Below are 60,948 nucleotides of genomic sequence, written 5' to 3'. Positions count from 1 at the left end.
CGCGTCCTGGTTTTAATTCTTGCCCCGGCCCCCTGGGTGCTGCTGTGGGTGAGTGCTGGTGAATTAGCGCGCCCAGTTGCGCTGGAAGAGGGAGAGTAATTGCTTTTGCTAATTTTAGCGCGCAGCGCCCGCCGGGCACCGACAGCCTACCTGTTAAAGAACTTCTTTGTCCTCTGAAAGCTGGTGGGCAACCTGGGGTGCGGGATCCCCAACTGATTTCTTTCTTTAAAAAAATTGTTTTTGTTTTGTTTTGTTTTTTTTGATTGCCATTATTCTGTCTTCATACATGCATATAGTGTGTTTTGATCATACCACTCCCATTTCTCGCTCTGGCCCGCTTCCCACTCCACTGATTGATTCCCTTTCCCAGTTCGTCTCCCTGACTTTAACGCCCAACCCCCCTTCTTTTTTGGTGGTCCAGTGAGTTTAATTATGGTTCTTTCCGGAGCATGGGTTACTTACCAGTGGCACACCACTGAAGAAAATGTCTTTCTCTCCCCTAGCAACCATTACCTGCCTTTCTTCTCTCTTCTTAGCAAGTTTACTCGTTTATCCAGATGTTTGGTTTGATTTTTTGTGGTTTTGAAAGAGAAAAGGAGACCTACTGATAATCTCTAAATTATTTTAAATATATTTGGTTACGAAGATGTGTATTAATATATTTTTACATTTGAAAACTTGAACCTCCATAGTTTAAAAAAAATAAAGATAATTCCATTTATTTATTTATTTATTTATTTATTTATTTATTTATTTATTTTTGGTTTGTTTTTGAGGCAGGGTTTGACTGTGTAACCCTGGCTGTCCAGGAAATCACTCTGTAGATCAGGTTGGCCTCGAACTCAGAGATTTTGCCTGCTTCTGCGTCTTAGCACTGAGATTGAAGTCGGACACCACTATCCCTGGCTAAGATATTTAGAAACCTTAAATTTAGAAGCAATACTGGTTATGTCACCTTTGGGGGGGGTTACTATTTTATTTATTTACTCATATTTTTATTATGAAATATTAATATCTTTAAGGTTGTTTTGTTTGTTTTTGTCTTCTAAATGCAAGGTTTACCCACCCAATTAAGGAACCCATTTCATGCTGAGGTTGGTGACCCTAAATTTTTAATCCCAGCACTCAGGAGGCAGAGGCTTGGTCTACATAGTGAATTTGTGACCAGCCACGGCTACACAGGGAGATCTGTCTCAAAATGAAAAAAAAAAAAAAAAAAAAAAAAAAAAATTCTTTTAGAGCAACATGCTCATGGCTTCACTTTATGTCTTGAGTGGAAGAGCATTGATTTCATGGCTTTAACTAAGAAAGCGTTGAGATAACCTTTCCCTTTTGTCTCACTCATCTTGTCTAGTTTAATAAGGGTCTTGTGTAGCCCAGGCTGGCCTCAAACTCTGCTTTGAAGTCACCAAGTAACCAAGGATCACCTTGAACTTCTGATCTTCCGGCTTCCATGTGCAGCCGCATCCATTTTATTCAGTGCTGGGAATCAAACCCAGGGCTTCATACATTTTAGGCCAGTCCTCTACCAACTGAGCTGCATCCCCAGCCCAGCAGTTTCCCCGGGGAAAGCCTGAATCAGATACACAATTTTTAATTAAAAATTTAAAAAATAATGTTTTGCCTGCATGTTTGCATATGCACCACATGCGTGCCCGATGCCCGTGATGTTCAGAAGAGGATGTTAGATTCCCTGGAGATGAAGTTAGGGATGGGTGCTGGGAACCAAACCCCAGGTCCTCTGCAAAAGCAGCTGCTGCTTGCTCTCAACCACTGAGCACTGTCTCCTGCCTCAGATACTCGGGTTTTTTGCTTTTGTTTTGTTTTTTTTAAGGTTATGGTCTTTCATTACAACTTTATTTCTTTTAGACTTGGGCTTCTGGGTTTTTTATTTGTTTTGGTTTTTGGCATGAGGCCTATGAACAAGTTGAGTTACTTCAGCCTAGTAGAGGTCACTGTTTCCAGCTAGTGTGTATTCAAAGTGGAATTGGATAGATTCCTCATGGAATGTACAGTTTTGCAAAGCAAGAAACAATGTGCACCCTACTTTGAAGGGTGTATGGTGGGGGTGGAGGGCAGGCTCTGTTATTTTGCTGCAGAACTTGAGGATTTCCTGAGAAAACTTTGCACCTGAGCAGGGCCTGGAGCATGGTGAGAGTCACAACTCTGAACAAGGGTAAAGGAGGAGCAGTGACTGGGCTGTTACAGAGTGAAAGCTTGAACTGGATCATAAGCTTGTGCCATCCAAGAGGGTTGGCCTTCATTTCATAAGAAAGAGAAGCTTACAAGTGGCTTGGGATGAGAGGTGGAGGCCAGAAAGCTGGAGATGGTTTGTTTCCTCATTGAAGGTAAAAGGAAACCAGGGCCTGGATCACCCAGAGTTGAAGTCTCCCAGGCTAATCCAGTAATAGACATGGGTGGAGAGTGTTTGGCAGCGAACTAAACAGCACTAAAGATTATGCCTGGGCTGTACAGTGTGGGCCCTACTTGGACACTGTGGTTGAGGCTAAGTACAAATATGGGCTCCCGGTTGCCAGATCTGATTTTCAAAAAGAACAAGATCTAGATTCTTACCATAAAAATCTGATGTTTTAAATGTGAGTTACCAATTTTAAAAAAAGGAAACAAAACAAACCAAAAGCTTGCCTGTAATTCTACCTTTAACCCAGGGTAAAAACTGTAGCTGTATTAGAAAGGCTTTAATGTTACTATTCCTTTGCCCGTGTTCAGGTGGTTTCTGACAGAGTTGATGCATGTACAAAAACAGTTCCTATTAAATATTGATAGCATATACAGATTTCAAAATACATTTTCATACTCTGATTTCTTCCAACAAAACTGGCCTTTCCACAGCATTTTGTATGCCATACAGCATACATACACATCTCTGCCTACTTCCTAGGAGCTTAATTCTGATTTTCTCCCAACACTTTCTTTAGTTATCAAGATTGAAGAATCCCTCTCCTCTTTTCTCTTTAGTTTTAAGCTGTAAGATTTAATCATGAGTGACCAAATCAAATTCATCGTGGACAGTCTGAGTAAGGAGCCTTTTAAGAAGAGCTATAACTTAATCACATTTGATTCTCTGGGACCAATGCAACTATTACAAGTTCTCAATGATGTTTTGGCTGAGATCGACCCCAAGGTAAATTTTCTTTTAATATCCTTTTTTTGGTTGTTTTTGTGGGGGTTTTGTTCCTTCTCCTCCTCCTTCTTCTACAAAGGGTTTCTCTGTGTAGCCCAAGCTGTCCTGGAACTCACTCTAGACCAGGCTGGCCTCGAACTCACAGAGTTCTGCCTGCCTCTGCCTCCCAAGTGCTGGGATAAAAGGTGTGGCTGAATTTTCTCTTTCTTTGTAAGGAAAAGTGAGTTAGGGCAGCAACTGTTATGGGTCTGCAAAGCCCTCCCTGTAAGAAGTAGTGAATGATGTTTTAGGTCTCTCTATCAACTCACATTTCAGTTCTCTACTACACAAAATATTTGTTTTTACATGTTATTTCTTTTGTGTGCATGTGTGTTGGCATGTACATGCTTATCAAACCCATGAAAGAGGACAACTTTGAGGCATCAGCTCTTCCCTCCTGCCATGTGGGTTCCTGTGGTCAAACTAGGGTTGTCAGGCCTTGGTGGCAGACCCATTTACCATTGAGCCAGTGCGCCGGTCCCTCAGTTTTCTATTCAGCCCTTATTTAGACATTATTTCTCTACCTCTAGACACAGATAGCTTTGGTCCTGGAATAAAGGTGCATTTTACAAAAGGTTTTATTGTATTTCAGGTTAGCTCATGTCTTTTATACACTTTCCCATTGGAGACTTTTGAAGCTTGCCATTCTAACTGAATCCTAATCTAGCTGTGTGCTCCTCACTTGGCATCTGTGCACCCCCCCCCCAATGTGATGTGTTTTATGAAGAGACCATTGTGCCTGTTAGCTCTAGCAGGGCAAGCTTGTCGATGAGTTTAAATAGTTTTCTTTGTTAAATATACAACAATGACATATTTTCTTCAATTTGTTTGTTTGTTAGCAAGATGTTGATATCAGAGAGGAGATGCCAGAGCAGACAGCCAAGCGAATGTTGAACCTTCTTGGTATCCTCAAATACAAACCTCCAGGAAATGCCACAGACATGTAAGAATCTGCGCCTATATCATGCTGTCTTCGAGCTATGCTTTAAAGCCCCTGCCTCCAGATGCTACAGTTGGTCTTTTAAGGCAGCACCTGGTGCCCCTCATTTGATGGCCTTGGGACACCAAGGAACTTGAAAACAGTTTTAATCCTTCTAATGCTGTTTTGTCACGTAGCAGTCTTAAGTGAGTCAGTTCTTCCCCTCTGGGCAAAAAAATCAGGCACATACCATTTTATGATTTGTGCCATTCTAGATAAAAACAATTCTGGGGCTGGAGAAATGGCTCGGTGTCAATAGTGTTTGCTGCTCCTTAAAGGACCTGAATTTGGTGGCTCACAACTAGCTACAACTCCATCAGATGCCCTCTTCTGGCCTCTCAGCACACACACACACACACACACACACACACACACACACACACGCACATGCACACACACACACACACACCCATATACTTACACAAGCGTACACATACATATAGATACAAATAAGTCTTAAGAAACCAAAACTTAAGTACTTAAATGCTGCCCAGCCAATAAAGTATTAAGGTTTATTCCACTGGTTAATAGTTTCAACACAACTTCTTGAATACTTCAGTAATGTATTGAGGATCCAATTTTCTGACTAACATAAGACTGACTTTAGCCTTGTATCCACATTTTAAAAGTAGTCTATAAAGCAATAAGGGCCATGTAATAATAACAGCATTGAATAAAGGCTGTCTTTCCCAGATATGCTGACTGCTTCTGTGGTGTGCTTCTCTTTAGGAGTACCTTTCGTCAGGGTTTGGTGATTGGAAGTAAACCTGTAATTTACCCAGTGCTCCACTGGCTGCTTCAGAGGAGTAATGAACTAAAGAAAAGGGCATATTTAGCCCGTTTTTTAATAAAGCTGGAGGTGCCAAGTGAGTTTCTACAAGACGAAACTGTGGCCGACACCAATAAGCAGGTACACAGCAGTGGACAAAGCTGTTGTCTTCAGGGTTACTCCCTCTCTGATTGTTACTTGAGGGCTCTGAGTGAAAGGGAAACAGTGTCAGCTGGTGGTCATCTGTAGTCATGTCTTCAACAGTGACTTTCACACACAAATAGTGTTTGGTGATAGGAAATGGAGATGGTCAGGACTTCCTATACTTAGTAATTCTTGGTAGATGGACCCCTGGGCTTGAGACTGCAGAGTACTGTGCTGATCAGCAAGTCAGTTATGCAGTTTGCCATTCAAATGAGAGAGAAACCGGCTGTCATCATAATTAACCAGGACAAATGATAGGCAGTCGGACTACTGCTGGCCAGTTGGGACATGTGAGCCCCTGCATCTGACCCAGGCCTGCAGTCTCTTTCAGGGTGGAGAGAGCACTGGAAGTTTGCAGTGCATTTTTCTCACCAGCATGGGCTTCTGGGCTGGGGTTTTTCTTTACGCTCTTGACTACTGTGGTCTGGTCCCTGGGTCCTCTTGTCTCTAAGTACCAGGCTGCCACAGACTGTAGGAAAAGAGAAACCAGACTGGATTTCAAAGAATTTTAGTTTTTTATACGTTTATTTCATGGTAGTTAGGCTGATTGAGGTCAGTTTCTTATGAAGTTTGTCATTCTGTCTTTTCTGGTAGACTATGCGGTCCATGGAGACAGGTGTCGAGTTTATATTATGTCTTTGTTTTCTCCCAGGATTTGGTATAGTGGCTTCTGTATATTGGTTCCTCAGTATTTGGACCGAATCAAAACAACAAAATGGTTTTATTTTTCATCTGTGTATTATTATAGCTGTCAGTAAAAATAAAGTTCATATTGATCTCTTAAAACCACAGCTGCCCTAGTAGGCATTTATATGATAAAAAAAAATAGGAATGTGTAAGTGTGGAGTATTTCTACTTCCTCTCCACCCCCCTTTATAAATGGGTTCATATGTATTACATAGATCTCTAGAAGGGATGTTAAAAGATTGCATTTTGGATATTTGATATATATTTGATAATGTAAATAATTCCTCTAGAGGAAGTCTATTTATTTATTTATTTATTGTTTTTTCAAGATAGGGTTTCTCTGAGGCTTTGGAGGCTGTCCTGGAACTAGCTCTTGTAGACCAGGCTGGTCTCAAACTCACAGAGATCTGCCTGCCTCTGCCTCCAGAGTATTGGGACTAAAGGCATGTGCCACCACTGCTGGCTAGAGGAAGTTTATTAATAGCATCTCTTAATATGCTCAGCTATTTAAGGGGATAAAAGGTAATAAAGATGTTGTTCTTGAAGCATGTCTGAGAGGTATGTGTATTTAAAAAGAGACACATTTAGCAAAAACACTAACAAAATTTGTAAGTTGTTGGATGATAGTGGTACACACCTTTAATCCCAGCACTCGGGGTGACAAGAGGCAGGTGAATTTCTGTGAGTTCAAGGCCAACCTGGTCTACAGAGCAAGTTCCAGGATAGCCAGGGCTGTTAAACCGAGAAAGTGTGTCTCAAAAAACCATATATATATATATATATATATATGTGTGTGTGTGTGTGTGTGTGTGTGTGTGTGTGTGTGTTGATGGAGAGTGAGAGAGAGAATGTTCTTTCTGAATAAGAAGCTTTAGAATGAATAATTTGTAGATGTATAGAATATGGCCAATCAAACATATTAATTTTCTGATATTGTCATCTAAAAAAATACTGTGATGTGTGTGTGTGTGGTGCTAGAGATTGAACCCAGATTATTTTTTTTTAAATAATTAATTTTTATTTTATGTGCATTGGTGTTTTGCTTGCATGTATGTGTGTGAGGGTGTCAGATCTTGGAGTTACAAACAGTTGTGAGCTGCCATGTGGGTGCTGGAAATTGAACCTGGGTCCTCTGGAAGAGCAGCCAGTAGTGCTCTTAATCACTGGGCCATCTCTCCAGCCCCGGTTTAGGGTCTTATGCATGTTAGGGACATATGCTACCACTAAGCTATACTTTTAGACTTTAGACTACTGTTCATTGAATAATTAGGATAACAGCTATGGTGTTTTTTTTTAATCTGACTATTCTTCATTACACACCTGTGAGGATTATATCCTGTAATAAACCCTGGGGTTAGGAAGGTATGTATAACAAATGCAATTCTTATCCTCCTGGCCATTGCTCTTTTCTGGGAGGAGGCAGGCAGACAAGTAACTACTCTATTGTAACATGATCTCTACTTTGATAAACAAGGGGCCAGAGAAGGCTTCTCTGAGAATAGTGGTACCTATGCTGAGACTGTTGGGATGAATCCAGGTTTGTAGGGAGGTGTCACAAGTGTCTCAGAGGGAATAGGATAGGTAACCTGCAGGAGGGTTGTTGCAGGATCAACAACCTGAGTTGAGATTGTAAGGAGGAAAGTAGCCAGAGATGGAGCCAGAGAAGTATTTATTGAGGAAACCATTCAGATCTTGTTTTTTATATGCTGTGTGGTTTGTAAGAATGTACAGGATTTTGTTTTGTTTTTGAAACAAGGCCTGATGTATAGCCCATGCTGACCTCACATCCATGATCCTTCTGCCTCAGCCTTCCAAATCTTAGAATTACATTCATGTGCCTTCATGACTGCTTTTAGAACATATTTTAATATTCTTCTTCTAAGGGTCTAAGTGATTGCTGCAAATTAGTGGGCAGGTTGATGAAGAGAACGGGCTGGATATAGTCATAGCTGGTAACCTGCTAACTTCCTCTTTCAGTATGAAGAGTTGATGGAAGCCTTTAAAACCCTGCATAAAGAATGCGAGCAGCTCAAAACATCTGGATTTTCTACAGCAGAAATAAGAAGGGTAAAGAAATATCCACTTGGCCTTGAATAATACTGTATTCAGAATTTTTGATTTTGGCTAATTCAGCATGAGTTTAACTGCATGGAAACTAGTGATGGTAAAGACTGCTTTTGCAGGAACTTTCATATTGGTGTGTAGACATATGTATCTATGTGTGTGCATGTGGAGGCCAGGGGACATCTGGAGTCTTCCTTTGCTCTCTGTATTTTTTTCTTTCTTTCTTTTTTTTTTTTTTTTTTTGAGGCAGAATCTCTCGATGAACCTGAAGCTTAGACTAGACTGACTGACCAGAAGTATCTGTCTGTCTCCAACCCCAGCACTTCAGTTACAGGCACACCCAGTCATGCCCAGCTTTTCTTTTGTAGTTCTTTACTGAAGAAATTAATGAGGGCAATGAGTTCATGTTGACAACTAGCAGGGATTTAGAAATACTTTATTTTGAATCTTTCTTTGGTATATATTCCACATATGATATAGAAAATGCAGAAAAGAACAAAGAAGAAAAAGTTGTGTGCATGTATATGAGATCACACAATGCAGAGTTACTCCATTTTGCTTTCTTTATGACAGTTAGAGGCCTACCTCAGGTGTCATCCTCAGGATGCCACCATCCTCCTTAGAGACAGGGTCTCTCATTGGCCTGAAGCTTGCCAGTTAGGTGAGATTGTCTGGTCTGGCCAGCAAGGCTCAGAGAACATCCTGTTTCTACCTCCCTAGTGCTGGGATTACAAGAGCATGCTACCATGCTTGCTTATTATGTAGGTGCTGGAGAATGGGACTGAACTCAGGGTGTGGCTCTTGTTTGCCAGGCAAACTGTGCCAGCTGAGCCATTCCCACAGTCCCTCTGCTTTTTTAAGATTAGTTTTTATTATTTTTAAACTGTGTCCATGTGTGCATCTGTGTGGGAGTATATGCATATAAGTGCAGGTGCCTACATCGTCCAGAGAAGATGTTGGATCCCCAGAGCTGGAGGTACAGGCAGTTAAGGTGGCCTAACATGGATGTGGAGAGCTGAACTCAGGCATATATCCTCTTAACTGCTAGACCATCTCTCCAGCCCCTTTTGCTTTTCTTTTCTTTTCTTTTCTTTTCTTTTCTTCTTCTTTTTTGTTTTTCAAGACAGGGTTTCTGTGCGTAACAGTCCTATCCTTGCTGTCCTGTAACTCACTTTGTAGACCAGGGTGGCCTTGAACTCACAGAGATCCGCCTGCCTCTGCCTCCTGAGTGCTGGGACTAAAAGCGTGAGCCACCACTGCCCACCTCCCTTGTTGCGTTTTAGTTATTACATTGTGAGTGTATTTTCATTGTTATTTTTCTACAAAGTTATAGCAATGACCAAATTTACTTTCTGTAGTACATATACATTAATCATATTTAGGTTTTGACTTCATTTTTTGTTACTATAAATAATGCCATGATTATCAACATGATTTTTGTATGGCTATGATAGTTTCTTTGCAATATTTTACACATATAGAATTGCTTATTAACTCAAATTATTTTAGGGCTTTTAATCCATATTCTCCAGAAGATATTTTTACATTCTCCCTGGCGTTTAGGTCCTTTCCTTAAAGACTTGCTATTCTGACCTGCATGAATTTTGTATTTTTAGAATTCCTGAGTTATGAGTGCTATCTTTGTACTCTCATTAAATCAGGGACATCAAAGTTTCTTCCTCAGGGAAGCCGTCCCCGACTCCCTAAATAGATCACTTTCTTTGGTTCTTTTCCTGTTATGGCATTCATTGCCCTTTTAATTGCCTTAATGTCTGTCTTTGTAAATGCATGAAGCCCTAAGAAGGCAAGGGCTGTGTCTGTGCGTCTTCACCATGTACTCCAGTGCCTGACACGGTGTGGGCATCAGGCAGGCTCTCAGCAGGAGTTTGCTGATTGGAAAGGGTAAGTGAGCTCAGCCCTGGCAGGTAAGAAGGGCCAGTGAGAGACCATGTACTATGTCCTGTGAATGAATCACAGCCATGACTCAGGGAAGAGAGTCTGCTTTTAACTTCATTCATTGCTACTAAATATTCCCGAACTGCTTAGAAAACATGGTTAAAGAAGAAATAGAAAAGAATTCATTCATACTTGCTCTTGAGGTACTTACTGTTGACACTTTTCCTTGGAATTGAACTATACATAACTATTGTAATTTGCTTCTTTCAAGGAATGTCATTTCATAACTTTTCTCATGTCATTAAACACTCTTCTATGCCATTTTAGTGACTTTCAGTTTGTTACACTGTAGTTAATCGTTGTCAGACATTTAGATTCTTCCAAATGTGAGCTTCATTGTACATGTGGAGTTACCACAGTGTACATGTGGAGGGGGTCAAAGGACGACAACTATGTGAGTTATTCTCTATTTCCAACATGTAGGTCCTGGAATTAATCTCGGGTTTTCAGGCTTGGCACCAGTGCCCTTACCCACTGAGCCATCTTGCTGGCTTTAGTGAGCATTTTATTTAGAACACCCCATGTGCAGAGTTCCTGGCATGTTTATTTTTCATTCTTTAACACAACACTATCAGTAGTAAGAGTGCCCATTTCCTGAAATTCTACCAGTACTGGCTACCATTGTTTAGGTTACCTATAGCATTATTGCATAGGTTTTTGGCTTTTGTTTGTTTAGGAAGCATATTTGTTTGTTTCTGTTTTTGTTACAAACCATTGTAGAACTGATTTAAAAGAAGGTAGTTTTTTATTTTTTTTTTCACAGAAGAAATTGGTAAATTAATGAAACCATATAAAATTTTACATCTTAAGAATACCATATGGGTCAGACATGGCAGTGCACATCTTTAATGCTAGCACTTGGGAGGCAGAAACAGGTAGATCTCTTGAGTTTGAGGCCAGCCTGATTGAGTTCCAAAATAATCAGAGTTATCTAGGGAGACCCCGTCTCAAAATCAAATCAAAACAAAACAAACAAAAGCCCACCATAACCTAAACAAAGTAATTTTGATGGGAAATGAGCAGGATGTATGGTTTGGTCTTTAACAGAGCAGATAGGAATGTCAGCAGATGTTCATGATTTAGGCCTGCATACATTTCACCATGGAAGATTTTTGAAAACTCATGTAGCCATATTTGGAATCAGAACACAAGTGTGCTGGCTGGCAGCTTTACCTTGCTGTGCTATAACCTGCTTTAGTTGCTTTTCTAGATGAATGCCAAGGTGCTAAAAAAAAATTCTCTTGCATAAAGAAGCCTTGGGGTGGGGGAATGGAAATGCCCCTAAATCAAAAGAAGATCTTTGTTATTTGCTGTGGTGTAATGGGATATAGATGCAGGGTTTGTGAAAAACCCACCTCAGTCCTGTAGACAGAGCACTTTTAATGGCCTCTTTACTACTTTTTAGGACATCAGTGCAATGGAAGAAGAAAAAGACCAACTCATGAAGAGAGTTGAACGTTTGAAGAAGAGGGTAAGTCAAGAATTAGCCCATAGACTTCAGTGAGTCCCTAGGACTGGCAGAGCTTTAGGAATGCAAATAAAGATTGAGGCAGGCATGGGCACCCAGTGAAGGATGGACTCAAGTAACACTGGAGGAAAGGGAATCTCCCAGGCAGTAGCCCAAAACTTTCAAGGATCTAGAGTTGAAAGCTTAGCTGTCATCTCTGGGGAGTACTGTTTACCAGAAGGAAATGATAAGTGGATGCTGGAGTCACATGACTTGCTAATGCCTTTCTCAAATGTGACAGTAACATGTACTACTTATTCCCTTACTGTAGGTGGAGACTGTTCAGAATCATCAGCGGATGCTAAAAATAGCCAGGCAGCTTCGGGTTGAGAAAGAGAGAGAAGAATTTCTTGCACAACAGAAACAGGAACAAAAGAATCAGGTATCCACAGAAAGTTTATACTCAGGATCACAGAAGTAACTTTTCTTGGTAATTAAAAAAATACATATAAAAGTGAATTTTAAATTTCACATTTCCTTTTGGCGACATGATGGACCTACTCTTTTTCTTTAGGACTGGTGTGTGTTTGTGTGTGTGTGTGTGTGTGTGTGTGTGTGTGTGTGTGTGTGTGATATGTATGTGGTATGATGTGTGTGTGTGTGGTATGATGTGTGTATAGTATGCATGATGTGTGTGTGTGTGTGTGTGATGTGTGTGATGTGTGATGTGGGTGGTGTGTGATGTGTGTGGTATGTGTGTGCATGTGTGTGGTATGTGTGTGTGTAGTGTGCATGTGTGTGTGGTGTATGTGTGTGTCTGTGTGTTGCCTTCCTCTGCGCATGTTATATGAAAGCAAAACTACTGTTTTTCCTTTCTTTCAATTTTTTTATTTTAACCTTTTTGAAGTCTGTGAAGATTGGACCTGAGGCACATGTAGATAGGCACTCTACAATTGAGCTCCATCTTTCTTTTTACTTTCTATTTTGAGACATGCTTTGCTTATTTGCCACCGGAGTGAAATGTACAGGGTCCTGTGAAACCAAAAGAGCATTCTTATGCCTTAGACGCAGGGCGCCCTGTAAAGATGCTGTTCCGTTGGCGGCTGACCTTTCTGCTGCTCTGTAGGAACACAAGCCAACTGCAGTCCAAAACTCAGCACTGAACACACATAGTATGGAGCCCCAATAAGGTGTTGCCGTTGTTGACAAAGTCACAAAATCCTCTAACTAAAAATAGTCTGGGGCCTCAGAGTCACCCCACTGCCATGTTTTTAAACTTCACCTTAAAGAAGAAATTATTTGGCCTGAAAGTATTACTTTAATTTATTAAAAGTCTGTCTTAAAACTTTAAAAATGTATTCAAATCAGTGTAATTTCTAAATAATTGATTTGAGCTGGCAGCTGAGACATTCAGGTCCAGGGGAGCTTGACTTGGCACCACAGCAGCTACACAGCAGTGAGTTCATTTCCTGAGCTTAGATGGTTAGTTCATGTCAGTTTCTGATGCTGAAGCATTACTGAGAATGTTAATATTTCCTAGGGTCGAGGGAACCATGTCACACTAAGGAAAGGTTCTGCATGTAGCTCTCCAATGAATAATATTTATTTACTTTTGGAGGCAGGGTCTTTCTATGCAGTCCTGGCTGTCCTGCAGCTGGCTATGTAGACTGGCCTTGAACTCACAGAGATCCTCCTGCCTCTGTCTCTGGAGTGCTGGGATTAAAGGTGAATGCCACCACACCTGCCACAGAGATTTTTCTTTAATCACTAACTAAAAGTAAAGGAAACTGTTGTGGAAGCATGTTTTACACTGTGTCTGAGGAGCTAGGTATTGTTCAGTATCTAAGGGCATGCTCTTGTGGATCTGTGTCTGCTTCCCAGCACTCACATAGGATGGCTCCCAGCTTCTTGTAACTAATTCCACAGGCTCTGACATGACAGCCTCTTCAGACCTCTGTGGGCACCTGCCTGCAGTGGCACACATACATACACTCAGGCACACACTCAGGTACACATACACTCATACATAAATAAAAATTTAAATTTACATGAAAATATTGAGAAAACTAGTTATAGTTTTGGTTTAATGTACTTTCTTAGTAGTTATCTGTTTTTTTCCTGTAGTGTGAGAATCCCATGTATTCCCATTCCTTGCCTATGTAAGCAATTTTTCACTAGACTGAGCAAGTAATAAATCAAATTGTTGTTTAAAGCTGTTTCATGCAGTGCAGAGATTGCAAAGAGTACAAAACCAGCTGAAAAGTATGCGGCATGCTGCAGCGGACGCAAAGCCTGAAAGTAAGTGAAGATCCATTTATTTATTTATGATGTTTTTATGATCCCCTATGGCTTTTTTAAACATATCTTTTTTCATGTAATTTATTTATTTTTATTTTATGTACATTGGTGTTTTATTGCATGTATGTCTGTATGAGGCTGTCAATCTTGAGTTATAGGCAGTTGTTAGCTGCCATGTATGTGCTGGGATTCAAACCCAGGACCTCTGGAAGAGAAGACAGTGCCCTTAACTGCTGAGCTCTCTCTCCAGCCTTGTAAGTGAAGTTATTAAATGATGTAGATGATGAGAAAATGGTAATTTACATCAGGATAGCCCTTAAAATGATTAGTGGGAATTAATTACCCCACCATTTTAGAGCATTATTTCCTACATGGTCAGTTGGCACCCTGATAAAAAACATCCATGAGTTTTCAAAAACATTTTTTGTCTCTCCTGAGGTGAAAGTGATATTAACTGTGAGAGTAAGCTCTTTCCGTGTGCTTAGGATGGGTGCTGTGAAAAAGATACATGGAAACAACATGAGTCCTTGTCAAGGCTATAGGGAAAAGGCATCAAACCCTGACTGTTTTCTGTGGCCTGGTTTGTAGATTAGTGGGTTAATAATGTGTCCCTGGCCGAGCTCTGTGTAGCTTTGCACGGCTAGCTGATCTCATCGCCCACTTGAACCCATCCCAGGCATCTGAGAGTGTTTTTGCACATCAGAAGGAGAGTACCCAAGCTAACAACAATAAAGCTCTCATTTGTGTTGGAGAAGTATTACAAGGGAAATTTAGCTGAGGGAGGGGTAGCAATCTGTAGATAGTACACGATATATAGAATGACAGACAACAATAAAAGTGACAGACAATTACAGGTGTTGGCAAAGATGTACAGAAATCAAAACCCTCATATTTGTTTGTGGAAATGTAAAAGGATATAACTGCTTTGAAAAACAATTTAGAAATTCCTCAAAATGCTAAAATTTGTCACCACATGAACTTCTTTTTATATATATATATATATATATATATATATATATATATATATATATATAATTTTTTCTTATTTTACATATAGTTCCCAGTTCCCTCTCCCTGCCTCCTCCCATCCCCCCTCCACATGAACTTCTATTCCTTCCTTCCCTCCTTCCTTCTTTCCTTTCCAGTATTTAGTGAGAGGGCACATGTGCCACACACAGGGTAAGTATGGAGGTCAGAAGATAACTTGTGGGAGTGGTTTTCTCCTTCTGTCTTGTGGTCATCACACCTGGAGGCAAGCACCTTTGTTGGATGAGCCAGCTCACTAACTCCTCAACTACTATTTCTAATCTAATCTCAGGCATATACTTAAGAGATCAAAAACATGTACTCATACAAAACTTCTTGCTCATGCATGTCCATAGGAGCATTATTTGTGATAAGCAAGAGTTGAAGCAACCACATATTCCTAAACTGATGTGAAGACTAGTAAAATATGGCAGATCCATCCATTGGAATATTGTTCTGCCAACAAAGTGAAAGAACTAGTAATATATGCTATGACACATGTGAACTTCAAAAACTTAACTGTAGGAGACCAGCCATAAAAGAGCACATATTGTACAGTACTATTTATAAGGAATATGTAAGCAGGGTCTTGGTGCAGCACTCGGGAGGCAGAGGCAAGCAGATCTCTGTGAGTTCAAGGCCAGCCTTGTGTATAGACCTAGTTCCAGGACAGGCTCCAAAGCAATACAGAGAAACCCTGTCTAGAAAAACCAAGAGAAAAAAAAAGAAGAAGAAGAAAGAAAAGAAATACCTAAAATAAGAAAATTCATAGAGATAGAAGTCAACTTAGTGGGAAGAAACTGGGTGGGAGAAGTCCAAGTCAGTGCCTGCAAGGGAGTTCAGAGACTTCTTTGGGAGCTGATGATAACGACCTAAAGAATTGTTCTGGTGGTGGGCTGGGCACCACTGAATTATAAATTGTTGAACTTTGTGGAAGATAAATGCTAGCTCAATTAAACTATTAAAAGAGATAATACAGAAGCTGGAGTGATGGCTCAGTAGTTAAAATGGCTTAGCAACCTGCAGCTGTTGCAGAGGACCCAGTTTTGGTTCCCAGCACCCACATAATATAACCATCTGTAACTCTAGCTGATGTCCTTCCCTGACATCTGTGGACAAGGCACTCATGGGATGCACAGAAATATAATGCAGGCTAAACATCCAGACACATACAATAACCCTTAAAAAAAGAAATGAGTACAGAACTCCTGTTTACAAGATGAGTAGCTAAGACATTTTGGTTTGCAGCTTTTTAAACCCCCTCATTCAATCTCAGTCTAGATTCCAGCTTGAGCAGTGAGTGTGCATTTAGGTGGTGCCGTCCTGCAAGTCTATGTTTACTAAATTCATTCTTCAATGGTTAATTTCCAGCAGGAAGGTTTTTTTGCCTTTATATGTAGGACATGTTCTTTTTATGTTTCTGTTATAAAAGGAAGATGAATGCTCAAAAGACTCCATTAAACTACAGCTATTTAATGATTAATATCAAAAAGTAATTTGTATGCAAAGAATTTACTAAATATTCTGTTTTAGACTCCAGCATGGGTGACAGCTCATAAAAGCTGGGAACTTGGAGCATACTTCACAGCCTACAGGCAGCTTGACAGATTGGAGAGTGTCCTTTCCAAGTGACTCTAGTCTAAACCTTTTCCAGGAAGCTAGGATACTTTCTCCTTCCAGGCAGCTGGTCTATCTCAGAGCTGTTTGTGCAGCTTGGCCGGTGTATTAGTCAGGGTTCTCTGGACCAGTGGTTCTCAATATTCCTAATGCTGGGCCCTTTAATACAGTTCCTCCTGTTGAAGTGACCCCCAACCATAAGATTATTTTGTTGCTCCTTCATACCTGTAATGTTGCTACTCTTATGAACTGTAACATAACTATCCAATTTTTGCAACATAAATATCTGATATGCAGAGTATGTGATATAGGACCCCCCCCAAAAAAAAGGGTTGCAACCACAGGTTGAGAACCACTACCACTGCTCTAGAGTAATATAACTTAGAGAGAGAGAAAGAATGTGTGTGTGTGTGTGTGTGTGTGTGTGTGTGTGTGTGTAGAAAGGGGATTTATTAGAATGACTTACAGGCTGCAATCTACCTGTGAATGGAAAGTCCAAGAGTCTAGTAGTTGTTCGGTTCACAAGGCTGATGTCTCAGCTGGTCTTCAATATATGCTAGAATCCCAAAGAAGTAGGTTTTCATGCCAGTGAAAGAATGGACCTGCTAGCAAAGTAAGAACAAAAACTTCCTTCTTCCATGTCCTTATATAGGCTTCCAGCAGAATGTGGGCCCTCAGAAATAAAGGTGTGTCTTCCAACCTCAATGATCCAGATTAGAAGTGGATCTTCCTACTTCAAATTAAGCTAAAATCTTCACAGGTGTGTCCTCTGGTTTTGGGTTCTAGTAAATTCCAGATGTAGTTAGGTTGACAACCAACAATAGCCATCACAACGAGTCTGAGAGTAACTCTCAGCAGCTTTATTGCTTGCTTTGGTGGGAGGGACCTAGTAAATCTGGTCAATTTCAGGAACTTCCTGACGCGATTTTGAGTTTACTTTCCTGCTTAAGGAGCTTCTTTGCAGGATGTAGTGCTTTCTTGTACAGTTTCAAGGAAACTGTTAAACAACAGGAAGTAGGAGTTGAGGCTTAACAGACAGGAAGAAAAAATCAAGTCTGGAAAAAATGGCTGAAAATACAGATAAAAAGAAAATATTCTCTGTGATGCACATACCTTGTGAGTGGGCAGGAGCTGGGGCCTAGGATTCCCTGCTTATAGCTCACACATGCTGGGCAGATGCTCTGAGTTCTGTTCCCAGACTGCCATTGGCCTTTGATGGAGATAGCAGACTTGGCCCTTACCCTGAACTTGCTTGTGGCCTTTGTAGCCAGGGAGGGCCCTTCCCCTTCTCCAAGCAACCATCAATCTATTTTTTGTCACTGTAGGGTTCGTTTGTGTTTCAAAACTTTTTAAAATAGAAAAATAATATTTAAGAATTTTACATTCAAAAAATATGTTAGACTTTGACTCTATGCATGTCTGCTTATAGGAAGGAAGTGTGTGAATGCCTGGAGATGAGGAGACTGGTCCCACATAGCCAAAGAAGGAGCAGGGTGGGAACATTGAAAGAATGAATGGAAAACTTGTGAATTTGCATTAATAAATTTTTTCATGTTCTATTTGTACAACAGAACTAAAAATAATTTTAAGGCTTTAGGCCATATTTATTATGCAATCTTCATACACAGATTACTGAAGCTAGAGACTCATCATTTTTAAAAGTCAAGCCAGAATTTGTAAATGTGTAATGCAAAGATCAGAAATAAACTGTGTAAATCTATCCAGGCTGGGAATTTACAATAAAACCATTATTCACTGAGAATATGTGTAGAGTTGTATATTTGCCAAAATAAGAAAACTATTAAATCTTTTAAATATTTACTAGCCGGGGCAGTGGTGGCACACGCCTTTAATCCCAGTATTTGGGAATCAGAGGCAGGCTGATATCAGTTAGTTTGAAGCCAGCCTGATCTACAGAATGGGTTCCAGGACAGCCAGAGGTGTTACACAAAGAAACCCTATCCAGAAAAACAAAACAAACAAAACATTTTTTTTTTTTTTTTTTTGGAGACAGGATTTCTCTGTATTGCTTTGTATCCTGTTCTGGAACTAGCGCTGTAGACCAGACTGGCCTCAAACTTACAAAGATCGGCCTGCCTCTGCCTCCCAAATGCTGGGATTAATGGCGTGCACTACCAACACCTGGCAAAAAAATTTTTTATTATAAACTAATACTTGAAAGTCAAAAGCAACCAAATCTAAAACATTTATGGAAGTGGGCACTTTTATTTGTCTTTTTCAGATTTGAATTTGTTTGACTCCTAGCATTGTCTTCATTGGTTTGATGCCAAAAAATTATTACATGTTAATGTTTTATGAAGTATTAAAAGTAGAGATACCATAAAAGAAAAAGAAGCCAGGCTTGCCTTTAATCCCAGCACTCAGGAGGCAGAGGCATGCAGATCTCTGTGAGTTCATGGCTAGCCTGGTCTACAGAGTTCCAAGACAACTAGGACTATATAGAGACACTGCCTCAACAAACAAACAAATAACAACCAAAAAAAGAAAGAAAGAAAATAGAGAAGAAAGACTAAAATGTCTGATGTGTAGGAGGAACCCTGAGGTAGATTTCATTTGACTCACTGGCTTCTTAAATACTTAAGAAGTCAAAGTAGGACACTGATAGATCTGATTCTATAACTGTTTCTTGTGCGTATTTTGTAATTTATGAAATTGGGTTATAAAGTTAAAATAATATCACTTTTACTATAATTATATAAATATTCTTCTATGTAAATTGTATTCATACTAATTAACCTGGAAGAATTTCAGTCATCTTCTGTGGTACTGTATGGATGCTACACAGATGCTCTGACACACAGCCCCACTGTCTACTTAACCTGGATCTCTGTGATCTTCTGTGGTACTGTATGGATGCTGCACAGATGCTCTGACACACTGCCCCACTGTCCATGCCTTACTCATAAACCAAGTGCAGAGTATCATAACACCACACACACTTTTGAACTAAACTTTCTCCTTTTTGTATTAGTTTTTCAAGACAGGGATTCACTGTGTAGGCCTGGCTGGAACTAAACTTTCATTTATTTTATTTTATTTTTAAGGTTTAATGAAAAGGCTAGAGGAGGAGATAAAATTTAATTCATATATGGTCACTGAAAAATTTCCAAAAGAATTGGAAAGCAAGAAAAAGGAGTTACATTTTTTACAAAAAGTGGTTTCTGAGCCAGCTATGGGCCACTCTGACCTTCTAGAACTTGAGTCTAAAGTAAGTAACTTCATCTTCTTGCTCCCTGTTTTGCCTGTTCTGTGAAGAATGCCTGCATGTTCCTACTCATGACTCCAGAACTAGCCTGGGCTAAGGGTTGACGCTACTGCTGATGAGTTGACCTAGTGAAAATTCTAGAATGTCATGGACTTACTTTGGAATAATCATAGTATCAGATTCTATTTTTAAGTGTGACAGGGAAGATTTATATTTAGAGTTTTTCACATGTTTTTTGACTCAATTTCAATGCTTACTGGATCTGGTGACATATTACCACATTTTGTTCCCTGTAAATAAAACACTACTCATTTGTATATTTTTTAAAAGTTACCATGAAAAATAGAATGAAAGGTTTTTATTTGCTGGTTCCTTAATTTATTTAGTAGCCTTTACAATTAAATGTCTAATTTGAATCATATTGCTCTTTTAATTCACTTAAATAACATAGATGTCCAAATCAGATGTGACTTAAATTTAAAATCACAGGTTAAAGGAGGGGCTATCTTTGGAAGGATGGATATACTGGAATGTTTTATGTTTTATTTTGTTTTCCTTGTTGAGAGGCTGGTGTTAATGACCAGTATAAATGTCTGTCAAAGGGTCCCAGACCATTAGGATGGTAGGAGTTTGGACAGTCCATGTCAGCATTCAGTGGGTTTCATGAACTCCCTGTGCTCTGCCTCAGGGGAATGTCTGTTTGGATTTACATTGTAACTTAGTGACTTTGAAGTTACTTCATGTTTGTAGAAAGCCCCTTCCACATAATAATGTAAGGATATTTCCTATAAATACTTCAGGATCGTGTAGGCATGTCAGATTCAATCCGTAGAAGTAATCAAACTGTACAAATATTTATTATTAAATTTTAAATGTAAGATGTTTCTAAAAGTGCTCATAAAAGTCTACTCATACGGTAGTTGGAACTCTGCTCCTTGTGACTTTAGCAATGGTAAAAACTGTAAACTCAAGCTGAGTGTAGCCTGGTGTTACTACTGAGTTCTCTTAATAGTTCTCTATACACAGTCATGGAGAGGGTTGTCTGTCTGCTTGCTTGATTGGTTGGTCAGTTTTTGTGAGAGGATTCCACTGTATGGCAGAAACTGACTTTGCAATACCTCTCTTCTCCTGCCTCAGCCTCCCTAGTGCTGGAGTGTCGGCTGGGCACGGCCACTTCTGGCCCTCACAGGGAGAGTTTTAACATGTCCCACTTTTATACTCTTTTAGGTCAATGAAATAAACACAGAGATCAATCAGTTGATTGAGAAGAAAATGATGAGAAATGAGCCAATTGAAGGCAAGCTCTCACTGTATAGACAACAGGTATTTAATCTGTAGTTTATGGGGAAGGCTGTTTTCTGTAAGGTGAGGAGGAAATGAAGAAGAAAGGCTTTTCTGTCATTGCTAATCTCCACATTATAACAACAAAGCAGCAGAGACACTAGGAAGGCAGCAGTGTGCCAGTTTCTGTGGATGTGGAATTCTGTCTTCTAAATGGCAAGTTTATGTTAGATGGTGTAAGTCAAAACACGCCAAAATATGTACACTCTCAGATTAAAGTATTGATTTGTTAGCTGTAATTTTGCTCTCCCTTTTTCAAGAGATATAATTACATGATATACAGGTTCCAACTTTCAAGGTCGTCTGCCTCTCGTCTGTTGGAGTTAACTAATAGCTTCGACAGTGTTGGACATAGGGAGGTGCTGGGCACTTTGATCTTGAGGGATACTCATGTTTCTCCGTTATGTGAGGTCCTCAGCATGGGCTGAGGTTTATATTTATTTAAATTACCTGCCTGCACCACAGTTCCACAGAGTGCTACTTTACTCCCTTGTCTTTTAACAGAATACTTACACATGGGGAAACACTCCTCCATTGCTTCCCTTATTTATTTATTTATTTGGTTGTTTGGTTGTTTGGTTTTTTGATACAGGGTTTCCCTGTGTAGCTTTGGAGCCTGTCCTGGAACTGGCTCTGTAGACCAGGCTGGTTTCGAACTCACAGGGGTCCGCCTGCCTCTGCCTCCCAAGTGCTGGGATTAAAGTCGTGTGCCATCAATGCCTGGTTTATTTATATTTTTAATAAAAAGAAAAATGGGATTTTTAAAGGGCTTGTACTAGAGTGTCCTTCTGTCACACTTGTTTTACTCTATGGTATTTGAACTATGTCACAGTTGGGCTAATATCAGACACATGAACATTGTGATTCATCTAAGAAATTCCCAGAGGCTGGGTATAGTGGTATTGGCCCACATCTTCAATCCCAGCACTCAGAAGGCAACAACAGGAGGATCTCTGTGAACTCCAGGCCAGCCATAGTGAGCTTCAGGATAGCCAGGACTACATAGAGAAATCCTGTCAATCAATGAAAGAAGGAGAGGGAGGGAGGGGAGAGGGCTAGGGCCATTTGAATTATGTAAACACATGCACATGCACAGTTCTGATGATTCTGATGTTTAACTTTTTTAAAAAGTACATTTTTTAATTATATATACAGTGTTCTGTCTGCATGCATGTCTGCAGGCCAGAAGAGGCATCAGATCTCACTACAGATGGTTGGTTGTAAGCCCCCGTGTGGGTGCTGGGAATTGAACTCAGGACCTCTGGAAGAACAGCCAGTGCTCTTAACCTCTGAGCCATCTCTTCAGCCCCCTGATGCTTAGCTTTTAACCTACATCTTATTTATTAAACTGCTGGAGAGATGGCTCTGTAATTGAGAGCACTTGCTGCTCTCATGGAGGACTCCAGTTCATTTCCCAGCACGCACACGGCAACCGACAACCTCCTGCAACTCCCATTTCAGTGCCCTCTGCTGACCTCCATGAGCTTTTAATGCACACACATGGTGCCATGCAGACGCACGTATGCATAACAAATGTTTTTTTTTAAACTTTTTAAAATGTACCAAATGAAGATATTTTGGCTTTTCATTTTTAAAATACTGGTATTGAAGTTAGTGAGCTGAGCTGCCTTGTAGTTCTGAAAATAAGTATTCTTATTTTCTTCCAATGAGTGGGAACATTTCATGCAATCAATCCGTAGCTGGGCCTTACTCTGTGCAACCCCTAGGAGGGATTGTTATTGCCCTTTAGAGTTACTTAAGATGGCTTGAATATCTTTCCTATTGCAATATTTAGTCTTTTAATGGTTTCCTCCTCCCACCCCCAGGGATTTGATTTCAGGAGGTTTTGAGTTTGACAATACACACTTTGCTCGTGGTAAACACTAACTGATGAGAATGGGCAGTAGAGCAAGCAGTATTGGTCAAGAGCAGCAAAGTTGATGCTAAAAGTTCACATTGATGAAAAAAATACATAATTTCACAAGCTAAGAGAAAACTGAATGTATTTCTTACTTTATTCCCATATTAAATATTCAACTAGGCATCCATCATTTCTCGTAAAAAAGAAGCCAAAGCTGAGGAACTTCAGGAGACCAAAGAGAAGTTAGCCAGCCTAGAGAGAGAAGTGTCAGTAAAAACAAACCAGACCCGGGAATTTGATGGTGCTGAGGTTTTGAAGGGAGACGAGGTAAGTGGAGACATCTCATGAATCAATGCTATGACAATGAGGTTTTGTTTATGGTCATTGACATGTTCAGTTTTCTTAATGTTGATGAGAAGTTAATCTCATTTTGTAAAACTTACTGAAAGCTGAAGTATTAAACATTAAGTCTTTTTGAGGTAATATTCTGGATATAAGATATGAAAGACTGCTGTTCTGTGAGATAGTATTCTGGAGTTTCACTTTCCTTTTTTAAGTTGTTTGTGTGGGTGTGTGCATGTGAATCCAGATCCTGCAGAGGCCAGAGGTGTTGGATTCCCTTGGAGCTGAAGGTACAGGTGGTTGTGAACCACTTGATGTGGGATGGGACTTGAGCTCAGGTCCTCGGAAAGAGCAATACCTGCTCTGAGCCATCTCTCCAGCCCCAAGACTTCCACATTTTAGTTAAGTGAATTATAATGGATTTATTTAGTATCAAATTATAAAAGCAAAGCAAAAGTAGTAGAATCAAATAGATAATAAAACATCTGTGTTGATAAATGTATTTCCATAAAGAGCTAAGAAAATATCACTAAATTATTCCATCCATGGTATGTATTTGAGCAAACCCATCAAAATGACCTCATCTTACAAGTTTTAAAGTATTGCATTCCTATGTTCTTTAAGTTTTGAGCAATGCTTTAATAGTTTCATTTGTTGCACCCGACTCGTAAGTTATTGGGACAAATAATAGTGATTACTGATGGCTGAACTTTAGCAGCAGAAATACCATTCTGTGTCCTTTTTCATAAAGTTAGCTCAAGGGCTGCTGCAGGGTATACCCAGAGGCCTTGGATGAAGAAATGAATAAGCCCAGCCAGAGTCTTGTCTCAGCCCAGTTCTTTGTTGCTTAGCAATTCAAGTGACAGCCACACCGGCTTCTGGCCCCTTGCCTGTGCTCTTACTCTTACAGCATTTTATCTCAGCTCCTACACCTCAGCGAAGGCCGCTCACGTCCAAACCTCATTTTGGACTTAGAAAAGTTCTTGCGTTCATACTGTGAAAAGTCAGTGTTCCTTCCCTGTGCCAAACAAATGAATTGTCCCCTGCTGCAGGAGTTTTTCTCCACTGCTTCTGATGTAAGCTCCAGTGTGCCTTTCCGTCTGAAGGGGGAGTAGCAACTTTGGGAAGGCAACATTTCGTTGAAAAAATTCCCTTTGAGAGCCAGATGTGAGGCTCACACATCATCATAGCACTGGGGGCCCCAGGTAGCAGGAATGATGTAGCCTCTCCTACAGCGTCCCAAAAATCAGGAACAAGAAAACAAAGAACTCCAAACCCAAACTTCTTTGGCTTTTAGCATCTACTTCCAGATGACTAGCAGACACGGCATATTTGAAATTATACTGGAGGCCAAACATGCTTCATGGAATCTTTGATGTCCAAGAAACAAACAGGTCAGTTAGGCAGCATTGTTGTTTATAGGGGCCAGGACTGCTTACTAGCATTTTTATCTAAGTGAAGGCCCAGTGACAGGAGAATCCGACTGCTGTGACCACAGGGCCCTGAATCATGCTTTGAATTCTCTCTATGCAAATTCGAGGGAAAAGAACCCAGTGGCAAACTGTAAGCCTTTATTATTGAGATATCATGTTCTGTAGAGGTATCTTATGGCAGACCAAGAATATTTTTTAAGTGGAAAAGAATAGCTTTGGAAGTGCTATGGTCAACTTAATTTTTATGTAATGTCTGATCAAAACTAGAAGAAATCAAGTAAATTATTTGGCAATTACCTAAAAGAACAGAAGGTATTGGGGAACATTATGCATAATTTTATGAAGAACAAATCTTGGTAGACCAATTTTATTTTCAACTTTGATAAAGTGATAAGCCATATGGGCAAAAAGGAGGAAGTTTGTTCTACTTAAAATTATGTAAGATGGCTGGCCTCCATTGAAGTTTCTTCTTTGATATCACGTGGTAGTCACACACACAAAACAAACCCAAAAACCTCATATTTAAAAATTTATCTGTCAAAGCACTTGGTAAGAAGGTGTTAAGAAATAGTGGCATGCTGGGCGTGGTGGCATTCAAGAGGCAGAGGCAGAAGGTCTGGTCTAGAGAGTGAGTTCCAGGACAGCCAGGGCTACACAGAAAAAACCTTTCTCCCCATCCTCCCCCCCCCCAAAAAAAATGAGGAAGAAATAGTGGCATAAAGCTGGGTGGTAGCTGGCTCATGTCTGTAATCACAGCCCTCAAGAGCTTCGCAGTCTCTCTTAGAGGAGAGGGGTGGGGTCGGTGGTGTTTGCAGAGCGCTGTGACTACTGAAGCACATGCAGAGTGAAGAAACAGGCTGAGGTTTTTGAGAGCTCCTCGTGCGGAGCTCTGTGCTGGGTGTTTGCTCATGACTTGTTTTCTTATTATAAAAACATTATTATCATTTTACTTTACAGTTAATGGCACTCAGGGAAATGATAGATTGCAAAGCTAAGACTTGTGCAAAGTAGAATCTGTGTTTCTGTTGACCTTGAATGGAGTCATTGACTTGTCTGAGGAGTTCCACAGCTGCAAAATGAAGATGATTATCTCTAGAAAAGCACAATAATTGACCAGAGAAGTATGGAGAAGTGACCAGTGACTTCCTCTCTTTCGCTCCTTCCCAGATCCAAAATGGCCCATGAATCTTTCTAAGCCCCTTCCTACTACTTCCTGTGTCTCTCTATGTGTATCCTGCAAAACCTCTATGGTGAATTCTGGTCAGCTCGTCACTAACTCCGCCCTCTGACTCAAAGTAAACTTTATTGGCAGTCTCTTCAGAGTCAGTGTGAACAAGTATCCCCCAACAAGGTGTCATTACACATAGCATGTGGAGTAGTCATTCCAAGCAGGTACCACTGCCTGTGGGAGGAACGTGTGGTGTCCCGGAGAGGTTAAGACACAGGCTGTGGGGCTCAGTCCTTTGAGTGCCACTCATCAACTGGATGGCCTTGGACAAATGTCTGCATCTCCTCACACGTAGCCGTGGAGTGTGAGTGTACAGGGTGTGTAGACGATGAGAGTGGTAACCAACAGTACTCAGTGTTGAGGACAGAGTCGTCTGAGTAGTTACTCTGAGGACTGATTGTATCAGTACCTGCGCGCAGAGTGCTCCGTATGAGGAGCTCCAGTGAGTTAGCTCCTGATACTCTTATGTTTTTGTTATCACTTAAGTGGAGAATTTGAAAGCAAGAACAATCCTTTACAGCAGTGTTTTTCAGACTGGAGCTATTAGAAATAAATATGAAATATTTTCTACTTCTAAATAACCTAGATTCAGGCTGGAGTAAGGTAGTGCTGGTAAGAATTATTTTAGCAGCTGTTCACTATTGTCAGCAGTAGGAATATACTAGTGATGTTAATCTTGTTAACATAATTACAGACATGTGTGATGGTATCATGACCAGTTAAAACTTTTTATTGTGTGTATGGGTGTTTTGTCTACATGTATGTCTGTGTGCCATACATGTAGACATGTATCTGTGGAGACCAGAGGAGGGAGTTGGAGCCCCCTGGAGTTACAGAGACTTGTGGATGCTGGGAATTGAATCCCGGTCCTATGAGCTGAGACATCTCTGTAGCCCCCTGAATAGATTCTTGTGGCATGAAAATTAGATTGTTTACTACTGCACTGTTTCCTGTCCCCGATCCAATCCTTCCAGGGAGAAACAACTGACAATACATGGTTAGGTCACTTTAAGGCTGTCAGAAGTAATGTTATTCTGTGAGTCTGAGAAATTTGAGTAGCACTATTCCTTGTTTGTTGTGCCTTTTGCTCTTGAAAACAAGTCTGCAGATGTTTCCATGACAGTACAGAAGAGGGGCCAAAGAATGTCCCAAAACACCTGTGTGTAGATTTAAAAATAATAATTGCATGTGTTTGTGACACATTCTAATATAGTTTTGTTTATTTTAGCAGTGGAAACAGTTGTATCTATTAGTTCTTTGAGTTTAAAAGTTCCCTTAATGGTGTTAGCTCTTTGTTTTTTTCTCAAATGTTTTATAATTTGGATTATATTCACATTTTTTCTGTCACTTTGAAGGGTTTTGAGTGGCTCGGAGTTTCTGTACAGCCTTTCATCAGACTCAGAGTTGTAGTTGGTGTTTTCACGCTCCTTTGGAGCGGCACCTAGAGTCTGAAGAAGTGCTCCACAGACAGTCGGGGCATGTTCTCGCCCCTCTTCCGCCTGCAGCTACCTCCATTCTGGTTTATCCGAATGATGTATCAGGGCTTCAAGTAATAGTTTGTTAGAGAATAAAATTCCACTGTTAAAAAAGATTTGAAATGCTGCTGTAATTAGAGTCAGGTCTGAGGCTGAAGAGATGGCTCAGTGGTTAAGAGCACTGGCACTCTTCCAGAGGACATGGGTTCAATTCCTAGCACCTACATGGTTGCTCACAACCATCTATAGTGGAATCTGATGCCCCCTTCTGGCATAAAGGTGTACAGGCAGATAGAGTATTCATTATAGAGCACTCATTCTTAAATAAATAAATAATTCTTTAAAAAAAATGTCAGGTCTGACCAGCGTCCTCGCTGACAGTTTGCTGCTGTCTGTGTGCTTTTCTTGAAGTAGCAGAAAGGCATTAGCTTACCTAGAACCTCTTCCAGGATGCACTCCCTAATACTGTTTTCCTGTTCACACTCTGTCACTATGGTCCTCCAAGATGGAATCTCACATTGTTCTCGAATGTTATAACGTGCATCACTCTTGAGGGTTCTTGTCCAATTTCTGCCTTCCTAAGGAACCAGTAATGACCAAAGATCTGTCTTAGGTGCCAGACCGATGCTCCCTCCCTCCCTTTCTTCCCCTCCCCCCCTTCCTTTCTGTCTACATGTCTCACTATGCAGCCTAGCTGCCTGTGAAGATGGAGGTTTCTGTCCTGCCAGACCTGGAACTCAATATGTAGGCCACAATGGTCTCAAACTCACAGATAACTGCTTGCCTGGTCAAAGATTTTTGTTTTTGTTTTGTTTTGCTCTGGATATTAATATTAAAAAAAAATGTCTTGGTACTATTTTTCAAGCTTCAGTTGATGAGAAATTAGTCATATGTAACTCTTTACCCTAACCTTGGCTGTTTACTTCCTTACATAGTTTTATGTACCTGATCACAAGCTGAAATTTGTTATTTAATCTGATAGTCTGTAGCCAATTCTTTTTGTATGACTTTTGCCATTTCTTAGTCAAGAGCCTAAGGTTGTAGACTATGTTCCCAGGGTTTTCATTCAGATTGATGTTTGTCTTTCGGGTCTGAATTTTTCCATAGCAACAGATGAACCTCTGGTTACAGTTCCCTGGGTCCATGGGTTGAGAGCCCATTGCACTTTCTCCCCTCACCATCACAGGAAGCTCAGCGACTTGGAAAATATGCTTAGTCAAATACTATTGTAAGCGGCTTTAAACACAGCCAAGCATTTCATCCTGCAGCTACCACCAGAAATCCTAGAGCTAAATAGGGAAGATTACGAAATCTTCTTTAAGGACTTCAAAGTGAAGCAGCATGGAGATAAGGGAGCCCTGGCAAGACTTGCTGCAGCTGTCAGTTCCCGGAGAATCGGGAGCCAACATCTGACACTTGTCATTGAGCCATCCACCGTTCCGAGTGAGCCTAGGCAAACCCGAGGGTTTACAGCCTTTCAAATCACATTGTGCTCTTATCATAACAGGGCCTGCAGGTCCTAACATTTCCAAAGAGATAGAACAATACACGACCAAATAAATTTGGCTCTGCTTACTGTTAGAGAAGTAGTATGTGATGCATGCAATTTTAGATGTAAAACTTTTTATCTCTTTTCCTGGAGAATTAAAACCACTGGACAGCAGCTGAAACGTTCATTAAAGCAGTGACAGCCATGAGACTTGGTAGGTGTGAGCAACCCTCTCACAGACATGTTCCCGGTTCATTATAAACTCTAAAGATGGTGCAGTTAACTAGCCACTACCATACGCCCAGATTATGTCCTTCATGCTTGGCATACAGAGACTTCCTAATTTAAAGTGAAAAATGTAATCCTGACAGGTTGGGAAAGGTTGGGATAGAATCTGTGTGTGTGTTTACATCACACCAAATTATGCTGGGTGTTGTGAACAGACGGCATTTTAACAGAAAACAAAGGTAGCTCTGAAACATTTTCTTTTTGCTGAGAACAGGTAGCAGCTCTGAGAGCAAACGTCAGAGCCTGTGAGTGACCTTCAGAAGAAGACAGCTTAAATTCAGACAGAACGACAGACACTGACCAATGAGGAGGCTGCCCCTGGATGCAGCCTTGCTACGTGTAGATGGTGGCATCTTATCTCCTACCTCCTTAGCTCCCTCAAACCTATTTCTATAGACTTCTTTAGTTAAGTATCCATTGACAAGGCAGTTGACAAAAGATACGGTTTAATTAAGACATTGAAAATAGCATGGATGTTGGGCTAATAGGATTTGAGAACAAAAAGTACTTATTCTGGTCCAGTTGTTCTACAGAGAAACTTGAGAGTTTTAACACATGCAGAGCTCTTCACAGTTGTGTTTTGTAGTTGCCTTGTAAAGCCCTTTCAGCTAATTACTTAGGAAAGAATTTTCATGACAGATCTTGAAGCAGAAAGTTTGTAGCAGGGGCAGGTTGTGGTTTTCAAGTGAGTGCACAGTGAGGTTGAGAATCCAGTAACTCTCTTGTCATTCCCAATAAGCTTGAAAGGTGTCAGGGATATATAGTCTAGCTAACTCTGGCCATTACTGTAAAAGGTCAGAAACACAGTGAGTAGATAAAAGGAGAAAGAACATTTGTCAGGTTCCATTTCAAACACAAAGAAGCTGAGTCTGTAGTATTGATCTAAAGGCAGAGTTAGTGCTATAAATCATTAATCTATTGCCCACAGCCAGTTTATGCAGACAGATTGGAGCTCCAAATAATAGAACATGCACTTAGCACCCAGTGGCCCAAACCATAAAGCATTATTCCTACTGACCTAAGCATGGAGAATGAGGACTGGCCTTTCAGAAATGGCAATGTTGTTTTCTATATGTATATTGGTACACATGCTTGTTGCTAGCTGCTCTAATGTATTTTCCCAGCTAGTGACAAGCTTTGTATTTTACTTTAATAATGGCACATTTGTTTAAGTGACTTATTACAGTGCATAAAAGGAAGCTTTTACCTTAATTTTGCAAAGATTTGTTGCTTATATCCTATGCCTTTTTCCCCCCTTTAAAATGATTGTCTTTTCAAAAACCCTGTTGACTTTAGGAATTAAGAGCATCTCCTGTTCTTTCAGAGGACCAGACTTCAGTTCTCAGAGTCCATATCAGTGTAGGTTCACTGCAGATTGGCAGTGACCTCATCCTCACTCTGCATTTCCAGCTAGCACTGCCCCAGGAAGAAGTACACCTTCACAGACTGACAGTCATGCTTCAGGGGACACTGGCAGTCAGCGCATGCTTGTTACGGCTGTTACTGAATCTTCAGGTTGTGCAGGGCCCCTTTGGTATAGGACACTACCACTAGAGTGTTGCTGGTAATGCTGTAGCCATAGCAGGCCACTGCCTCTGGGTACTTTCAGCGCCCAGCATTGGCAGCGCTATCCTTTTCCTCCTGGCCCAGTTCCCACAGCCTGTAGAAGCAATTTTTATATATACAGGTATTGTCGAGGTGTTTTCAATAATAAAAGTTATAGCAAATGTGAGACATAACATGCAGGAGTCACATAGTTTCCAGTTTAAAGAAACCTCCCAAATAAAACATTCTCACTCATCCCTATCTGCCACTAGTTCCTCTGAAATTATTTGCAGAGGTGGATTATGGGAAGCAGAGTGCACCAAGCCTTGGTTCTCAATTGCACCTGCCAGTTTAAAAGTTACTGACTATAAAACAAACTACATCGGGGCTGGAGAGTTGGCTCTGTGGTTAAGAGCACCTGTTCTTCTAGAGGATGTGGGTTCAATTCCCACCATCCACTTAGCAGCCATACTTCTAGTTCTAGGGGATCTGGTCCCCCTTTTGGCTCACAGGCAGTACACATACATATGTGCAGATAAACCATTCATGTAAATAAAATTTTAAAAAATTTTGTTTGTTTTTGAGACAGGGTTTCTCTGTGTAGCCCTGGTTATCCTGAAACTCAAAGAGATCCACCTGCCTCTGCCTCCCAAGTGTTGGTATCAAAGGCATGTGCTACCACCACCTGGCACAAATAAAATTAAAAAAAGAAATATTAGCCCCTCAGTTCTATCCACTCTATGGAAGGAGTCTCACTCCCATAAGTACTCCCAGCGCCTCAGTCATGACCTACTGGTCCACGTCTGCACAGTCCCCACTCCACGTGTTTCCCTTTGGTCTCTGGACCCTCTGGCCATGCCACTTCACTGCTGAGTCATCGTCATTGCTCTCCAGGCACCACTGCCATGCCTCTGAAACAGGACAGGGAGGGCAGTTCTGACTCTGACACAGTAGCACTTGTCAAGGCTTCCTATGTGAGCACACCGTTGCTGTGGGAGCTAACCGAATATGCATTTGCTTTTTCTTGTGTTTTAGAATTTGCGGTCTACCACACTGCTGATTTCCATTTCTAGTATGGTAAATGCAGATAGACAGGATCTACGTGAAATCTTGAGATCTTTGATGATTGTAAGAGGATTGCTGGGCATGATGGTGCACTTCTGTAATCTCAGCTCTTAGAAGACCAAGACAAGAGGGTGATGAATTCAAGACCAGCCTGGGCCAAATAAAAAAGATTACATAAAGAGTGTTTGAGAGCAGGGTGTTTGAAAATCACTGTTACAGTTGCACCAGCCAGTAACACGACAGGCCAGTGACAAGTGAAGAAAAGGCAAGCAGGCTGTCCTGTAAGATCCCTGCAGGAGTTCAAGACGCGTTGGAAGGCCGAGCCTCCTGCGAAGCACAGGGTGGAGAGGTGCTTGCTTCGCCTTCCAGATCAATTGTGAATTTGCCTTCTGAAGAGCGGTTTGGCAGGGTATCAGAAGTGTGTGTTCTTTTTGACCATTTCTGGAAAAATATCCTACAGAAATTATGAAGTGTATATTTAAAGCTATCATGGTGACACAAAGCTGTAATCCCAGCACTCAGAAGGCAGGAAGTTCCGGAATTGGAGGCCTGCCTGTTTCACGTAGAAGAACCTTGTTTTAAAAAAATAAAGAATCAATTGTTTTGTATGATATTTAAAAGCCCAGAAATAACCTTAGAACAAATTTACAGTGGATGGAAAAAATTGGTGATGTTTCTTTCTCCTTAATTAGCCAGGAGCAGGAGAGTCCTTAGATGCCTCGATGGCCACCTATTGCTTCTTTGTGTGGAACTGACTCATGTGACCCTCCCTGACTATACCTTCCCCTAGACACTGTGCAATGAGTCCCAAATAATAACCACTTCTCATAGAGTGTGGTGAGTAATATGTGGGGTTGCTCCTCCACCATAGCATTTCTAGCTTTTAGCTTTTAAAAATAGTTGTGGAGCAAAGCAAGATAGAGAAGGGAAGTTGGCCTAGATGTTACCCAGGAGAGCAGATGAGCAGGGCTGACTTCATTTTGGGCTCTTTGCCCAGGACACTTTTAATAGAATGTATAGTTAGTTACTCTGGGGATTCTGAGTTGGTGGTTATATCAGGCTTACACATTTATGCTTTAAAAGGAAAATTAGCAAGTTATTAGACTCTAGGTACTGTGCTATGGCTCAGATTTTTTTTGAGCATCTTTTGTAACCCATCCATTGAAAATTTGCTGTGTGGAGGCTAGATTCCTGAGTAGTAAGAGTTACTTAATTATAGAGAAATATTTGGAGAGCCAGGCATGGTGTTACATGCTTGCAATCCTAGCCTGGGAAGTGGAGGCAAGAGGGTCAGTTCAAGGCCAGCCTTGGCTCCCTTGTGAATTTGAGGCCAGCCTGGCTACAAGAGTCAGTCTTCACCTCCCCAGTATATAATTAAACCCAGTGTGGTGTCACAGGGCCTTAGATGCCAGCGCCTGGGATGCCAAGGTCAAGTGTCAGGTTCAGGTTCAGTCTAGCCTGGACTATATAGGGAGACCCTATCTCAAAAACCCATGGAGAAAAAGAAGTATTCAGAACTTCCTTCATCTACAGCTCATCTTCTGAAACTGTGTATTACAAGTACATGGGATGATGTTAATAGATTGACAGCAGCAAAATGTTTTTGAGCATGCAATAACCAAAATTAATTCAAAATCAGATATTGCAAACATAATGAATCTGCAGCATTTCTGGCAGGTAACCCATGTTGCATTGCAGGCCCTCTCTGCAACCTTGTTTGGAGCACAAACATACACACTGCACTGCACACACCATCACACCATGGCTTGCATTTGACACCATTGGTCTGTTAAGAACTGTAATGTTTTTACTATCCATACAAAATTTTCCGCTGTTATAGAAACATAGTGGTCTGATTATAGAAAACAAAGACTTCATATTTTCCCACCATCGTTCCTCAGAGTGAAAGTATCAGTTTAGCTTATCTTTGGATCAGATTGTGTTGCAGTGTTTGATCTTAAAAAGATGGCTGTGTGAGTGAGTTGCAGTCTTGAATTTCATTGAAAAATATTGTTAAATTAACTTTACCCTAGGATTAAGAGAAAGTTTTCAACAATTCTGAGATGGCCATAAATATACTGTCTTTATGTGAGACAGCATTTTCACCATTAATGAGTATAAAATCAGAATATTTGTGGATGGAGAAATGGCTCAATGGTTAAGAGAACTAGCTCTTTCTTCCTTTGTTTCTTTCTTTCTTCCTTTCTTTCTTTCTTTTGACAGGGTTTCTCTGTAGCTTTGGAGCCTGTCCTACAACTAGCTCTTGGTAGACCAACCTGGTCTCAAACTCACAGACATTCTCCTGCCTCCCAAGTGCTGGGATTAAAGGTGTGTGCCACCATTGTCCAGCACACTAGGTGTTCTTATAGAGGAAATGAGTTCAAGTCCCCATAGTGGTCACAACTGTCTATAACTCTAGGTCTAGCTGATCCAATGCCCTCTTCAGGCCTTCGCCAGCAGCAAGCACACACATGATACACCGACATATGTAGGCAACACATCCATGCACACAAAGTTTTAAAAATCAAATATGTAAATGGTACATAGTAGCATACTATACACCTTTAATCCCAGTACTCAGGAGGCAGAGGCAGGCAGATTTCTGTGAATTCAAGCCCAGCCTGGTCTACAAGGCAAGTTCCAGGCCAGCCAGAGCTACACAGAGAAACCCTGTCTCAAAAAACCAGAAACAAAACAAAATAAAAAGAAGCACTGTGCTTTTTCTCAAGTTGCTAATGAACCGTCTCATGTTGGGCAATATAGGAGCTTGCTGTTATGTGAGAATGGTTTATGGCAGACAGGATCCTTAAGATAGAATCGTTCATTATTATATATTTAATAGAATGCTACTTATGGTAGAAAAAATACACAGAAAAGATGAAGTGGTATATTGTAAGGCTCTCCGCTGCCCCCTTGGTTTTTCAACACAGGGTTTATCTGTATAACAGTAGACCAGGCTGGCCTCAAACTCACAGAGATCTGCCTGCTTCTGCCTCTGCCTCCTGAGTGCTTGGATTAAAGGTGGGCACCACTACACCTGGCTTCAGTGATTTCTCATGCAGTATCCTTAACTTCTTATATTTAAGGATGAGTCCCCATCCCATGTCCGAGATACTTCCCAAGGAAATAGCCACAGCCCATTCCTCGGGTGACAAAAGTCACTGTTACTGACCATGGTTTTCTGTACTGAGCCCAGCAAGTCAAGTGCACTTCTAGCAGAACAGTCATTCATAAAACTCCATAATGAAACCAGGCCAGAGCTACTTGTGGCCTTTTCCTTCTTCTCTAGGCCTTTGTACTTCTCTAGGCCTTACATGTAAGGAGTACGGTTTTTCCGCCCGCCGCCTGGTCTTGTCCTGCCGCCACGCCGCCAGCCCCAAAGCACAGAGACTCTGTATTTGATTCAATGCTATTGGCCAGGTACTAGTTTCTAATCGGCTAGCTCTGTCTTAATTATTAACCCATTTCTATGTATTTCCACGTGGTCTTACCGAGAGCGGAGGAATGGCGGTCCAGCTCTCTCCAGGCTCTCCATCCTGACTCCTCCTTACTACTTCCTCTTTCCTCCTTGTCTCCTAGTCTCTCCTATCTTCCTTTCCTATTGGCCAACAGTGCTTTATTATTAACCAGTATGAGAAACATATACAGAATGACATCTCCCATCAGTTACAGGGTTGAATTTCTGTTTTGTTTGCTTGTTTGGGTTTGGGTTTTTTTTTTTTTTTTTTCTTATTTGTAAAGTTTTAAATGAAAAATTTTTATAAAAGGATTCAGAATATTTGAGTTCAATAATGAAGATGGATATGTATATACATAATACATATGTATATATGTATGTATTTATCAGTTATTCTTGATGCTGGAGAGGCTGCTCAGTCATTGAGAGCACTCATTGTATTTTCAGAGGAACCAGGTTCATAACTGGGCATGGTGGCACATGCCTGGCTAGCCTGGTCTACATAACAAGTTCTAGGACAGCTAGAGCTGCATAGAGACACCTTGTCTGAACAAGCAAAGAATCAGGTTCAGGTCATGGCACCAGTGTGGTGGCTCACAACAACCGTCAGTAACTCCAGTTCCAAGGAATGACCCTCTGCTGACTTCTGTGTCTCCTGCATGTTTGTGGTACATACACATTAAATGCATAAATATTAAGCAATTAGTGTTTGCTAGTTTCCGAAGAAAACTAGGTTATTGTGTATTTGTGGTACATGGACTGCTCAGTAGAGAAGAAAGGCTTTCTAATAAAATGAGTTTGTTTATAATGCTTGGGTACTTCTTTGCAGTTCAAGAGATATGTCAGTAAACTTCGAAGCAAGAGTACGGTTTTCAAAAAGAAGCATCAGATAATAGCTGAATTTAAGGCTGAATTCGGTCTCTTGCAGAGGACTGAAGAACTTCTTAAGCAACGTCAGGAAACCATTCAACAGCAACTGGTAATACAACTTTATCTTGGCTGCTAAAAATACAAACGTCAGAAGGTTTGTGGCTTGTGACTTTATGCTGAGGTCATTGTTTTTACTGAAAATCATATAATTATTAATTTTCTTTGACTAATTACAGAGATGTCATATAAGCCGGTGCATTTATTTTTTAATACAGCAGTAAGCACTGCCTTTTAAAAGTGTGTGTGCTAACTTTGGGGTTATTAATAGAAGTTGGAAGTCCAAGTTGGTTTTTCTCTTGGTTTGCTAGCTAATGAGTAAAATTATCATTCCAAGTGAGGAACAATAAAACATTATTTATCACGGCCTACGCATACACTTCAAGGAGTTTTGGAAAGAAATACCCAGGGGAGGCGCTGTGTGGAGATTTGCTTGCAGCCTTGTTCCTTATGTTTGTGCCGTGGCTGGCAGGTGAGAGTTGAAGCTTTGCTGTTGAGCTTCTCTGAATGCCAGGTCCCTGCAGTTCAGTTGGTGTAACGTTTCCCTCCCTTTCCCCGCGGGGAAGCAGTTTCATCAGGGCGCTGCAGTGAGCACGGGTGGGGGTCAGGGCCTTTCACACTTTGCTGACAATATGAACTTTTCAGTTTCGTGGTGATGAATGGTCTGCTTCCAGAGATCCGAGGACTGAAAACTTACTGTGACCCAAACATGAATCCTAACAATGGCAGCTTCAAAATTGACAGTAATAACTGCATTATTGCTCAGATTACTTCCTAATTTCTATGTGATTCCCTTGGCCTTGATTTAAAATCAAAGATCTGGGGGTTTTTCAGGTTCCTCTTCTGCTGTGGACTTCTAATTCCATTGTGGCTATACCAGTTATCAGTGTTTCCCACTTACATCTGAGACTTTGCCACCATTCCCTGCGGCCATTTTCTTCTTGCTGTTACATATGTTTGTTTGTTTGTTTGTTTATAAGCATGTGTCACGGCACATGTGGCGGTCAGGGAGCACCTTCCAGGAGTCTGTTCTCTCCTTTTACGACGAGGGTCCCAGGGATCAAACTTGTCATCAGGCTTTGCAAGTGTCCTTACTCCTCAACCATCTCATTGGTCCTTTTTTTTTTTTTTTTTTTTTTTTTTTTAATTACATGGTTCACTTTCTTTTTCTTTTTTTTCCATTCCATATTTCTGTTAGTAACTTTGGATTGTTTTGTGTTTTACTACCATCTTTTATTGTTTCAGATTTTTTTATTTGTATTTTTATGTATGTAAGTCTTTAGCTTGCAAAGATGTCTGTGTACCACATGTACCTCCACAGAGGTCAGAAGATGTAATCAGATCCCATGGAACTAGAGTTACAAAAGGCTGTGAGCTGCCATGTGGGTGCTGGGAACCAAACCTGGATCCTCTATAAGAGCAATAAGTGCTTTTAACTGCTGAGCCATCTTTCCAGGCCTGTTTTGCTAGCTTTATTTATTTGTAATTTCTATTGGATGTCAGGCTTCACGTGTGGTTATATTTTCATGGCTCTGGCTATATTGATTTTCCTTCCAGAGGAGAATTTTCTTTTTATTTCTCTGTGTAACAGCTCTGGCTGTCCTGGAACTTACTCTGTAGACCAGGCTGGCCTCAAACTCACAGAGATCCACCTGCCTCTGCCTCCCAAGTGCTGAGATTAAAGGCGTGCGTCACTACTGTCCAGCCCAGCAGGATTTAATTCTTTTTTACTTTTGGATCATTTTAATCCAATTGATGGGTGTTATTGGAGCTGATATTTTTCTAGTTTTCACTTATTCATAAGGATACAGTCTTTATACCTCTAGCAGGGGCTTTATTCCTTGGAATTAATTGGTTGTTACCGTTGGGCCCAGCTCTGTTAGATTATACCTATACTTCTAAGAGATGGGATCTTCTGTGTAGACTAGGTTGCCCTAAAACTCCCTATATAATCCTAACTGGCTTTGAACTCCTGATCCTTCTGCCTCAGTCTTCTGAGTGCTAGAATTGCAGTCTTGTGCCATCGTACCTGGCTTCCAATAGGTTTTTAAAACTGTCCGTGCCACAGAAATTTTTCATTAGAGCACAAGTACCTATGATTTTGAGTCCTTTTCTTACTCAACCTTTTAGCAACATTTAGCATAGCTGACCACTCCTCCTTCTCTGTAACTGTGTTCTCCAGGCACTAGGGAGTCTGTAATGAACTTGCCTTGTAAGCATGAAAGCCTGAGTTAGCACCCACGTGAAAGTCAAGTGCTCCAGTGCAAGCCTGTAACCCTGACACCAGAGAGGCAGACACAGGGCCCTCGCTGTGGCTTACTGGCAAGTCAGTCTAGCCAAATTGTTGAGCTCCAGGTTCAGTGAGGAACCTGAGAAAGACACCTGGGGTCAACCTCTGGCCTCCACACATGTGCAACTTCACACACACATGCGTGCAACACTTGTCTTCCGTGAGGTTACACTCTCATGTTTTCTTCCAAACTAACATTGCTACTCCATTGCTGGGGTCTCACTTCCGTACTTCACCATAGCTTTGTGCGGATGTCAAACACTTTCTCTAACAACCTTATGATTTAAGTTTCCAACTCTATTCTCTCCTTGAATATATTCTGCTTACTTATCTTTGTACTGTGTTTATTCCCACTAGGAGTAAGCTCTTTGAGGGAAGGGTCCTCTCCTTTGTTCACTGGTGCCTAGATGTGTGCTCAGAAAGCTAGCGTTTAAGACCAGATGAGTTAATGAATACAGCTTGTCACTGGAATGCATGCATTCACCCAATATTTATTGAATACATCATGTGTCTTAGGTTCTGCACGAAGAATTATTTTAGAGTCTGAACGTAGATATGCTTCCTATGCTTCTGAAGATAGCATGGCAACTTTGAATGTAGATTTATAGTGTATAAAGACATGCTCCTGGATGTTAATAATGGAATCGAGTGCAGATTTTTCTGTTAGGATTCTAAACAAATTTATTATTCACAACTTTTCAACAGAAATAGAAAGGTCGTCTTATGGGGAAAGGGTGTCAACACTCATGACCTTTTCATTTCTTACAGCGAACCATTGAAGAGAAGAAGGGTGTGTCTGGGTACAGTTACACCCAAGAAGAGCTAGAAAGGGTGTCAGCCCTCAAGAGTGAGGTTGATGAAATGAAAGGCCGAACCCTGGATGACATGTCTGAGATGGTAATGACACTTTCTGCCTTTGATTAGAAGGCAGTTTTTTATGTTCAATTTTCAGTTAAACATCTAAATAGTAATCTCTATACAATGGTTACTTTATATGTTTTTTTTTGTTTGTTTGTTTTTTGGGGGTTTTTTGTCTGTTTTTGTTTGTTTTTGTTTTTGAGTCAGGATTTCTCTGTGTAGCTATGTAGACCAGGCTGGCCTCAAACTCGCAGCGGTCTGCCTGCCTCTGCCTCTGCCTCCTGAGTGCTGGCTGGGATTAAAGGTGTGTGCCACCACTGCCCGCCTTACTTTATATTCTTGCATGTCTCCAGGGATTGACCTAACTGGGGCAGCAAGGGAATGAAGGGAGGACAGACACGTACAGAAAAGCTGGGGTCAGGTGGTCTTGAGCCCATGGATAGGGCAGCTGCAGCCCCCACACCAAGCTTAGCTGTTTATTATACACTGCTGAACAAGGAGGCAGGTTGAGCTAATAGGAGCAGTCTCTGTGGGGCAGTAGTCTTCATGCTGTAACAGCTACGGGAGAGCTATGTGCACATGTTCTGCACACGGTCAGCTTTCACACTCAAGACCAGAGAAAGGCTTTGCCACTCTCTTGGGACTTAGGCGTTGGCCCTTGGCCCCTGTCAGCGACACACATCCACTCAAGACTCACTCTCTTCCCACATTCTCTCATCTATTTTTTACTCAATCTCTTGAATTTTCTATTGCAATATACTTGTTCAACTTAAGAAAGTGTATATGTTCCATCTTACTTTAACTCTAAAGAAGCATTTATGGTAAAAATTAGTGCTAGAATTACTTCTTCTTTGTGTATGTCCTTGATGGGCCAGATTCAGGGCTGCTGTCCTCCAAGTGCACTGGGATGTTGCCATCAGGCATCCTAATCTTGAAATCTTTCCTTATTGTTGTTAAATAGTTGCTACCCTGGGTATTATCCTAGAACTTTCTAGATTTTGCCCAAATCTAATTCCTAAAAAGGATTAGTATTTAGTAAAGAGGAGGCCTTCAGGACGCCTATTCTATCAAGCCATTCAGATTAAGTATATTACAATCACCCATGAATATTTGTATGTATTTTACATGACCTTCTGAGTTGCATATGTCTTAACAGACTGTATCATTATGGTAGTGTACAGGTAACTTTGCAGTTGCTTTATGCATTCAGTGTTAGGTTACAAACATTTCCTCATAATGGTTTGTAATCATAATTGACATTTGAAACCAATAAGTGGCATTTTATCTTGCTAAGAAATTAATATCTACTAGCCAGGCATAGTGGACCACATCTTTAGTCCCAGCACTTGGGAGGCAGAGGTAGGTGGATCTCTGTAAGTTCAAGGCCAGCCTGGTTTACATAGTGAGTTCTAGGACAGCCAGACTGACATAATGAGACCCTGTCCCCTACCCTGAAAAAAATTCCAATAGAAATTAACATTTACTAAATCCCTTTCCTATTGTTTGGCGCTGAAGTGGTTTACAGGTTTTTTGTTTGTTTGTTTGTTTGTTTGTTTTTAAGTCTTTATTTAACTGCAATAGTATTTTTTTCTCATTTTTGTCCTTGTCATATTTTTTGTTTTAAATGACAGGTAAAAAAACTGAATTCCCTGGTATCAGAAAAGAAGTCAGCTCTGGCCCCAGTCATAAAAGAGCTCCGGCAGTTGCGGCAGAAATGTCAGGTAAGATTGACTTTGAGATAGTTTTAGCTCTCTCTTGCTCAGATGGACTAGGTGGACTCTTAAGTTTACTTGGGAGAAATTGGAAAGGAAATTAATGTTACTGTGTTGCTGTGACATAAGCCAGTGGTTATGTCAAAGATTTAGTTGAATTTTGCTACTTTCTTTGTCATAAATTAATGAGGGTTTGGGAGGAGGAGAAGGAATTCAAATGGAAATACAAAAGCGGAGCCAGAAGAAGATTTTCTTTTAAATCGTTTGCATTTGAGAGCTGTAAAGATTAAACCCCATTCTCTGGCTGGGCATCCCTAAAGTCAGCCATCGATGGGTAGGCTTACCCTTCTGGCAGGCATGGTGGGGCAGATTACAGTAGGGTAAGTACAAGTGAAGCTAATTCTAACCCTGACTTAAAGATGAACTGTCAGTAGATAAGTACCGCCACAGCGGAGCCCAGCGGTCTCTACCATTTGGCATTAGCAGTTGCCGCTTCATCGTTCTCTGTAGTAATTGTAAGTTTGAGTGTGAGCCATCTTGCATGTGCCTGAGGATGGAACTAGAAAACCAGTTCTACATGAATACCATCTGTCCCAGTCAGCCCCAGAGTGGAAAACTGCACAGTCTTTGGAATCAGTTAGACATCATTTCCTTTTTATAGAAAATGCCATGCAGTCTGAGATAGGTTTAGTAGCTTATCCAGATAGACAAATGGGAGACTAAAGTAGGGGTCTGACTATAGCTTGGAAACTCTTTTTTTTTTTTTAAGACATGGTTTGGCTCTGGCTGTCCTGGAACTTTCTGTGTAAACCAGGCTGTCCTCTAATTCATAGAGATCCTCATGCCTCTGCCTCCCAACTTCTGGGATTAAAGGCCTATACCACCATGTCTGGCCTAGGTTGTCTTATTTCAGTGTCTCATTACACACTGCTACCATCACAGAGGAGATGAAGGCATCCCTGCTACCTAGGGTTTATGCTGTAACTGATATGGTGCCAGCACATAAAGAAATTCATGCAAGATAAAAGAAAACACATCTAAAGGACAAATGGTGTATATATAACTTACATATGTCGTGGAACAAGTCAGAGGGGCTCTAAGAGAGTTTTTTTTTTTTTAATAATTTAACTTTAATTTATGTGCTTTGGTGTGAAGGTATCAGATTCCCTAGAACTTGAGCTACAGATAGTTGTGAGCTGTCATGTGGGTGCTGGATTTGAACCCACTTTGTTGTCCATATCTCACACTATTGCCTTTCTACTCCTGTTATGCCAAAACACCCATCACTCATTTCCCCGTTGTCCTTAATTGTATTTGTGTTTTACGGTGCTAGAGATGGAATCCAGGGCCTTTCACATGCTAGACAAGTATTCTTTGACATTCTGCTGAGCTATGTCCTAACCTTCCAAAGTTTGTTTTTGTTTTTGGGGCGTTTTTTTGGGGGGGTGTTTTGTTTTTATGGTGTTGCCAATGGAATCCAGCCTTGCATACATATTAGGGAAAGCATTGTATCTGTGAGCCACATCCCCAACTCCTAAAGGCCACAGTTTAAATTCATGTTTTTGTTGTTGTTTAGGAGAGGATCTCACCATTTCCCAGAACTCTTTTTTTAAAAAATAATTTATTTAACTTTATTTATGTGCATTGGTCTGGAACTGGAGTTATAGACAGTTGTGAGCTGCCATGTAGGTGCTGGGAATTGAACCTTGGTCCTCTGGAAGAGCAGCCAATGCTCTTAAGTGCCAAACCATCTCTCCAGTCCCTACCCAGACGTCTTGAGCTAAGAGAATCCCTGAACCTTTTAAGCCATGCCTTTTTTTTTTTTTTTTTTTTTTTTTTTTTTTTTATTTATATTGTTGTTGTTTGTTTTGTTTGAAGTCAAGATCTTACTGTGTAGTCCTGGCTGGACTGGAAGTCACTCTGTAAAACAGGCTGGCCTTGGACACATAGAGATCTGCCTGCTTCATTCAGTCCCCAAGTGCTAGGATTAAAAGTATGTGCCATCATGCCCCGAGACACTATCCTATCTTTAAAGACCAAGAGTAATTTAAAATATCATATACTTTAATGAGCTACTCTCAAGTGTTTAAGGAATTTTACAATTAACTATTATACTTAGAATGCATTTTAAAATTGAATATTACAACTATTTAAAATCAAGAGTATCATCAACTCAAGATTTATAACTTAAAATTTATCTAAATTTTTATAATCATCTAACTAGAACAGCATCTTGAGGCAATTCTATAACTGTGTAATTAAATGGAATAATTACATGTAATTGTTAATATATCAGTTTAAAGTATATAATCTGATAGTTTAGTTTTCTTGAAATATTTTGTACTGATTGCTTGCCTTTTTTCCAATAAAAATAAAACTAAGCTGAATGTGGTGAAGCCAGAAGGGTCAGGGTCTCATGGTCACCTTTGGGTCCAGCTACATATTGAGCTTGAAGCCATCATGGGCTCCATGAGATCCTGTCTCAAAAAATTACAAAACCCCCAAACTGTTCAGTCTGCACTGAACTGTTTAAGGGGAGGAACGTAGAGAGCAGGGATGTAGCTCAGTGGTAGAGGGCTTGCCTGTCGTGTACCAGGTTTCATTCCCAGCACCGCATAAAACACCTGTGGCGAACATCTGTAACCCAGCCCTTGGGGTAGGATGGGGTGGAAGGGAGTTGAGGTCATCTTGGGCCACAGATGCTGCTGCTATAGAGGGGTAGCCAGCCACACCCCTCTGCAGCTGTCTTCTAAAAGCCAGAGTTACAGACATGTGCTACCATACCTGTGGATTTTTCATCTCTTAAATCCTGGCAGCAGGGAATGCTCCTTCAGTTATTTGGCCTAATGTTTTAGATTTGTCATAAGCTAGGAGCCAGTTTGGGGCTAATATCTCAGCTAGCAAGTTCTTAGCACATGTAAGTGGAGAAATCTAAAACTCTAGTCAGCCTGAGTGCAAGCATCCATGGCAGCCAAGCTATATCTTGATTGATTTGGATTTCAGATTCATAGATTAAAAAAAAAAAAAAAAAAAAGGCTGTCATCTTCCAGTCATTGTGACACAAGCCTTTAATGTCAGCCCTGGAAAGGCAGAGGCAGGTAGATCTTTGTGAGTTTGAGACCAGACTGGTCTACATAGTTAGTTTAAATTCTAGATCAGCCAGAACTACATAGTAATATCCTGGGGTTTGTTTGTTTGTTTATTTGTTTCATTTTTGTTTTCAAGAAGGCTCCATCATCAATTGTAGCAAGTTTATCTCATTGAGAAGCAGTCTAAGTGCACACAGATGCTGCCCTTTTCCTACTTACGGGACATCTGATTGTTATATTCATTTATTGTGTGTGTGTGTGTGTGTGTGTGTGTGTGTGTGTGTGTGTGTGTTTGCATGGAAGTCAGAGGGAAACTTGTAGGATTTAATTTTTTCCCACTGTGTGGGTCCCAGGTATTGGATTTGGATGTCAGGCCTATTAACAAGTGCTGTAACCCACTGAGCCATCTCACTGGCCTCCCCATTAGTTCATGTGGAGTCCACAGGACAGAGACCGCACATACAATGCTATGTGGCCCAAGGTCATTTTCAGGCTGATTTTGACCCTTGTTCTTTAGCCCCTAACCCTTTGGAAGTTCCCAAATTGAGATCAGCTTGGATCTACGATGGAGTTCTCAATTCCAGCTCCTCGCCCTCATGTTCCCAGTGGTTTCTTCTGCTGTGAGGACATATCTCCCCCTGTGCTGTCCAGACTCACTTCCCCAGGACACCACTATCCATCTCTTATTTCTAGTCCTGATGATTACAATTCCTTGGCAATTCAGGTCAGCTCTGGGTTTTAAGAGATGTTTGCTCTCCTTCGCACACATTTGCAGATATTAGCATCCTTGTCCATTTGCAGCAGATTTTTTAGAATATCTACTTCAAATTATGTGACTAAACTTTGAAACTCCTAAAGGAGCCTGAGTTCTCCCTGACTCTCCCCTTTATAGCAGTATAATCTAGGCAAGGACCGGCCTTTTTGAGTGTTCTTGAGCATTGTGTGGAGGGAACAGTTGGTACCTCCTTCAGGGTACCTTTAGGGGCCCTGTTCATGTGTCCTAAAAGGAGTCATAAAGACCCACTTTGATAATGGACTACTCATACATTCCTGAATTTTCTTCTCCTTTGCTTCCAATCCTTTACATACAGTGTTCTTTTGTTGTTGTTAAAAAAAAACAAACAAACAAACAAAAAAGCATCTCCTTCCCTGCTTACCTACCTCCCCCTAACCATTCTTGCTAATCCCTCCTTCTCAGTTTATACCAGTTTCTCTAGGAAGTGGGCCCCAGTGCTCCCAAGCATCCTGTGTGCTCCTGTCCAGGTTGTAGCCGTCCACTGGCGCTCTTACAACCTGTGCATGAGTGTTACTAGGGGAATGCTGTTTTGTTCACTGTTGTATCCCCAGCTCCTAAGCAAGAGCCTGGCACACAGAGGAGGACATGGTAGCTGTTATTCCTATCAGCACCTCCATCTGTCATAATTCTCAAATGTCCAATTGTTGTATAAATAACTCATAAGTATGCCAAGAAGCTTAGAGTTAAGTTACAAGACCGACAAGGACATGCATTGTTTCAGAGCCACATTTTATGCGTTTGTTTTTCACTTAATCATTTGCCCTTTTCAAACTAGGAACTAACCCAGGAGTGTGACGAAAAGAAAGCCCAATATGATAGCTGTGCAGCAGGCCTTGAAAGCAATCGGTCCAAATTAGAACAGGTAAGAAGGGAGTTTTTATTTCAACAGCCTAGCAAAAACTATCCATGTGTGCACATTCTTACTCCCTCAGTGTCTCGAGTTCTTATATCTGTCTTCCTCAGTGCTGTGTCCCTAGCTCTTACCAGAGTGCTAGTCACAGTAGAACTTAGAGGATGAGTAAGTGCACCTGCTGGTTAGAAAGTGCTAGGGTGGTCTGCAGAGCAGTGGCCCACACTGTTACTGTAGATGAGCTTGTGGTGGGAGATGGTTCTGGTGGCCACTCTCCTGTTGTGCACCTTCTCTTTTATCCTTTCAATAATTTATTGCCCATTTAACATTATATATTCTAGGAAGTGCGAGGACTCCGTGAAGAATGTCTTCAGGAAGAAAGTAGATACCATTATACAAACTGTGTGATTAAGGTAAGGCAAAGAAGGTGCATCAGAAGTTTTCCTGAACAAAAATTAAAATTGTCATTTTTTTTTTTTTTTGTTTACTTGTTTTTTGTCTTTTTCAAGATAGGGGTCTCTCGATGTAGTCTTGGCTGTCTTGAAGCTCACTGTGTAGATCAGGCTGGCCTCGAACTCAAAGAGATCTGCCTGCTTCTGCTTCCTGAAGCCTGGGATCAAAGGCTTGTGTCGCCACACCTGACTGAAAATTATTTCATTGGTTGATGGATTGGTTATGTATGTGTGTGTCCACGTGAACACCATGTGGGCTGGTGTGTCTGTGGAGGTCAGAGAACAACTTGCAGGACTCAGTTCTCTCCACCTGTGTCTGTCCTGGGGATGAAACTCGGTTGTTAGGCTGCAGCAGATGTCTTTACCTGCTGAGCCATTTTGTAGCCACCTTCTGAGATCCCCCAGTAAAGACTTCCTGAAGCTTTTCTTTGCCTTTAGAACCTGGAAGTTCAGCTTCGTCGAGCGACTGATGAGATGAAGGCCTATGTCTCCTCGGATCAGCAAGAGAAAAGGAAAGCAATCAGGCAAGTCATTTGATTGGCTCAGTGTTTCCACCTGTACAAGATTTATACATAAGATAGAAAGATCCAGGGCATTTCCACTCTCTCATGCTAAGCCACCATTGCAGACTGAACCTGAGGCTGTCCTAGCCCTCCTGAGTGGGTAGGAATATGTTGTACTTCTTGCTTGCTTTTTCTCATGTAGTATGTATATTTGTAAAATATAAAATGTACACTCTAGCCACCTCTAAGCATGCAGTTAATGGCGCCGATTACATTTACAACGCTGAGCCATCAACACTTTCTGGTTCTAACCCCTTTCACACTGTGTTAATCATTAACCCCGGTCCCACCTCCAAGAATATGTGCACTTGTATGTTTGCTCTCCATAAGCATTAACGTTTTAATGTTGACTCCTTAAGCACACTTGGCTGGGACTCTGGTCATCTGCCTGCTAATTGTGCAGTGTGATGACTGCCTTTTAGCTAGAAACCATGTGACTGCATTATTGCTAGCCTTTAAAATGAGAACAGTGTGTAAATACTTTTTAGTCCTTAAATGGTGACTTTTTGTAGTCTCAACTTGTGCATACTGTAATGAATCAACCCTTGCCTTAAAATACATTTATAGCCAAATCGCAAGTTGTAATAAAATGCTGTAATGGAAGATGAGCCTTCTTCACCCATCACCACAGTTTAGATGTTTTCTTTTTGCTGTCCAGTAAGAACACAGAAGGATAGGGGTCCCATTTGAGGCTTCAGTTGAGATTTGCAGTGCATTGGTGGCACCAGAAGGAGCCTAGGAAGCAGTCTGTAGAAGAGTCTGTGTAGTACACTGGAAGGCAAGCCAGCCTGGAGCTGCCTGCCCTGTGACAAGAGTGACTTTAACACATGCCCTCACATATGAAACTATAAAAGTCCTATCCAAATTCTTTCAAAGAATGTCAACTTTGCTCTTGTAGTCTATGCTGTCAGTGGTAAGTGGTAAGAAATGAGAATAGATGGTTTGTTCTCACAAATTAGACATTTTAGATATTTAATTCACTTCTTCAAGGTTATCAGTATAAAAAAGAAGCAGGAAAAAAAAAATGCTTCTGAACTGTTAAATATCCGATCGTTTTCTGACAGGATGTACTTCATCACTAAAAAACCAGTGTTGGGCCAGCAGGGTGGCTTAGTCAGGGTTCAATCCCCAGAACCCCATAAGAGAAGAGAACTGAGTCCCTCAAGCTGTTCTCTGACCTCCTCCATGAATGTCCGACATACAAAACAAGTGTAAAGTAGTTTTTATTTAAAACAAAGACCGCATAGCTGGGGAGGAGGCTCCCTGAGTAAAGTGCTCACTGTTGAAGCATGAGAACCTGAATGAATTTCCAGAACAGATATGGTGGTGAATGCCTATAACCCCCAGTACTGAGGTCAGAGGCAGGCATTTCCAGTGGGGTTCATGGGCCAGCTGGTCTATCCAGAACACGAGCCCTAGGTTTTTGTAGAGAGACTGCTTTAGACATGAGGAACATAGTTGAAGTCAGCCTCTGACTTCTACACCACCCACATGGAGGAGTACACCACATACATATATATATAACACAATCATTATAAACTTCCTATTCCCTAGTTTTGTAGAAAAGAATTGTGCCATGACTGTTGTACAATATTATTTTAATGTGTGTTGCTTTTGTTTATATTCTGGAACATTTGTTTAATGATGCAAAGATGTGCTTGATTAAATAAAATGCACCTGTGGCCAGGAGGCTGGGTCAGCAACTAGCTTAGAGGAAGTTGTAGGGAGGAGCCAGGTGGAGAAAGGGTTCTAAGGAGGGTCGAGAAGAAACGCACGAGGACTTCTTGGGAGAGGCAAAGAGGTGAGCTTTGAATCTTGAGTTCTTTAGCTGGACAGAGATTTAAATGAGTTTCCTTATTAGCTCTGAAAGAGTCGGTACCTGAGGGACCAGAATTCCCTAGGCTTTGGCTCTGGCAGCCTAAATGCTGCTGCTGGTAGCGGAGTTGCAGTTGCTGAATAGGATAACCTTAGCTTAAAGGGCAACAATAATTAAAAAAGAAACACAACACATGACTATGGCAGTAATTCAAATATTATAAAAAAGGGGCCAGCAAAATGACTCAGAGGGCACAGGTACTTGCCACCAAGCCTGACAACTTGAATAAGACACCTGGAACTCACACTGTGGAAGATGAGGACATACTCCTGCAAGTTATCCTCTGATGTAAGAGTGCATATTTGAGTGCACACACCTACACAAATAAATTCAAAACTTGTAATTCAAAAATAATTCTGAAGAATAATATGAAAAAAATGGTATTGGTTACACCTAAACCCATGGGTACATGTTTAAAAATATTATTATAGAGACAAAAATTTATTGTCATTCCATTTTCAATATTCCGGTTCTTTTTAATTAACCCAAAGGTTTAGGAAATAGCCTGTTTGGTTTTCTTTTAACCCCACCCCAAACCACCATCTCACCAAGGTATCAGGTATAAAACTAGAGCCTTGTGCATGCCAGGTTGGAGGTAGCATACTACTATAATAAGCCTGTTGGTTTCCTGAGAAATGTTTATGTAAATGAGAATGCTAAAACAATTTGGACAGGTTTCAGACCTAAGAGACTAGTGAATTAGTGGATTCCTTAAAGCCATCTGAGCTTTGAACATACTTTTTTTTTTTTTTTTTTTTTTTTTTTTTCTCCTGAGATAGGGTTTCTCTTGTGTAGCCCTGGCTATCCTAGAATTCACTCTGTAGATCAGGCTGGCCTTGAACTCAGATCTGCTTCCCTCTGCCTCCCTGAGTGCTGGGGTTAAAAGTGTGCACCACTACACCTGGCTCTATGCATTCTTTGGTTACCATGCCATATAACTCATCCTAGCAGTCATTTGGGGAACGTGGAAAGTAAGCAGTTGGACCTTGTGTTTCATGATTTTTTTATTTCTCTGTGTAGCTTTGTAGACCAGGCTGGTCTCAAACTCACAGAGATCCACCTGGCTCTGCCCCCCCCCCGAAGTACTGTTATTAAAGGGGTGTGCCGCTACCACCTGGGTGTGTTCACGAATTTTAAGGGCAAATGAAGGCTCATGGGGTTGTTGACCATCTCCACACTTGTTCTGCGTGCAGATGCCACCTGTGTTCTTCTCCACAAGGGTCATGAGTGCTGTCTCTGCCATTCTCCCTGTCCTAGTCACTGTTGTCCCTTGTGCTACAGAGGCATGAGCCTTTGTGCTGGGTTCTCTCCTCTGTGGTTTATGATATCTTAGATTCTCCATCGTATCTTGCTTTATTCTTCTAACAGTGCAGTCTAAGTTTGCCCAGAGACACAAAAGCAATGTTTGCATTTAAATATAAGATCTAGCCAAGCATGGCAGTGCAGGCCTTTAATCCCTGCACTCAGGTGGCAGAGGCAGGTGGATCTCTGTAAATTCGAAACCAGGGCTATTACACAGAAAAACCCTGTCTCAAAACACCTTTCTCCCCAAGTAAACAAGCAAATAACTATAAGAGCTAAAGCTTCCTCCCATATTCCTTATTGCTGTGATAAAACACCATTGCCCAGAATCATTCTGGGGAGGAAAAGGGTTAGATCAGCTTATAAGTATTGGAAGTCAGGACAGGAACTCAAGCAGAACAGGAACCTGGAGGCAGGAGCTGATGCAGAGACCTTGGAGGGTGCTTCTTACTGGCTTGCTCTTTGTGGCTTGCGCAGCCTGCTGCTTTTACCCAAGACCACTTTGAGTGGTGTCACCCATGGAGATCAGGGCACTTTTGCATTGATTACTTATTAATTAAATGCATTATAGGCTTACCTCCAACCTGATTTTATGGACACATTTTCGAAATTGAGAGGTGCTTTTCCTAAGTGACTCTTGCTTGTGTCAAATTGGCATAAACTTGTCTGGACACTCGACATCTGTTCCTTAATCTTTACCCTTCAGTCTTTGACCTGAACTTGTTACCTGAACTTATTAAATCTTGTTCTTTTTTCCTTACACAGCATGAAAATATAATTGTGCTTCAATTTTTAAATTCATTCAAATATTTTACTTTAAAATGAATTTTTTAGCTTATATTTGTAAAACCAAAAGTGATCATTATGGAGCAGCATGCACAGATACTGAGTGCTTTTGAGATGAATGTGGTGACACACAGCTGTAATCTCTGCTCTCGGAAGGCTGAGGTTGGAGGGCTATGGGTTTAGGACTGGTCTGAGAAAATTGTGGGACCTTGTTAGAGGTATATATATGTGGTGCACGCCTTTAATCTCAGCACTCGGGAGGCAGAGGCAAGCAAATCTCTGTGGGCTACAGAGCAAGTTCCAGAACAGACACCAAAGCTACACAGAGAAATCCTGTCTAGAAAAACAAGGGAGGAAGGGAGGGAGGGAGGGAGGGAGGGAGGGAGGGAGGGAGGGAGGAAGGAAGGAAGGAAAGAAGGAGAAAGAAATTGAGTGTGGTGGCATGCCCCCTCCTCTCCCAAAACACTAGCACTTGAGAGGTGAAGACAGGAAGGTCAGGAATTCAAGGCTAGCCTTGGTTATACACTAAGTTTGAGGTCAGATTGGGCTACATAAGATCCTTAAAAATTAAAAAGTAAATGCTTATGCACCTGCATGTGTGTATGTTAGCAAATGCATGAGAAATGTACACATACACATTTGTACATACATCGGCAAGTATATATGAATAAATAAATTAATTATTTAGAATTTTCCACTTCAGTATATGTATATGTATATGTATATGTATATGTATATGTATATGTATATGTATATGTACATGTACTGAAGTGGAAAATTCTCATTCTTTATCACAGCTCTGTATTGCTCCTTTGGACAGATTTCCCCATCTGCATGTTTTCAAGATCCCATGCACAGTGAAGTGAAAAGTATTAAAGTCTCTTAAGTCGTGGGAATTCTGTAGTGTGAGTTCCTGAAAGTCAAATTGCAGAATCAGACCATTGAGAGTTTAATGTGCGCCCCTTCTCTGTCTGCAGACTCTAAAAGGCAATGTGTAATTTAAGCAAATGGGTTGCCATTGTTTTAAGGGTAGATTAACCAAAACTGGTACTTAACATCTTAATTTTCTTAACTTAATTTCCCATATAATGTTTTGCTCTCCCCCTTTTAAATTACTGTTTAGAAGAAGAAATGACTAAACAAAGTATCTGATGAGATTCATTCTGATTCTGCCCTAAACTGTAAATGTATATAGATATGCTAATTTATAATCCATTTGTGTGTTTATATCAATTCAAGCTGAAGCTAAATCATTGTGTTTACTTCCTAGGGAACAGTATACCAAAAATATTACTGAGCAAGAAAACCTTGGTAAGGTAAGAATTATTTTTTAGTGTTTCTAATTCAGACTATTTGGTCAGTCTTTTAGAAGGTTACAGTTAGTTTCAGGTGTTGTTAATTCCTTTCTTAAGAATTAAAGGGACCAGTGAGATGGTGATGAGGGTTAAAGTGTGGTTAGCAGCCTGCTATGTTCTTTCTCATGCACTAGGAGATAACCAAGTCCTATTAGAGGTTCTCTGGCCTCCAAACACATCTCTGGTGTGGTTGTGGTGTGTGTGTTCACTAACCAGGTGGTAGTGACACACATTTTTAATCCCAGCACTCAGGAAGCAGAGACAGGTGTATCTGTATCAATTCAAGGCCAGAATAAGTTCCAGGTCAGCCAGGCTTACACCAAGAAACCCTGTCTTGAAAAACCATTTTAAAAAGAAAGGAGAGAAAGGAAGGAGGGAAGGAGGAGAAAATAAATTAATGTATTTGAATTAGTTTATATTAATATTCATTGTTAAAATATACAAACAGTAGATTGTTTAGATTTTTAGAAGTTATTATGATTGTCAGTAGACTTTCATCTAAAGATTCCATGTTTAGATAGAAAAAGGAGAGAAGATCACTGGCTGTTCTTCCAGAGAACCCCATTCGATTCCCAACACCAACATAGCAGCTCACAACTGTCTGTAACTCCAGAGATTCCAAAGTCCTCTTCTGGCCTCTGTGGGCACCAGGCATGTGTGTGCAGACATACATACAGACAAAACATACACACACACACAGTCTTTTAATTAGGAAAAGTATCTAGATGGATGTTAATATATATGGAAATGTTTGTGAAACCATAAGCCCCCCACAATGAGCTAAATTTCTAAGTCACGGGTTATTCCTGGGCTGGACGAAGCGCGGTGGTAATATGCATGCTGATCGTGTACAAGAGCCTGGTTTCAATCTATAGGACTAAGGAGAAATTCTTGCTCCTTCTAGTGTAGTGTTTTACTTAAGATCTCTGGGAAAGCTGCAGGAGCATTGGGCTATAAAGCATTTTTAAGCAGAGTGAGGCTGACTAACCCATGACACACAGTTGTCACACTCCTCACTTGTCAAGGCAGCCCAGAGTAGAGCTAGTGTTTCCAAGTGTGCATTGTACACACACTTGCAGAGGCCAGAGACCCAGGAGTGCCCTCTTGTATCGCTCTGTACCCGTTCCCTTGGGGCAGGGGCTCACACTGAACTGTGAGTTTCTCCCTCACCAAGCCCCAGGGGTCCTCCTGTGTCCCCCCCCCCCAGTGCTGAGGTTACAGGTGTAGGTGATGGGGATCAAAACCAGAGCCTCACGCTCAAGCTGCAGACACTCTACCACCCGTAGCTGGTTCTTTAAATGATTTTTATAGGTTGTTAGCATTTTGGGCAAAGAAATTGTTTCAGTAATATAAGAAAAGTTATAATTTATGTTTACCATATCTGAAAAAGTTGTGCTCAGAACTCTTAAAATTCTGAGTATACTTTAACAGTCTTTCCAAATACTTTTAATTTGTGAACATAAACGTGTCTGTAGTGTGAGATATGTTACTCACAGCATAAACGTTCGCATGCTATCATGTGCTTTCGGTAGTACATAAAAAGTGGTTGGTTATGTCACAATTCTATCCAAAAACTCTCCTGTGTGTGCTCTCACTGTTTCTGATAGTTGCTTTCAGTGTCCATAACCGGGTGGGCAGTATTTAATCAGAGCTTTAAATCTCGCCTTCATCTGGGTCCATCCTCTTATTAGGGCAAGCAGCAGCCACCAGTTCTCACTTGCCCTGCACGGTGGATGAGCTGTCCTAAAAGAGGCAAGATGAGCGTGCTCCTGTGTGGTGGCTGCTGTTGTCCCTTGTCTCTGGCCCTCCTGGCCGTTTGCTCAGCCATGTCTGCTGTTATTCCTGTCACTCTTCCCACACACATTCACCGCCAGCTCCACCCACTTTTCTCATTGTCTCTGTAACCTGACTCTTCAGTCAGCCTTCCTCAGGGTTCAGAACCAAAGTATATTTTTGCAATTAGTTGCAAACATTTTTTTTTTACTTCTCTTTATAATTATAGTCAATAGTTAAAACAGTTTTAGCAGGTGGAATTATCTACAAAGAAAATAAATAGTAACAAAAATAATTCTGGGAGCTACAGAGATGGCTCGGTGGTTTAGAGCACTGTCTGCTCTTCCACAGGACCTAGGTTCAATTCCCAGCACCCACATGGCAGCTCACAGGCATCTATCTGTAACTCCAGTTCCAGGGTTTCCAATGTCCTCTTCTGGCCTGCATGGGAACCTACATGCACATACAGGCAAAACACACATAGATAGAAAGTAAAAATAAGTCTTTTTTTTTTGTTTGTTTGTTTGTTTGTTTTTCCAGACAGGATTTCTTCGTGTAGCACTGGCTGTCCTGGAATTGTAAACCAAACTGGCCTCACACTCAGAGATCCACCTGCCTCTGATCTTATTTTTTTAAAAAAATCTCATAAGGAATTTGACTTCTTAAATGGAAAACACCTTTTTTTTTTTTTTTTTTTTTTTAAGTCACTGATGTCTCTGAAGGAGATATGCATATGTTTTGATAATTTGAACTTACATAGAATGAACAGGATTTCAGGTTAGAATATAGCATCTGATGATAATAATGTTGACAATACAATATAGGTTATCAAGTATTTCCATCTGTTATCACATGAAGAAGAGTATAAGCTCATACTTTTATTGTTCCCTGTTACTCACTACAGTTAGCAATTGAGAAAGCTGAGGTCCCAGAAACCTAAGTACCTTGTTTATAACTGGTGACAAAGCCACAGCTGACCCTCAGGTCCCTTCCCTCCCCTCCCCTCCCTCCCTCCCCTTCCCCTGTCCTGCCCTCCCCTCCCTTTCTTTGTTTTTCTCATAATTTTTTTTTGTTTCTTACACTTGATCTTAGCCAAAAGACTGAGAAGCAATATTTTTGTTTTATGTGTGACTGTTGCCTGCATACATGTAAGTGTGCTACATGCATTCATCAGAGCCCCTGTACTGCAGTCCAGATGATTCTAAGCCATGTAGGTGCTGGGAATGAAACCTGAGCCTTCTGCTGGAGGAGCAAGTGTTTTTAACCCTGAGACATCTCTCCAGCTCCCTTTACTGATCTTTTTATCTTCAGGTTACTCTACACGTACCTTAAATTTAGTTTGCTTTTTAGATATCTTAGTGTAAATGTTTCAGAGGAGATCATAGTTGCTTTGTTATCAGTCATGAAATGCACAAACATCCTCTGCCTCATCATGACAGAAGTAAACCTCTTTAACTAATCAGTTATTGTTGCTTTTGATTTCAACAATAGAAACTCCGGGAAAAGCAAAAGGCTGTACGAGAAAGTCACGGTCCAAACATGAAGCAAGCAAAGATGTGGCGGGACCTTGAACAGCTGATGGAGTGTAAAAAGCAGTGCTTCCTGAAGCAGCAGAACCAGACTTGCATCGGTCAGGTAATTCAGGAGGGCGGAGAGGACCGGCTGGTGCTCTGAGCCCTGTGCTGGCTGCTGGGCTTTGGTGGATGCTGCTGGCTGTGAATGCATCACCAGCAGAAGGTGCTTCCTTCTTGGAAGGGATTTGTGCATCCTTTTGCTTTCAGACTCGTTCCTCCTAACGTTGTCTTGGAAAATGAACTGAAGGCAGATCATGTTTAAAGGTCTTTTTAACATGAAGAAGGAAGAGGCTTGCATTGTTTAGTTTAGACTTCGAGTGGTGTCCTGAGTTTTATGGGAAAGGGACTGAGCTTGCTATCTGTAATGTAAACATGTGTCCATTAAGAACCATGTAGTTTTTAAAGCTGTAATAACAGTGGATTAATGTTTTTCTCAATCTTTTTTCTAACTTTAGAGGACTCTTTTAGGAACTAGTATCTCTTGTTTTGAAGAAACCCTTGTCTGAAGTCAGCAGTCCGTACGGTTCACTTCAGTTTCTTTCTCTTCTATAAACGCAAGCCAGTTTAATATTTTGAAAAGCATTTGTTCTCCTCATGTGATCTAAAAGCAAATAAAGCTTGGTACATGTCATGGCTGTTAATCTTCATTAATACAGTTGTGTCCATTTTTTCTTTTAAAAGTATTTTATAATATTCACGTCTCGTCTCACAGATTGTTACTCATTTTCACCAAGCATCGAAAGGAGAGCTAATAATGCAATCATATGATTGTTCCTGAGGGCTGTTATTATAAATATAAAAATTCTCATAAAACATAGATGCTCTGTGGGCTGGAAAATTGATTCCTAGTGAAATTTAGGAATCCTAAGTGCTTCCAGCCTCAGCTTCGTTTGGCCTAGATACTTAAAGATTTCTTTGGTTTTCCTTAAAGAAAGATATTAAACTCGTATGTTCTCTTTTACTTCATTTTGGTTTCAATCTGTTTTTCAAAATCCTTGCTTTAGATTTGAAAACTCAGGCAGTTCATAGGCTAGTTCTTTTTAACTGCCCTTAAAAAGAAAGAATGGAAATTTGTGTTGTGTAAAATATACAGACATGCATCTCTTTGTCCCAAGTTTGATCTGCTCTTAATACTTAAGGCTTATTAGTAATCAGAATTACAGTGCCAGCCTCAGCTCCACACATGGCTACATGCTGGAATGCATTCACTCCTAGGTGTGCACATGGGCACTCAGGCATACATGAACACACACACATTTTCTCTCTCTCTCTCTCTCTCTCTCTCTCTCTCTCTCTCTCTCTCTCTCTAAGAAGAGGAAGGGAGGAAGAAGTGAGCATCCCTGTGTCCATGGTTGAGTCTGCTCCCCAGTGTATTTACCCTCTTACCTGGGCAGGGGTCGGCTACCAGCATTCCCACTCTCCCCTTTGACAAATCTGAAGCTAAAAGAGGCAAGGCTGGGCTTTAGTGTGTGGTCACAGACCCGTCTTATTCAGTGATCATTTTTGGACACAGAGGTAGATTATGTTTATGCCAGATCAGCTGTAGGCTTGGTGTGTTTTCAGTAGTATATAATGCTTCATTAGCCAGAATGTGAATTCTGTAGCAAATACTTGAAAGACTAGATGACTTTTACAGAAACTGCATTTTATTCCCCAGAGATAATCTCATAAGGTTATTAGACCTGAGGCTAGTTTGTTTTAGCCCTACACTCCCTCTGGTTCTCCTCTTAGTTTCAGGATTGTGAACAGCAGCCCACAGGCCTGCTCAGGGTTCTGATTGATCACCTGCCATCTTTCCTCGGCATGGAACAAGTGTGCAGATTACACACAAAGGCAGCTCTGAAATTGCTGTATTAATTGAAGCAGAACATCATTATTCAAGAAGAGCGAATCGGAAAAAAAAAAAAAAACTCTGAAAGAACAAGTTATTTATAGCTTTTATGTAACATTGGACACTTAGTAATGTGGCTTAATGGGTCTCATGCAGACTTCCTTCCATTCGTCCATGGTTTGATTAGAGCTTTAACAAGCTTTGACCTATCCTGACAGTTTTTGACGGCTGGCACTTAGGAAAGAAAAGCTTGCTCCATTTTTTCCTCTAAGGTTAATATTCTAACTGGCTAATTGATGAGAGAGTACTTAATCATTTTAGAAAATAATGTGTCTTTCACGTGATGGCCCAAATAAAGGAGAAAAATGTGGCCTGGGAATCTGCCTGGGCAGTCAGATCTCCTTCTCTGGGCTGGTGTGGCCAGCTGTAGTAAGGGCTGATAGTCAGCTGCAGCTCCCTTTTGCTCACTGTTGGTTCAGGAAATAATCCTGTAAAGGTTGCACTTTCTGAAGAATCTGGAATTAGGGTATACTTCTGTCACAATCAGCTGAACTCAAGGTCAGATTTCCTAGAGCTGGGGAGCAGCTGGAGGACCTTAGGACACTTGAAAGTGACAGGAAATCAACCCCCCCTCGCTTTCCCTCTAGGCTGATGCTTCCTGCCCTGCAGCTTTAATTCAGCAGGAGCCACTTCTAAGAGAAGCCACTGAATCACATTTGCCTTTATTTGATGCTTGTCATCCTGCCGAATTCTTAGCGTGCATGACATTTATACATCTTTGGGAAATTTTTAAGCTCTGTGCACTTTCCAAATGTGTTTCTTAAGTTTTTAATGCTAAAATGATACCAAGCGCTTTTTTTTTTTTTTTAAATAAGAGGCTATCTATGCACTTCATCTAAAAATGTGTAAATTGGCAGGATTCTTTTGGATTTGAATTTGAAAAGAAAAAAATGCATCATGAGTAAGGCAGACAAAGCTGTCTTTTTCCAAAGGCAAAGTTTATATTGAAAAATAACTGTGGAGGTGTTTGTCTCAGACAGCCCTCATCTTACATAGGTACTCGCCCGATGTGGTGCCTGATGAGTGTGAATAAAAGGCTTGTTTCTGCAAAGACTTCCGAGTGCTTACATCATGCCTCTTGCTTGGCAGGCAGGGGTTTGCCTCTGGGAGCAGGTAATGGGCTCCTGCTGAGTACCCTGGCCTGAGCTTGCTTGCCCACACATTGGCCATGTTGTGGGGAGATAGGTCTGGAACATATGGACCACACCGTCTTCCAGACAGTCTTTAGCAGCCAGAAAAGGGATAGATCTGCACCTTTGTCACAGGTATAATTACCTCTCTACCTTCCTCTCTTTCCCCTAAATGAGGGCGGTCTAATTAGAGCTGTTTGCTGTGGCAGCCAGGCATGAGGTGAGTGTTTTGTCTGGGGAGGGTAGAGAAGGATCATTAGAGGTGATCTGTGTGTTGTGATGTCTGACTCTTTGGTCTTAAGGCAGTCTTAAAAAAAAACAAAACAAAAACAAAAACAGGTTTGTTGTGTAAGAATATGGTTTATCCTTACCCAGGTCTTGCAAAAGAAATAAAAAAATAAAACCAAGAGTCCAAATAAGTAGTTTTTGAGAGGTCTGGACAAACACGTGCTTTCTGCTCCCATGCTCCCCCTTTTGGCAAACTGGAAGTACTTTCTTGGTCACTGGTAATTTCACAATTTCCTTTCTAGAAGCGGAGAGCCTGGCGTCACTGAGCTAGTGACTGTCATGGAAATTCACTACTCAGACTTAGGGAGAAATGAAAGAGCTCTGTTTCCCAGTGAGGGCTTGAGTTTCCACTTCAGCGGAGGGTGTAACGGTTGGTTTCCCCCCCCCCCCCCAGGAGCTCCTTAGGCTGCATTTGGTACATGGCATAGAAGTCAGCAGAGTTCAGGCTCTGGCGCTTCCAAGGAGCCTGAGAATGACCTCTGAGGGAGCCCGGCCAGCCAGTGCAGTTTGCTCTGCCCTTGCAGCAGAGGATTGCTTCCTAGCTCTCCAGAGTGCTCACCCCTCACCAGGAAACCTGCCCCTCCTTAAAGAGCTCAGGCGCGGCACTGTGTCGGAAGGTGGACTTCGTTAAAACATGAATTACACAAATTAGCAGATTTTATCTCCCAAAGCCCTGTAATCATGGCGATAAAGAAGAAAATACTTGAACCATTACTGAGTGCCCAGTTATAAGCCAGGCAAAGTGTAGAAGCTTCTGTGCGGGAACCAAGGTGATTCTCAGTGAGGCAGAACAGTTATCTCTGTTTATAGATGAGGAATATAGATGGCCGGTGTCCAAAACCTGTGCTCTAAACTGCTGTCTCCATGTGTGACCCATCATATACACAGGGTATTTATTTGCAAACAAGCTGGCGTCTGTTTCTGAACTATCATGTGCATCAAATTCTGTTTAGTGCTGCTTCGTTACTTTAGAGTACCTTTCTAAAGAATGGATTTGGGGTCTGGAGAGCTGACTCAGTGGCTAACATCATGGGCTGCTCTTGCAGAGGACCTGGGTTCAATTCCTAGCACCCACAATGATGGCTCACAACCATCTGTAACTCCAGTTCCAGGGCATCTGATACCTCTTCTGGCCTCCACAGGCACCTCACACATGGGGCACAGACACACAGGCAGACAAAACACCGTATGTTTAAAATAATTTAAAATAAAAACTGGATTTGCTCACTGGTTTGAAGAACGGATTTTACCTAATGCTTGCAATAAGGTATGCCAGTTTAACAAGAGTTTCTACTAAAAACTGATGTCAGTGAACTGATGAAGACAGTGGCTGATGACTCAGCCAGGGTGAAGGGCACTGTCGAAGTCTGCCTCTGCTCAAGTGGTGATGTGATAGCTGGACAGGGCCAAATCTTCATTAATGAAAATGCTGCAGTGAAACAAAAAATTTTAACACATACACACAAACCATAATGAACAAGATTATAAAATATGCATAAATTTATTAAATCTAAAAATATTTTAGCTATCTTACAAACACCTCTTGCATTTTTTTGCATAAAATTGCTAAGATGCAGCATCTTTCTAAACTAGAGGAATTCGTAAGATGCTCACCGGAGAGTGAAAATTCATTTGTTTACATGCAAGTATTATTTTCTGTGTGTATGACTCTGCACTAAATTACAGAATGTAAGATCTACATGAGCTGAGCTTTGCTCTAAAGCCTCATAGGCAGACAGGCAAGGCAGCTTAGCAGGCAAAGGCCTGGCAACCAGAGTTGACCCTTGAAACCCATATGGAAATGAAATTTGTCCTCTGACCACACACAGTAAACAGAATTTCCAAAACTCACGGACTCAAATATTACATAGAAAAGTAATGGTATATATGCAGGTATTTTGAAGTGGGTTTAGGATTGATTTAAGGAGAGGTGAGGCTTATCTAGATTTGTAAGGACAAGTTAAGATTTTATGGACACACAAAAAAATGGAAGATAAAAAAAAAAGCCATGTAAGTGGCTCAGTGCTTAAGAGCACTGGCTGTTCTTGCAGAGACCTGGATTGGGTTTCCAGCACACACATGGTGGCTCACAACCGCCTGGTACTCCAGTTCCATGGAGACTGATTTCCTCTTTCTCGTTTCCTGAAGTACTGCATAAACACCACCCACATAGCAACAAGCAGGAATGCAAGGTGCACACAGGCAGGCACTCACACACGCACAGGATAATTCAGTCTAAAAAATCACTTAAGGATGCAGCATGTTCAGAAAATGACAGGAGGGCTCAGTGAGTGGCCCAGTGGCGTGGAGGAGAGAAGTAGCACCATTATGTGCTAAGCTCCTGGTCTTTGTGCATCGGGCCCTCCTGACCCTCAGGTTGACCTTCTGATGCTTTGGCTACTTTGGCCGCCAGTACTCTAAAACTTACAACAGAAAAATGTAATGGTTCATAAGC

General features: G+C 41.1%; 1 protein-coding gene across 1 annotated transcript; it reads left to right on the top strand.

Annotated features, from left to right (window-relative positions):
• Positions 1 to 2,979: 2,979 nt before the first annotated feature.
• Ift81 (intraflagellar transport 81) lies at positions 2,980 to 55,815 on the top strand. Its single transcript, XM_051176613.1, has 18 exons — positions 2,980 to 3,145; positions 4,024 to 4,127; positions 4,893 to 5,073; positions 7,801 to 7,890; positions 11,249 to 11,314; positions 11,622 to 11,732; positions 13,504 to 13,588; positions 19,297 to 19,460; positions 20,685 to 20,780; positions 22,840 to 22,986; positions 35,811 to 35,960; positions 38,967 to 39,095; positions 40,688 to 40,777; positions 45,429 to 45,515; positions 45,845 to 45,916; positions 46,394 to 46,479; positions 51,753 to 51,798; positions 55,102 to 55,815. The coding sequence occupies exons 1-18, from the start codon at positions 3,002 to 3,004 to the stop codon at positions 55,282 to 55,284; spliced, it is 2,031 nt and encodes a 676-aa protein (XP_051032570.1). The 5' UTR covers positions 2,980 to 3,001; the 3' UTR covers positions 55,285 to 55,815.
• The last annotated feature ends 5,133 nt before the right edge of the window (positions 55,816 to 60,948 follow it).

The sequence above is a fragment of the Phodopus roborovskii genome, unplaced genomic scaffold (assembly GCF_943737965.1).
Source record: "Phodopus roborovskii unplaced genomic scaffold, PHOROB, whole genome shotgun sequence".
NCBI lineage: Eukaryota > Metazoa > Chordata > Mammalia > Rodentia > Cricetidae > Phodopus > Phodopus roborovskii.
This window is presented reverse-complemented; position numbering and strand designations above follow the sequence as displayed.

What these genes read in the sequence shown, in the direction of transcription:
- Ift81 (XM_051176613.1), top strand. Translation starts at nt 3,002, where the DNA reads ATGAGTGACCAAATCAAATTCATCGTGGACAGTCTGAGTAAGGAGCCT. An exon ending in CTACAGCAGAAATAAGAAGG is followed by an intron (nt 7,891 to 11,248) that starts GTAAAGAAATAT and finishes ACTACTTTTTAG; the next exon opens with GACATCAGTGCAATGGAAGA. An exon ending in AGTTGCGGCAGAAATGTCAG is followed by an intron (nt 40,778 to 45,428) that starts GTAAGATTGACT and finishes TTTTCAAACTAG; the next exon opens with GAACTAACCCAGGAGTGTGA.